The 72,089-nt window shown below is 41.2% G+C and overlaps 1 protein-coding gene across 1 annotated transcript; it reads right to left on the bottom strand.

Moving 5' to 3' along the window:
- Nucleotides 1–21,651: 21,651 nt before the first annotated feature.
- Nucleotides 21,652–67,415, bottom strand: LONRF1 (LON peptidase N-terminal domain and ring finger 1; the record flags this gene model as incomplete). The annotated part of the gene is made up of 12 exons (XM_082680509.1): nt 21,652–23,024; nt 34,167–34,319; nt 40,362–40,524; nt 40,638–40,796; nt 43,188–43,309; nt 46,351–46,465; nt 47,696–47,792; nt 47,893–48,133; nt 48,598–48,747; nt 51,762–51,884; nt 52,906–53,024; nt 66,704–67,415. The coding sequence occupies 12 exons, from the start codon at nt 67,413–67,415 to the stop codon at nt 22,866–22,868; spliced, it is 2,313 nt and encodes a 770-aa protein (XP_082536635.1). The 3' UTR covers nt 21,652–22,865.
- Nucleotides 67,416–72,089: the final 4,674 nt, after the last annotated feature.

Below are 72,089 nucleotides of genomic sequence, written 5' to 3'. Positions count from 1 at the left end.
TATATGTACCACATCTTCTTTATCCATTCATCTGTCTGTGGACAGTTAGGTTGGTTCCATGTCCTGGCTATTGTAAATAGTGCTGCAGTGAACATTATAGTACATGTCTCTTTTTGAATTACGGTTTTCTCAGGGTATATGCCCAGTAGTGGGATTGCTGGTTCATATGGTAGTTCTATTTTTAGTTTTTTAAAGAACCTCCATACTGTTTTCCATAGTGGTTGTATCAATTTACATTCCCACCAACAGTGCAGGAGGGTTCCCTTTTCACCACACCCTTTGCAGCATTTATTGTTTCTAGATTTTTTGATAATGACCATTCTGACCGACGTGAGGTGATATCTCATTGTAGTTTTGATTTACATTTCTCTAATAATTAGTGATGTTGCGCATCTTTTCATGTGCCTCTTGGGCATCTGTATGTCTTCCTTAGTGAAATGTCTATTTAGGTCTTCCACCCATTTTTTAATTGGATTGTTTGTTTTTTTTGATACTGAGCTCCATGAGCTGTTTGTATATTTTGGAGATTAATCCTTTGTTGTTTCATTTGCAAATATTTTCTCCCATTCTGAGGTTGTCTTTTTGTCTCGTTCATGGTTTAATTTGCTGTGCAAAAGTTTTTAAGTTTAATTAAGTCCCATTTGTTTATTTTTGTTCTTATTTCCGTTACTCTAGGAGATGGGTCAAAAAAGATCTTGCTTTGGTTTTTGTCAAAGAGTGTTCTTCCTGTGTTTTCCTCTAAGAGTTTTATAGTGTCTGGTCTTACATTTAAGTCTTTAATCCATTTGCAGTTTATTTTTCTGCGTGCTGTTAGGGAGTGTTTTAATTTCATTCTTTTACATGTAGCTGTCCAGTTTTTCCAGCACCACTTCTTGAAGAGGCTGTCTTTTCTCCACTGTATGTTCTTGCCTCCTTTGTCGTAAATTAGGTGCGCATATGTGCATGGATTTATCTCTGGGCGTTCTATCCTGTACCATTGATCTATGTTTGTTTTTGTGTCAGTACCATACTGTCTTGATTACTGTAGCTTTGTGGTATAGTTTGAATTTGGGGAGACTGATTCCTCCAGCTCCATTTTTCTTTCTCAAGATTGCTTTGGCTATTCAGGGTCTTTTGTGTTTCCATACAAATTGTGAAATTTTTTGTTCTAGTTCTGTGAAAAATGCCATTTGTCGTTTGATAGGGATAGCGTTAATCTGTAGATTGCTTTGGGTAGTATAGTCATTTTCACAATATTGATTCTTCCAATCCTAGAACATGGTATATTTCTCCATCTGTTTATGTCATCTTTGATTTCTTTCATCAGCGTTTTATAGTTTTCTGAGTACAAGTCTTTCGCCTCCTTAGGCAGGGTTATTCCTAGGTATTTTATTCTTTTTGTTGTGATGGTAAATGGGATTGTTTCCTAATTTTTCTTTCTGATTTTTCGTTGTTGGTGTATAGGAATGCCAGAGATTTCTGTGCATTAATTTTGTATCCTGCAACCTTACCAAATTCATTGATTAGTTCTAGTAGTTTTCTGGTGGCATCTTTAGCGTTTTCTATGTATAGTATCATGTCATCCACAGACAGTGACAGTTTTACTTCTTCTTCTCCAATTTGTATTCCTTTTATTTCTTTCCCTTCTCTGATTGCCATGGCTAGGACTTTCAAAACTGTGTTGAATAAGAGTGGCGAGAGTGGACATCCTTGTCTTGTTCCTGATCTTAGTGGAAATGCTTTCAGTTTTTCACCATTGAGTATGATATTTGCTGTGGGTCTGTCATAAATAGCCTTTATTATGTTGAGGTAGATTTGCTCTGTGCCCATTTTCTGGAGAGTTTTTATCATAAATTGTTGTTGAATTGTGTGAGAAGCTTTTTCTGCATCTATTGAGATGATCATATGGTTTTTATTCCTTAATTTGTTAATGTGGTGTATCACATTGATTGATTTGCGTATATTCAAGAATCCTTGCATCCCTGGGATAAATCACACTTGACCATGGTGTATGATCCCTTTAATGGGTTGTTGGATTCTGTTTGCTGGTATTTTGTTGAGGAGTTTTGCATCTATGTCCATCAGTGATATTGGTCCATAATTTTCTTTTATTGTGATATCTTTTTCTGGTTTTGGTATCAGGGTGATGGTGGCTTTGTAGAATGAATTTGGGAGTGTTTCACCCTCTGCAGTTTTTTGGAAGAGTTTGAGAAGAATCGGTGTTAGCTCTTCTCTAAATGTTTGATAGAATTCACCTGTGAAGCCATCTGGTCCTGGACTTTTTTGTTTGTTGGAAGATTTTTTTTTTTTTTTGCGGTACACGGGCCTCTCACTGTTGTGGCCTCTCCCGTTGTGGAGCACAGGCTCTGGACGCGCAGGCTCAGTGGCCATGGCTCATGAGCCCAGCCGCTCCGCAGCATGTGGGATCTTCCCGGACACGAACCCGTGTCCCCTGCATCGGCAGGCGGACTCTCAACCACTGCGCCACCAGGGAAGCCCCTGTTGGAAGATTTTTAATTACAGTTTCAATTTCATTACTTGTGATAGGTCTGTTTATATTTTCTAATTCCTCCTGGTTCAGTCTTGTAAAATTGTACCTTTCCAAGAATTTGTCCATTTCTTCGTGGTTGTCCATTTTATTGGCATATAGTTGTTTGTAGTAGTCTCTTATAACCCTTTGTATTTCCGCCATGTTGGTTCTGATTTCTCCTTTTTCATTTCTAATTTTATTGATTTGCATCCTCTCCCTTTTTTCTTGATGAGTCTGGCTAAGGGTTTATCAGTTTTGTTTATCTTCTCAAAGGACCAGCTTTTAGTTTTATTGATCTTTGCTATTTTCTTTGTTTTGCTATTTCTGTTTTCTTTGTTTCTATTTCATTTATTTCTGCTCTGATCTTTATGATTTCTTTCCTTCTACTGACTTTGGGTTTTCTTTGTTCTTTTTTCTCTAGCTGTTTTAAGTGTAGGGTTAGATTGTTTGAGATTTTTCTTGTTTCTTGAGGTGAGATTGTATTGCTCTCAACTTCCCTCTTAGAACTGCTTTTGCTGCATCCCATAGGTTTTGGGTCGTCGTGTTTTCATTGTCATTTGTTTCTGTGTATTTTTTAATATCCTCTTTGATTTCTTCATTGATCTCTCAGTTATTTAGTAGCACACTGTTTAGCCTCCATGTGTTTGTGTTTTTTACAGTTTTTTTTTCCTGTAATTGATTTCCAATCTCATAGCGTTGTGGTCAGAAAAGATGCTTGGTATGATTTCAATTTTCTTAAATTTTCTGAGACTTGATTTGTGACCCAAGATGTGATCTATCCTGGAGAATGTTCTGTGTGCACTTGAAAGTGTATTCTGCCACTTTTGAGTGGAATGTTCTATAAATATCAATTAAATCTATCTGTTCTGTTGTGTCATTTAAAGCTTGTGTTTCCTTATTTATTTTCTGTTTGGATGATCTGTCCATTGGTGTAAGTGGCATGTTAAAGTCCCCTACTGTTGTGTTACTGTCGATTTCTCCTTTCATGGTCATTAGCATTTGCCTTACATATTGAGGTGCTCCTGTGTTGGGTGCGTAAACATTTATAATTGTTATATCTTCTTCTTGGATTGATCCTGTGAACTTTATGTGGTGTCCCTTCTTATCTCCTGTAACAGTCTTTATTTTAAAGTCTATTTGATTGGATATGAGTATTGCTACTCCAGCTTTCTTTTGCTGTCCATTTTCATGGAATAACTTTTTCCATCCCTTCATCTTCATTCTGTATGTGTCCCTAGGTCTGAAGTGGGTCTCTTGTAGACAGCATATACATGGGTCTTGTTTTTATATCCATTCAGCCAGTCTGTGTCTTTTGGTTGGGGCATTTAATCCATTTACATTCAAGGTTATTATCGATATGTATGTTCCTGTTACCATTTTCTTAATTGTTTTGGGTTTATTTTTGTGGGTCTTTTTCTTCTCTTGTGTTTCCCACCTAGAGAAGTTCCTTTAGCATTTGTTGTAAAGCTGGTTTGGTGGTGCTGAATTCTCTTAGCTTTTGCTTGTCTGTAAAGGTTTTAATTTCTCTGTCGAATCTGAATGAGATCCTTGCTGTGTAGAGTCATCTTGGTTGTAGGTTTTTCTCTTTCATCACTTTAAGTATATCCTGCCACTCCTTTCTGGCTCGCAGAGTTTCCTCCGAAAAATCAGCTGATAACCTTATGGGGACTCCTTTGTATGTTATTTTTTGTTTTTCCCTTGCTGCTTTTAATATTTTTTCTTTAAATTTAAATTTTGTTAGTTTGATTAAAATGTGTCTTGGTGTGTTTCTCCTAGGGTTTATCCTGTATGGGACTCTCTATGCTCCCTGGACTTGGGTGACTATTTCCTTTCCCATGTTAGGGAAGTTTTCGACTCTAATCTCTTCAAATATTTTCTCAGACCCTTTCTTTTCCTCTTCTTCTTCTGGGACCCCTATAATTCGAATGCTGGTGCATTTAGTGTTGTCCCCGAGGTCTCTGAGATTGTCTTCAATTCTTTTCATTCTTTTTTCTTTACTCTGCTCCTTGGCAGTTATTTCCACCATTTCGTCTTCCAGCTCACTTATTCGGTCTTCTGCTTCAGTTATTCTGTTATTGATTTCTTCTAGTGAATTTTTATTGCAGCTATTGTGTTGTTCATCTCTGTTTGTTTGTTCTTTAGTTCTTCTAGATCTTTGTTAAACATTTCTTGTATTTTGTCAATCCGTGCCTCCATTCTATTTCCAATATTTTGGATCATCTTTACTATCTTTACTCTGAATTCTTTTTCAGGTAGTTTGCCTATTTCCTCTTCATTTATTTGGTCTTGTAAGTTTTTACCTTGCTCCTTCATCTGTGACATATTTGCTGTCTTATTTATTTATTTAATTGTGTCCCTGTCTTACTGGTTGTTTGGCCTGAGGTTTCCAACACTGGAGCGTGTTGGCTGTTGGGTAGAGCTGGGTCTTCATGCTGAGATGAGGACCTCTGTGAGACCTCATTCCGATGAATATTCCCTGGGGTCTGAGGTCCTCTGTTAGTCCAGTGGTCACGGCACAGAGCTCCTACCACAGGAGCTTCGGCCCGACCCCTGGCTCATGAACCAAGATCCCACAAGCTGCATGGGGTGGCAAAAAACAAACAAAAACAGAACAATAACAAAGTAAAAAATAAAGTTAGACTAGGAAAATAACAGATATGTTAGAAAGAATATAAAAATAAAAATATAGATGAAACAACAACTGGAAGGTACAACAGTACCACAATAGTAAAAAAAAAAAAAAAAAGAAGAGGAGGGAAAAGAGAAAAGAAAAGCGGGGTGGGGGTGGGGGGGGAAGGCCTTGGCTGTGGAGGGCAGGGCCTAAGCAAGGGTGTGGTTTGGGCAGTGGGCGGGGCCTATGCTCAGGACCCACAGGGCTGGAAAAGGCCCTGGGGGCTGTGGGGGGTGGGGCTTAGGCTCAAGGAACAGAAGGGGCCCAGGCGTGGCCCCACCCCTGGTCTCAGAGGGCAGGGGACCTCACTTGGGAGCCCTGCAGGCTTCCTGGGCTCGAGTGGGCAGAGCAAATGCTCTCCGCTCCTCTGCTGCTCCTCCGGTCCCGGAGGGCCCCTCGCACCTGCCTCTCCTGTTCTCCCCTCAGCCTCCCTCCTATGTCCCCAAGGACCCACACGGCCTGGAGGGGGCTTTGGAGAGCAGGGGACCGGCCTGGGAGCTCAGCAGGCTCCCTGTACCCGAGTGGGCGGGGCAGTCACCCTCTGCTCCTCCTGCCTACTTCTCCTGATCTCCTTGGCCTCAGGGGTGCCAATCCTGTCCGGCCTTCACTTCTCCCTCCTCTTCCCCGCACGTCCTGCTGGTTCACTTGGGGGTTCCCTCCCGTCTCCTTGGGCATCAGGGTCCCCCACCAGCAGCCAGCAGGTGCCCTAGTTGTGAGAAGACCCGCATCTTCCCACACCGCCATCTTGACTCCTCCCCCTAGATCTCTTAACTGAGACTTATTTCTACAACTGAGGAGATGTGGCAGATGGAGCTTCCTGCTACATTGGTTTTTTCCCCCAACTTTCTACTAATTTAGTATGAAGAGACCTCCAGCAAGCCTTTTCTATCTAAAAACATGTCCAGACAGTGACCAGAGCCCATATGGGGTTGGAAAACGGGAATGCTAGGAAGGAATGGGGAGGAAATTTTACTTGTTGCTTATTATATGTCTGTATTACTTAATTTTTTTATAGAAATGTGTTATATATGTGTAATTACATTAAAACAAGCCGTCAAAACAATTATCTAAATCACCATGTGGTGAGCAGTCAGTCTAACCCTCGTTTTCTAGGTTTGGGCAATACTCTTTACTACATTTGCAAGTCTTTCTGGTAACCAGTGTGAGGCAGGAAAGGTGTGAGCCTTGATATTTACTAGCAAGTGCCCCTGTTTCCTCCATCCCCCCACGGGACTGTGCAGGAAAATAGGCTAGAATGAGACTTCGAAAAGCATGACATCTCAGACTGGAGTTGATCTTCCTGGCCACCAGGTGACGCTTGTGTGTCTCTGCAGGGAAAGAGATTTGAGTAACAATCTAGACAGTAATTTTTAGAAATTCAGGGTATTTAACAAATCACCAGATTATCTCATGCAGAAATGGAGTATAGGTGTTTCTTGACACGTTTTTATAAACAGATCAGAAAATTTTACCTTGGTAAGAAATTCTGTTTTCTCCTCAATTAAGATGACATTCTGATTTCATTCTGAAGATCCTCATATCTAAATTCTAAAGTTATAGTTAAGATTGTAGGCATTAGGTTAACAATCAAAAAGTGCAGAGTGGGACTTCCCTGGTAGTGCAGTTGTTAAGAATCCACCTGCCAATGCAAGGGACATGGGTTAGAGCCCTGGTCCGGGAAGATCCCAAATGCCGTGGAGAAACTAAGCCCATGTACAACTATTGAGCCTGTGCTCTAGAGCCCGTTGGCCACAACTACTGAAGCCTACCTGCCTAGAGCCCATGCTCCATAACAAGAGAAGCCACCGCAATGAGAAGCCCGCACACTGCAATGAAAAGTAGCCCCTGCTCACCACAACTAGAGAAAGCCCGTGCACAGCAATGAAGACCAACTGCAGCCAAAAATAAATAAATAAAAAATGTGCATGGTGTATGCATATTCACTTCACTCCAAATTGTAGGTTGACCCCATGCAGGTAAAAAGTCAGACATATCTCAGACTTTACCTCCCCTGCAGGATGACTGAAAAACATTTGATTCCTTCCTAACTCTGGGTTACATTGCAAAACAATATTCTATCAATTTAATACATCATAATGACACAAAATTCAGGGCCAACCAATTCTTGGCTTTTCACAGCACTTGAGAGTGATTCCAGCACACTTAGCCTCACACCCTTTTTTAACCTCCCTAATGTGTGTCTGTGTCTTAAGACACATACACAAGTGTATGAATCATAATAGCAAAAAAACGAAATAATTCACGTCTATCAACAGTAGAAAAAATTTAAAAATTGTGGTAAGCTCATAAAATGGAATACTATACAACAAGGAAAATGAATAAGATATAATAATATTGGTTGAAATAAGACAAGCACAAAATATATATCATGTGATTCCATTTATATAAATTAAAAAACAGGCAGAATTAATCAGTGGTTTTAGAAGTCAAGGTAGTAGTTACATTTGGGGAGGAGGTGAGGGTAGTAATTTGGAAGGAGAATGGAGGGATTTCTGGGTACTAGTTGTGTTCTACTGCTTTACCCAGATATATTCATTTTGTGATAGTTCATTAAAGCTGTACATTTATCCTTTGTACACTTCTCTTTCTGTTTTTATTTTATATTGGAGTATAGTTGATTTACAATGTTGTATTAGTTTCAGGCGTACAGCTAAGTGATTCATTTATACATAAACATATATCCATTCTTTTTCAGATTCTTTTTCCATATAGGTTATTGCAGAGTATCAAATAGAGTTCCCTGTGCTATACAGTAGGTCCTTGTTGATTGTCTTATTTTATACATAGTAGTGTGTATATATGTTAATCGCAAATTCCTAATTTATTCCTACCCACCTCCAACCTTTCCCCTTTGGTAACCATAAATTTGTTTTTGAAGTCTATGAGTCTGTTTCTGTTTTGTAAGTTCACTTGTATCTTTTTTTTTAGATTCCACATATAAGTGATGTCATGATATTTGTCTTTCTCCATCCATGTTGCTACAAATGGCATTATTTCATTCTTCTTTATGGCTGAGAAATATCCCATTGTATATATGTACCACATCTTCTTTATCCATTTCTCTGTTGATGGAAATTTAGGTTGCTTCCATGTCTTGGCTATTGTAAATAGTGCTGCAGTGGACACTTGGGTGCCTGTATCTTTTAAAAAAATTTTTATTGGAATATAGTTGATTTACACTGTTGTGTTAGTTTCAGGTGTACAGCAAAGTGAATCAGTTACACATATACGTATATCCACTATTTTTTAGATTCTTTTCCCATATAGGCCATTACAGAGTATTGAGTAGAGTTCCCTGTGCTATACAGTATGTCCTTATTATTTACCTGTTTTATATATAGTAGTGTTTATATGTCAGTCTTAGTCTCCCAATTTATCCTTCTCCCCTTTTCCCCCGGTAACAATAAGTTTATTTTCTACATCTGTAACTTTATTTCTGTTTTGTAGATAAGTTCATTTGTACCCCCTTTTTTTTAGATTCCACATATAAGTGATATTGTGATATTTGTCTTTCTCTGACTTCACTCAGTATAACGATCTCTAGGTCCATCCATGTTGCTACAAATGGCATTATTTTGTTCTTTTTTATGGCTGAGCAATATTCCATTGTATATATGGACCACATTTTCTTTATCCATTCCTCTGTTGATGGATGTTTACATTGCTTCCACGTCCTGGCTATTGTAAATAGTGCTGCAATGAACATTGGGGTGCATGTATCTTTTTGAATTCTGGGTTTCTCCGAATATATGCCCAGGAGTGGGATTGCTGGATCATATGGTAGCTCTATTTTTAGTTATTTTATGAACCTGCATACTGTTCTCCGTAGTGGCTGTATCAATTTACATTCCCACCAACAGTGTAGGAGGGTTCCCTTTTCTCCACACCCTCTCCAGCATTTATTGTTTGTAGATTTTTTGATGAGGCCGTTCTGACTGGTGTGAGGTGATACCTCATTGTAGTTTTAATTTGCATTTCTCTAATAATTATTGATGTTGAGCATCTTCTCATGTGCTTTTTCGTCATTTGCATGTCTTCTTTGGAGAAACGTCTATTGAGATCTGCCCAGTTTTTGACTGGGTCGTTTGTTTTTTTGATATTGAGCTGCATGAGCTGTTTGTATATTTTGGAGATTAATCCCTTGTCAGTTACTTCATTTGCAAATATTTTCTCCCACTCTAAGGGTTGTCTTTTCGTTTTGTTTATGGTTTTCTTTGCTGAGCAAAAGCTTTTAAGTTTAATTAGGTCCCATTTGTTTATTTTTATCTTCATTACTTGAGGAGGTGGATCCAAAAAGATACTGCTGAGATTTATGTCAAAGATTGTTCTTCCTGTGTTTTCTTCCAAGAGTTTTATAGTATCTGGACTTACATTTATGTCTTTAATCCATTTTGAGTTTATTTTTGTGTATGGTATTAGAGTATGTTCTAATTTCATTCTTTTACATGTAGCTTTCCAGTTTTCCCAGCACCACTTATTGAAGAGACTGTCTTTTCTCCATTGTGTAGTCTTGTCTCCTTTGTCATAGATTAATTGACCATAGGTGTGTGGTTTTATTTCTGGGCTTTCTATCCTGTTCCATTCATCTATATTTCTGTTTTAGCTCCAGTACCGTACTGTTTTGATTACTGTAGCTTTGTAGTATAATCTGAAGCCAGGGAATTGATTCCTCCAGCTCTATTTTTCTTTCTCAGGATTGCTTTGGTTATTTGGGGCCTTTTGTGTTTCCATACAGATTGTAAAAATGTTTTGTTTTAATTCTGTGAAAAATGCCATTGGCAATTTGATAGGAATTGCATTGACTCTGTAGATAGCTTTGGGTAGTATAGTCATTTTGATAATATTGATTCTTCCAGTCCAGTAACATGGTATATTTCTCCGTTTGTCATCGTTTATTTCTTTCATCAGTGTCTTATAGTCTTCTGAGTACAGGTATTTTGCCTCCTTAGGTACGTTTATTCCCAGGTATTTTATTCTTTTTGATGGGATGATAAATGTGATTGTTTCCTTAATTTCTCTTTCTGATCTTTTGTTCTTAGTGTATAGGAATGCAAGAGATTTCTGTGTATTAATTTTGTATCCTCCAGCTTTACTATAGCTCATCAATGAATTTGGTAGTTTTCTGGTAGCATCTTCAGGATTTTCTATGTATAGTATCATGTGACCTGCAAACAGAGACAGTTTTACGTCTTCTTTTCCAATTTGGATTCCTTTTTTTTCTTTTTCTTCTCTGATTGCCGTGGCTAGGAGTTCCAAAACTATGTTGAATAAAAGTGGTGAGAGTGGACATCCTTGTCTCATTCCTGATCTTAGAGGAAATGCTTTCAGTTTTTCACAATTGAGAATGATGTTTGCATTGGGTTTGTCGTATGTGGCCCTTATTATGTTGCGGTAGGTTCCCTCTGTGCCCACTTTCTGGAGAGTTTTTATCTTAAGTGTTGTTGAATTTTTTGAGAAGCTTTTTCTGCATCTTTCGAGATGATCATGTGGTTTTTGTCTTTTGTTGATGTGGTGTATCACACTGATTGATTTGTGGATATTGAAGAATCCTTGCATCCCTGGGACAAATCTCACTTGATCATGGTGTATGATCCTTTTAATGTATTGTTGGATTCAGTTTGCTTGTATTGTGTCCCAGCTGTCTGTCCCAGCTGATCTCTCTGCTGGTGAGGGAGGCTTTCCCCGGGTATGGGAGTCTCATCTGTTCTTCAGCTCCCCACCAGGGGTGCAGGTCCTTTCCCATGCTGCCCGGCTGTGTGGGGATTTTTCTTGTCCTTTTAGGTTTCTAAGGTCTTTTGCTAGTGTTCAGCAGGTGGTCTGTGAGAATTGTTCCATTTGTAGATGTAGTCTTTTTTTTTTTTTTGCGGTACGCGGGCCTCTCACTGTTGTGGCCTCTCCCGTTGCGGAGCACAGGCTCCGGACGCGCAGGCTCCGCGGCCATGGCTCACGGGCCCAGCCGCTCCGCAGCATGTGGGATCTTCCCGGACTGGGGCACGAACCCGTGTCCCCTGCATCGGCAGGCGGACTCTCAACCACTGCGCCACCAGGGAAGCCCTGTGGATGTATTCTTGATGTACTTGTGGGGAGAGGTGAACTCCATGTCCTCCTTTTCCACCATCTTGACTCTTCCCCCTGTTAAACATTTCTTGTATCTTCTCTGTCTGTGCCTCCATTCTTTTCCTGAGATCTTGGATTCTCTTTACTGTCATTACTCTGAATTCTTTTTCAGGCAGATTGCCTATCTCCACTTCATTTAGTTGTTCTTCTGGGTTTTTATCTTGTTCCTTCACCTGGAACAAGACAGCAGATACTTTTCTGCTGTCTCATTTTGTCTGACTTTCCGTGTTTGTGGTCTCCTTTTCACAGGGTGCAGGATCATACTTCCTCTTGCTTCTGGTGTCTGCCCCCTTGTGGGTGAGGTTGGTCCAGGGCCTTGTGCAGGCTTCCTAGTGAAAGGGACTGGTGCCTGCCCACTGGTGGGTGGAGCTGGGCCTGTCCCTCTGGTGGGCAGGACCATGTCAAGGCCTGTATTTAGAGGTGGCTGTGAGCTCAGGAAGACTTTAGGCAGCCTGTCTGCTGATGGGTGGGGCTGTTTTCTCTCCCTGCCCCTGCTGGTTGTTTGGCCTGAGGTGTCCCAGCACTGGAGTCTGCCGGCTGTTGGGTGAGGCCAGGTCTCGGTGCCAAAATGGTGACCTCTGGGAGACCTCACACTGATAAGTGTTCCCTAGGGCCTGTACCACCAGTGTCCTTGCCTCCACAGTGAGTCATAGCGAACCCTTACCTCCCCAGGAGAGTCTCCAAGACCCACATGTAGATCTAGCCCAGGCTTCTGTGGAGTCACTGTTTTGTGCTGGGTCCCAGTGCATGTGAAACCCTGTGTGTGCTCTGCAAGGGTGGAATCTGTTCCCCAGTCCCGTGGCGCCCCTGCATTCAAGCCTCGCCGGCCTTCAAAGTCAAGTGCTCTGGGGGCTCCTTCTCCCAATGCCAGACCCTCAGTCTGGGGAGCCTGATGTTCGGCTCAGAACTCTCACTCCTGTGGGAGAACTTCTGCCATATAATTATTTTCCAGTCTGTGGGTCGCCCACCTGGTGGGTATGGGATTTGTTTATATTGTGAAAGTGCTGCTCCTACCATTTTGTTGTGGCTTCTTCTTTGTCTTTGGATGTGAATATCTTTTTTGGTAGGTTCCAGTCTTTTTTATCAATGTTTGTTCAGCAGTTAGTTGTGATTTTGGTGTTTTCGTGAGAGGAGGTGAGCTCAAGTCCTTCTGCTCCACCATCTTGTCCAGAATCCTGTACACTTTCCTATATGTGCGTTATACTTTGAATTTAAAAGTCTAAAATACGTAAATAATTTTTTCCTAATACCTATGAACCACCCAGAGATTTAAAATCAGCAGGCATAAGATTTTAGTATTTATATGTTGTATACATAGTAAAAGTTCAACAAATAGCATATTGATTGATTTCATCTAATTAAAGCTATTTTGATACCAGACTGAATTTTTTTTCTGGCCATGGATATTTTGTTATAAACTTTTGAGTGCAGGAATAACATTGGTTAGGTCTAAAGTGAGGCAGCCTTTTGTGATCTGTCATGTATGAAAAAATCTGGTTGAAATGAGTGTTTGATAAGGGATGCTTTCCATTGGATAAAGTCCTAGCTCTTTCTCGTGCCTTTGTGATTTGACACCCACCTACCAGCTCAGCCTCATCTAGACCTACTTCTCCCCTTACCCACCTTCCTTCTGGCCACACCATAAGCAATACAAAATTCCCTGTGGTTCTCTGATCCCACGTTGATCAGTCTACCTGGACCACTGCCCACACCCATTTTTTTCGCCGGTCCAGTCCTAGTCTCTATCAATTCTCCATTTAGTTTTCATTCTTCATTTACTTCACAGTGGCCACGTACTCCCCAGTCAGCACAGCCCACCCTGGAACACTGATCATACACATAACACATTTGCAGACGTATCTGTCTTTCCTACCAAACTGTAAGTGTAAAAGGAGTCGATACAAGTATTCCAAATACCTGTAACGGTTCTGGGCACATGGTAGATGCTAATAAGTATTGTTGGAACCAAAGATCTAACTGTGAAAATAGTACTCTTATTCTCCACACAGCAGGAAGCCACTGGGAGCATATGCCTCCCTTGCTTTAAACTCTCCAACAGCTTCCCAAACCAACTCACAGAAAATCCAGGGTCCTTACTGTGGCCTATAAAATATTATGTAATCTGGTCCCTGCCTAATACTCTGTCCTTTGCTTCTGCTATTCTCTTTAATCCCTAAACTCTGGCCTCATTGGCCTCCTTTTTCATACCTGCACACACCAATCTCATCTCCCCTTAGGGTTTTGTACTTACTCCTTCCTCTGTCTGCAGTGGCGCCCTCACAGTGTCATCCTGGCTGCTGCGGTGGCGGCCCTGAAGGGCCTTCAGGAATGCTGTGCAAGGGCATCCGGACCTGTCTGGTCCAGCAGCAGCAGGGAGGCGGCCCCGTCCTGGCACCGCTACCCACACGAAGCACGACCTCTCGTCTACTGCTCAGACGCTGCTGGGCCGTGGGGGCCAAGGAGTCTGACTCTTAAGACTGAGCCAGCCGCTTCCCAGTGCAACGTTGCTAGAGGACCTCGTGACCAGGGGGAAGGAGGTCAAGATGGCGCAGCTGCTGGACCACGAGCCCCGGTAGCTCTCGCAGCCTGGACGGAGCAGGCAGGACTATGGACCCAAAGGCAGCTTTCAGAAACAGAAGCTAAGGACTGCTGGCTTCAGAGGCCCCCCCAGCTTCAGCCGGCCGGTGGTGCGGAGAACTGGCCTCTTCCCCATCTGGGAGGACTTCCGGCGCGTCTAGCAGTGGACGCTGGACCACTGCCACGAGTGGAGTTCAGCCGCAGACCCCACCGGGACCACGCCTGGCGTGGGGAGGGCTGGTGAGCCTCCTTGTCCTAGCCCCATCCAGCTTCCCCGTGGCCTTGGTGGAAGGTGCGACGGCCCCAGTAGTTCTGTACTGGGCCAGCAGGTGGAGGCGGCTGTCCCCTAACCCCGTTGGTCTCTGCTGGGCACCCAAGAGCCGCACGGACCTGGACCCGGTGCGGCACGCCCTCTGCCGCGGTCCCATGGGGCCGCGTGTGCGCCACCTTCAGGGAGCCATGGGCGTGTCTGTCCAGGCCAGAGGCTTCAAGGACTAGAGTAGGATCCAGGAAGCCTGCAGATCTCCCTCCTTCCCTCAAAGGAAGCCCAGGTCTTCAGAGAAGACCGTTCAGTATCCTCAGACCCTGGGATGTGAGCCTTGCCTGAGAGCTGGTTGTGATGGACTGTGTGCCGGATCAGTCCCCTTTGACCTGCCCTGTGGCCACTCTGGACTATTTAATCTAGTCTCTCCCCCGCAGTGTAGTGTTTGAAGCTTATTGAGGGCACAGACCTTACTTATATTATTCCACAAAGTCCCTTGTCGCTGTGAGAGCACCTGGCACAAAGTAGGCTCTTGCTCACAGGAAACATCCTGACACATCCTGTGAACGGGTGCAGGAAGGAAGAAATTGACACATGTCCTTTGAAGTGTGACGGGACCCAGGACTTCACCCCCTCCTCTTTTTTTTTTTTTTTTTTTTTTTTTGCGGTACGCGGGCCTCTCACTGTTGTGGCCTCTCCCGTTGTGGAGCACAGGCTCCGGACGCGCAGGCTCAGCGGCCATGGCTCACGGACCCAGCCGCTCCGTGGCATGTGGGATCTTCCCGGACCGGGGCACGAACCCGTGTCCCCTGCATCGGCAGGCGGACTCTCAACCACTGCGCCACCAGGGAAGCCCCCCTCCCCTCTTTTAGTATAAAAGAAGCCTGAGTTCTACCTCCGGGAAGATGGTTCTTTGGGATGCTAGTCTGCTGTCTTCTCAGCCTTCGGACTTTCCAGATAAAGTTGGTATTCCTTGCCCAACAACAGTAAAAAGTGCTGTCTCACTTAGATCTAGATTTTCTAACCATCTGACATTCTTAATCTTCATATATTGTCAACAATATGGTACAGAAGTAGCATAAGACTCTGTAAAATTAAGAATGAAAGTAACTTGACTTCATGAAATTTCTGTTTCCCCAGAGACCCCATTGATCTCTCAGTTTTAAAAATCAAACCAACTTAATAGTAACATGAAATCACTTGTTCATATTTATATCCAGATAGGCAGTCATTCTAGAGGTATTTATTGAGTAACTAGTATACATATGATGTGCTAGAATCATTCAGATGTGTTGGCTTGGGATGAGAGGAGGATTTAAAAAAATTTTTTATTGAAGTATAGTTGATTTACAGTGTTGTGTTAATTTCTGCTGTACAGCAAAGTGATTCAGTTATACATATATAGACATTGTTTTTTATATTCTTTTCTGTTATGGTTTATCATAGGATATTGAGTATAGTTCTCTGTGCTACACTGTAGGACCTTGTTGTTTATCCATGCTATATATAAAACCTTACATCTGCTAACCCCAACTTCCCACTCCATCCCTCCCCCAACCCCCTCCCCTTTCACAGCCCAACCACCAGTCTGTTCTCTGTGTCCATGATTCTGTTTTGTAGATAGGTTCGTTTGTGTCATATTTTAGATTCCACATAAGTGATATCATATGGTCTTTTTTTTTCTGACTGACTTCACTTAGTACGATAATTTCTAGTTTCATTCATGTTGCTGCAAATGGCATTATTTCATTCTTTTTTGTGGCTGAGTAGTATTCCATTGCATATATGTACCACATCTTCTTTATCCATTCATCTGTCGATGGACATTTAGGTTGTTTCCATGTCTTGGCTATTGTGAATAGTGCTGCTAAGAACATAGGGGTGCATGTGTCTTTTGGGATTAGAGTTTTCTCTGGATATACACCCAGGAGTGGGATTGCTGGGTCATATGGTCGTTCTGTTTTTGGTGTTCTCCATAGTGGCTGCACCAGCTTACATCCCCACCAACAGTGTCGTGTGCCCTTTTCTCCACATCGGGAGGATGATTTTCTTGTCTGCAGTGTCTCATATTTGACAGTCTGAATGGGTTTGTGAATAGATGTTTCTGGAGTCAAGGCATAATTAGTTTGAGTCTCATCTGTTGATTTGTCTTTCATTCCCTATCTTTCTTCATTATTGTCAACTTTACGTACAAATTTCCCAACTCCAGTTACTAGAATCAATTATATCTGAAAAAGGAAGTTTTCCACCAGTTTCAGACCCACTTCCACGTGGCCTTTGCGTCATAATCCTTGTCGTCAGCCTGAATTGAATGCTGTATTAGGTCCTGAGGTTGCGGTGTACCACACACCGAGTGGCTTTAAACAGTAGGAACCTATTCTTTACATACAAAACCAGCAGAGCCATCTTCAAAGTTCATGCTGGAGTGGAGTGTCTCCAACGGAGGGGGGCCCATGATAAGAGAGAAACCTCCTTATTTACCGGGCAAGTAAGCACTGAAAAATTATAAACTGCCGTGAGGCACAGGCAGCAGGAAAAGCATAAAACACCAACATAAAGAAAAAACCTCAGGCAAACTGTTGATTTTGTTAAATTAACATTTGTTAGGTAGAACCTTGGTATTGAGTCAAATATTGAGCCACAGTTTAACGAAGACTGAAAGGGAAATAGAGAAGATGATTATTCCTCAGAGGTCCTGGCGGAGGCCCGTGGCAGCCTCAAGCGGCCACATGGAGAGGTAAAGGCAGGATGCAGGCAGGGTGGGAGCAGCAGGACCTGGGGCGCCTGGCTTTATTAGGGTCCACAGGTGCAGTGCTTTGCGGGTCCCGGGTTAAGGCTGGATCAGTTAATTCAAACCATAAAGAGCAGGGTTTAAGTAAGCTCCAGGGGGCTCTCGTGCACAAGTGGAGAAAGCTAGGAGGCAGGAGAGACTGTTTATCAGCGGGGTGTTGGAGAAGTCACATCAGGAACCTGACTCTGAGGCTGCCATGGAGGGCACGCACCTGTGGGAGGGCTAGTGTCAGTTCAAGGCCCCCACTGGGCACTTGGCCGCACAAATTGATGCCCAGGCAGCAGTATTATGGAGTAATTTAGTGAACCCCTCAACACAAACCAATGCCCACCCTCCAAGATAGAGCAAAGAAAAATTACCTAAACTGAAACACGAAGAGCAAAGAAAGGGAAAATAGAGCATCAGAGAGCTATGAAAGAATATCAGATGGGCTAACATACATGTAATGGTAAAGAAGAAGAGAAAAAGAAAAATGTGTATTTGGAGATGCGTATGTGTGTATGTGCATCTGTGGCATAGTTTAATACATTTACAGTGAAATACCAAGTCCAAAACACTGAATAAATTCAACTATTATTTCATGCCGAGACAGAACAGGGAAGTTATTTAAAAATTGGGGTGCCAGGGAAGAACCTAGATCACTTACCAAAGGAACAAAAGTCAGGTTTGCATTAGACTTTCAGCAGCAACATACATGTGTGTACGTGCCTAGTATGGGGTCTGGTACTTAAGAGGAGCTCAGTCGAACGCCACTGCTCCACACCAAGAGACCTGGTTATTGCACATCTGTTTTTACTTGCCACTTAACATCCTGTCTTGGGCTTGGACATTTGAGTACGAGAGGTAATTCCTAAGTCTGGTAATTCCTAAGTCTGTTCTAACTCCACCGATGTGGAAATGTTCTTGGAACTAAAGGTATGTTTTTCTTTCACTCCTTGGCTTGCACAAGGAGTTCTTACAGCCTTTCACCTTGCCATTTTGTTTTCTTTGCTGTCCTTGCTTAAATGTGTTCTAGCATGTTCGGCTGTTCAGCAGTGATCTGTTCTGTATGTTGCTACGTCGTCATTTCTCTAGCTTCATATTCAATTTGTTGATGATAAGAAAATTCTTTTCAGGAATCTCATATACACTCCTCCTTCCCTCCTTTCCTTTTTTGGAAGAGTTTGTTGACTCTCTTGACTAATTCCAGTAGTACTGGTTTACAATTAAATCAAGTGGATTAAGATTTGAAAGTCACTGAGTACACAGCAACAAAGGCATTTCAAAGAATACAGAAGGTATTATAAGCATGGGGTATATAAGCATATGAGATTTTCCCAATTTCAATGTTATATACCATTGTTGTGGGTTTTTTTGTTTTAATTTGGGTCTCTGTGACTTGAAACATGGGGGATAAGAAGACGCCACAGTATGAGCTTGGGTTGAAGATCATGAACATTTTAATGATCCTTGATACATAACTGCAATATTACTTTCTAAAAAGGTTGTTAGCAATTTACACTGCTCCCAAAAATATAGGGCTGAGCCCAGTTTGGCCATCTCACCATCTTGGTGAGGTGCTTAAAAATAAGTCCTAATGTTATCGCTGTAAAATGCATCCCTCCCCCAAGTGTAAAGCCTACTAAGTCAGGGAGTCACGTCAGTCACTTCCAGACCCTTCACATATCGACCTTCTTAGATGCCTTAGAACTTGGGTGGTGGTAAGGTTGAGCCAGACTGCCTGGCTTCGGTCAGTTCCACCACACATTAGCTGTGTAATCCTTTGACAAATTACTTAACTACTTAGTGTTCCCACTTCCTCATCCTTACAAGGACACTACCTACTTCACAGGACTTTTCTGAGGATTAAATGTGCGTGTTTACCACATTTTGAAGCGAAGTCTGTATGCTTTTTAATATCCTACTGTGACCTGCCCCCCCCCCCCCAAAAAAAAAGTCCTTAAGGATACTTCTAAATTTTGGTGAACAGCCAAAGGCTGTTTGGAGGCAGGTCTGTAAGAGAGCTCATTTATTAAGCCACGTCATAATGTCCTATCTATAAAAAATGTTGGCATTTAAGTGCTGGCTTAGGAAGAAAATTCATCTCATTGAGCCAGTCATTTCCCTGTGGATCGATGAGCCAGACAGTTGAGATATTGCTGTTTTGTCTGTCCTTGGTCATCTAAGTTTGCCTTATTGTCCTATTTAAATGGATCAACTTGGTACCTAAGAAAGCACCTAAATTATTTTATTACTCTTGAGCTAATTACGTGCATTATTTGTTTCTTCCCTACTCTTAAGAATCTTCTCTCAGATGAACGTTAAAACTTTGAATCTCTCCCCCACATCTCGATATTTCCCTCCTACTCTGCCTCTACTGATTTCTGCGTTGTGTTCTGGAAAGGACCCCAACTCAACGCTCTGCCTCATTCCTTCATCCTTTGTCTGAATTCATTCTTCTGTTTAACTCGTCTGCTTAGTTTATTTTATTTATTTATTTATTTTTGCTTAGTTTATTTTTACGATTCATTCACTGACTCCAAAAACTTTTATTGAATGCTTCTGTGGTGCCAGGGACTGTCTGAGGAACATATTTTAGATCTCCAGATAATTTTTGGAATTGCACGTCCTCAAATCGAAGGGCACTGGATTTGTTGTATTGTTTAGAATGTTTTTCCTCAAATGTGTAGGAGTTGACTGTCTCCTCATCTTTGTCACGTGGGAGCTCTGTTCCTTCCTGTGGGTGCTGGTGTGGTTCTGGGTGGCCTGCCTCTGCTGACTGGTGAACGCTGGAACGCCTGCCGTGTGAGCGAAGTCAGCAGCCTACTGTCTGTGCGTGAGGGCCCTCCATCCCACGTGGCTAATGAAGGTTTCATGGTCTTCTCTGGCCCAACGCCCTCATTTGGTGCTTTGGCCTGAGAACAGCTGCTGTTGCTGCCTGCTGCCCTGGCCAAGTGGGGAGAGGCCAAATGATCCAGCCGTGTCACATACAGCCTCCCCAGGGAACCTGCCCAAGTTTTCCAAGACCCTTTACCAGTCTGGGGCTCCCCTGCAGTCCTCCGTTTCTGTAAAGCTATGCTCTCCTCTGGTCTTCTATATTAGATCCCGTTTCCATATCTCAAAAATTCCTCAAAAAGCATTGACTTTAGTTTTGCAACGCCATTAGATTTCATTTTCTTTACTATCATTGTTTTGAACTTGGGGAGGAAGGTAAGACGAGGTATTTGCTCAGTCTAACCATCTTTATTCAACTTCCCTTCTTGACTGGCATTTATTTCAACCCTGTTCAGTGGTCACCCTGTGTCTTGGAGATTGAATCTGTCTAAACTGCTGGACACTGATCTTGATACTCAGGAGAGGGTTTATGTATTTAATTCAAATATCCCCCATACATGCTATAAGCAGAGCACAAGGAAAGTGCTACGGATTCAGGGTTTTAGCTGAGTGAAAGCATTCAAGTTGACCTCGAGAAACAGGAAGAACTGGACATGTAGACAGGTGTATAAGAAAAGAAGATCAACCACCAGCCACCTTGGCTTGAAATATGGAATTCATGACAGAACTTAGTCACTTAAAGTGTTAAGGGAAAAAAAAAGTCAGATTCTTCCCCCCCGCTTCTTTTTCTGATAATCTGGATGGAAAGTGCAGTAGGAAAAAGATTTCCAGAGATTAAAAAAAAAAAAAATCTATAGATAGAATAACTATCAGAGATCATTTACCACAAAACTAGGGTCAAATGATAAAACCCATGAATTTCCATTAGTGTGTGTGTGTATATAGAGAGAGACCATTTAATGCTGCTTTGTGCGTGTGTATGTGTGGACACACGCAAGTACATACCACGGATGTCGATTCAGCACCAGGTAACTCCTGCTGCCGTCTGATACATATTTTGAGAACTATAGAGAACTGTACAGGTAAACTCTTCATTTATACCACCCAGACACTATTTAAGCTATTTAACAGGCATTTGATAGTTTTTTATTACAAGAAAGTTCAATCTAACACTGCAGAAACTATTGATAAGGTACTTTTGGGGAATGGCCCATTCTTTGTAGAACTATTCACGATTCGTGCCTAGCATAATTGTGAGGGCAAATGGTGGCTCTCTATCTAGGCAGTGATTTCTGCCTTTTTAATTAAAACATTCAATATTAAATCCTAGCTGGGAAATCAGGGACTGAAAGAATCGAGGCTGTTTAGCCAAGAGGTGTCCCCAATGGGGGTAACTAAGAGCCTTATCTTTATCCTAAAAGGGACATGGATTTTTCAGAGGTTGAAAAATGTGCCTTAGAGCAGTGGTCCCAAACTTTTGGGCCCCAGGGACCAGTTTTGTGGATGACACTTTTTCCACAGACCGGGGTGGGGTGGGGGGTAGTTCAGGCGGTAACGCGAGTGATGGGGAGCGGCAGATGCAGCTTTGCTCGCCTGCAGCTCACCTCCTGCTGTGCGGCCCGGTCCCTAACAGGCCACGGACTGGTACCAGTCCGGGGGTTGGGGGACCCCTGCTTTAGAGGATGGTTCTAGGCCTAAACTTTCCTTAAGACACTTCATTGTTTGGTCAAAAGATGACCAAAAAAAAAAAAAAAAGTATTTTGAAAGCTATAGCTTACATCTCACAGCACAAAACAGTAGGCAAAACTCATTTGTTCTCTACTCTGTGTAGCTTGATTCCTCCGCTGATCTTTTTTTGACATTAACCTAATCATTAAGAAAAAGAAGTATTATGAATTTAGCTTTTATTCAAAATTAAATAAGCAAAAGCAAAATTTTTAAGAAACTTTTACAAATTACTTACATAAAAGAAAGTTAAGAGGGACAGTCACAAGTCTGCAACAAATAATTACAAAAGTATCTAGGGCAGCATGAATACAGACCATGTCACAGCATGGTGATCTAACTGTGATATGAATAAGGCATAACTAACATTTGCACCAAGACGAGAATTAAAAAAAAAAAAAACCAACATACTTTAAAAGCTTAGTTCTACATTAAGCTTCTTCTCTTCCCTTAGATCCTTAATGGGTTTATACTATGTAATTTTTTTAAACAAACATATGTCAAACTATAAATTACATAGATGGGCAGTTAATGTGAAAAGCCCCCCTAAAATGTACAAACTAACTGGTACTGAACTGAGTTCTCCATTTACCTTTATGTACAGTTAAGTGTAAACCATATTTTCACAGTTTTAAGTGTTTTATGAATAGATGCACAGTACCAAGTCAGGTTTGCAATTGTTCCTGAAAACTGGCTCTAGGTTCTGCATCCGATGCCTGTTGGCTATTGGGATGCAAGTATTTACATAAATAAGAAACTGTGTCCTAGTCAATGGTCAAGACAGTTCAGCAAGAGCGGTATTTCCGACAAAAAGTGATACTCAATACCATAGCTTACGTACTTGTGCAAATTAAGCATCAGGACAGAGAAATCTGAGGCAAATTCAATTTGCAAAAACTTGTATCGCTACTGTTGTAAACTTGGGCAATAAATGACCCTCGGCAAGTTCTGCTCTCTATGGCTTTTTTTTTTCTTTTAAAATTTTAAAGCCAGAGAAAATGCACCCATACTACCCACACGGGCGCGCATGTGCGCGCACGCACACACACACACACACACACGCACGCACGCACGCACCCACACACAGAGTTCTCATTTCATTTAGAGTATGGTACATAGTGCAACTTCATCACAATGTAGAGGTTTAACACACATTTAGTGTGTGTTTTTCTGTGCAAGTTCTTAGTGGTCTAAATCCTAGTTGAAGGTATCTGTTTGCAGAACCACATGATTCAGGAGGTTGAAGGAAAAAGAAAAAAAAAAAAGAACAGTTTCATTACATTTCTCAAACCAGCACTGGATGTGCAAAGGCAGCGGACAATCTGGCCATCACCACAGCCAGATTAGGGTAATTTTAGAGGAAGATCCAAGCAGTTGGTTACTTAGATTGGTCTCTAGAAAAATAAGTCAGTATATGCTGTATCTTTGTCAACCGTTCTTTCAAAGACTTCATTGACAAAACGGACAGCTGATAGCGGGGGTCGACGGGAAGGACGGCAAGAAGCCACCAACACCAGGCGGGTCCATTAGGGATTGCCTAAAAAGAATCCACATTATATAGTGTTAATAAAACAAATATTTATGTAATTACAGCAGTAAAAAACCACCACCAAGCTAATCTGTATTGAGCACTTTATGGTGTCAGATTCTTTTTCTAACTTAAAAAAATTTTAATTGAAGTATAGTTGACTTACAATACTGTTGGTTTCAGGCGTGCAACAATGATTTAGTATTTTTATAGATTATCCTCCATATAAAGTTATTATAAAATGTTGACTATATTCCCTGTGCTGCACTTTACATCCTTGTAACTTACCTATTTTATACCTAGTAGTTTGTACCTCTTAATCCCCTTTACCCCTCCTCCTCCTTCACTTCCCTCTGGTAACTACCATTTGTTTTCTGTATCTGTGAGTTTGTTTTGGTTTTGTTATGTTTGTTCATTTGTTTTATTTTTTTATACTCCACATAGAAGTGAAAACATACAGTATTTGTCTTTCTGACTTATTTCACTTAGTATGATAATCTCCAGGTCCATCCATGTTGTCAAAAATGGCAAAATTTCATTCTTTTTTACGGCTGAGTAACATTCCATTGTCGACACACACACACATCTTTATTCATTCTTCTGTTGATGGGCTTAGGTTGTTTCCATATCTTGGCAATTGCAAATAATGCTGCTGTGAACACTGGGTGCATGTATCTTTTCAAATTAGTGTTTTCATTTTCCTTGGATATATACTCAGGAGTAGCATTGCTGGATCTCATGGTGGTACAATTTTTAATTTTTTTGAGGAACCTCCATACTGTTTTCCACAGTGGCTGCACCAATTTACATTCCCACCAACAGTGCATGAGTGTTTCCTTTTCTCTCCACATCCTCACTAATACTTGTCTTCCCGACAGTATCCATTCTGAGAGGTATGAGGTGATATCACAACATCACTAATCATCAGGGAAAGCAAATCAAAACCACAGTGAGCTATCATCTCACACCTGTCAGAATGGCTGTCTCAAATCCTTTATCAATCATGTAAGGAGGGCACTATTATGCCCATATAAAATGGGGAAACTGAAGCTTCATTAAATATAATGCAAATTGTTCAAGATATCTCAGCTCCTACGTGGCAGAGCCAAGGTTCAAATAATCCAGACCTGCCTCATAGCCAGCACTCTTTCCTCTTCACTGACCTAAACAGGTATCTCAATCTCAGGCTACTGGCTTCTGGGGCTGGACAGTTCTGTGTTATGGGGACTGTCTTGTGCATTGCAGCATGTTTAGCACATCTCTGACCTCTGTCTACTAGCTGCCAGCAGCACCTCCCCCAGTTCTGATGGTCAAAATCGTCTCCAGATATTGCCAAATGTCCCACAGGGGCAAAACTGTCCCAAGTTGAGAACTGCTTTCTTAAAATATATATTTAAAACACTAAGGGACCTCCCTGGTGGTCCAGTGGTTAAGGTTCTGCGCTTCCAATGCAGGGGGCATGGGTTCGATCCCTGGTCGGGTAACTAAGATCCCACATGCCACACTGCATGGCCAAAAAAAATAAATAAAATATTAAGACAAGTTAAGTGATATTTTTAAATGTCTTCAAAGAATTGTGGAATCCTAGGAAGGATATAAGAAAAGTCTCAGCTTCCAGTTTCATTTGAGAAATAAACATATCTCCAGCAAAGAACTTCATCTGATGTTGCAAGGGCTGACTACTGGCTATGGAACGAATTAGGAATTTATATACAAGAATGTTTAAGCCACCTTTACTACACACTGAATTGCTTTTTACTGAACCTAAAACATGAAGTTTCAGAATGACAAAAGGAGCTGTGACATGAGTTGATATCAACAAGCTCCTCCTAGAATCAAACTGGACTTATCTGTGTCCTGCCTGTTGTCAACTCGGCATCACTGCCACCTTCCGTAGAGACATCAGAAACTACATTTCCCAGGATCCCCTCCCCCCGTGTGAGGGGGTGGTTCCAGGTTAAACATGACCAATGAGAGGCACTCTTTCAAGATTTGGAAGTTGGGAGAGGAAGCCATTGTTCTCTGGAGGCTGTTGCCAAGTGTGGGCAGATGTGAGATTTGCAGAAGCTTTCCAGAGCATTCGTGAAAACCACCTGCTCCACTACTGCAAACTGAGATACTGGTGGGGACTGCCCTGGGATTCCTAAGGATGACAGCAGCTTCCCCTCAAGTCCTGAGCCCGTGCTCCACTGTGTCAGGAAGAGAGTCCCTGAGCTCCGCTGACGATGGCCTGATCTGATCCTCCCTCCTCCAGCTCTCCCAATGGGGGTGTCAACTTTAATTCCGACAATAAACCCTTCACTCCTGGGATATATAGAGTGGCTGCTTTTGTTTTCCTGACTGAATCCTGACTCATACAGTATGACTAACTGAAAGCAGTGGAAGAGGACTGCATAATAAAAGTGAGGGTGGTGGAGGTGATTGGAAAGTAATGTTGAAATTTTCTACAAGTTGGTTTGTTAACATTTAAAATGTACTTATTCAATTCTGTGCTCATCAAAAGCTGTTTCTATCAAGTTCAATCAGATTCAGGTAGCCAGGATAAAACAAACACGTGGCAACTGATATATGCTGGACACAGAATGAGAACTCAGTTTGGAGATGATGTGATGTTGAAATTTCAAGTTCAGCTGAAGGATTCAATTGAGATTCAGACAGATGTAGGCCGACCTTTGAAAACTGGAATGAGAGACAGTGTCCATCACAGGGGCCCTCTGTCCATCTGATATTCATTTACAGCCATTCCTTTATGTCATCTATTCCCATCTAACCACAAACACTGTATCCAACTCAATTCAACAATGCTTATGCCTAATGCTTTGGTGGGTCTTTTTCCAGATTTTCCAGGATAGGAACTCTTCTTTATGCCTCTTGCAGTGCTCTGCTTGACCAGAAAGCACCTGCTGTTATGCTAATTAGATTAAACTTAAATGTAAACCCTAAATTCCAGATCAAGACCATAAGAATGATAGTTTCATGAGGAGTGAAATATAAAACATGAAGAGATAAAAATGAATTAAAGTGGCAGGGTAAAAAGCTGGGGATAACAGAAAAGGGGACAAGATTTTTTAAAAGTATAGAAAATGATACATCTCTCAACTCTCAAAGAATAACAGCAAAGCCAAAGAGGCTCGAAGACGTAGCTGTCTTATAGGCACAATTTACTAGATGGTACCATGTCCCCTTTTTTTAATTGAAGTATAGTTGATTTACAATGTTGTGTTGTGTTAATTTCTGCTGTAAAGCAAAGTGACTCAATTATACACATATATACATTCTTTTTTTATATTCTTCTCCATTATGGTTTATCCCAAGAGATTGGATATAGTTCCCTGTGCTATACAGTAGGACCTTGTTGTTTATCAATTCTAAATGTAATAGTTTGCATCTACCAACCCCAAACTCCCAGTCCATCCCTCTCCCTCCCCACCTCCCCCTTGGCAACAATGAGTCTGTTCTCTGCTAGTCCATTTCTGTTTTGTAGATAGGTTCAGGTTCATGATAGGTTCATTTGTGCCATATTTTAGATTCCACATATAAGTGATATCATACAGTATTTATCTTTCTCTTTCTGATTTACTTCATTTAGTATGATAATCTCTAGTTGCATTCATGTTGCTGCAAATAGCATTATTTTGTCCTGGCTGAGTAGTATTTCATTGTATATATATATGTACACACCTTTTTTATCCATTCTTCTATCGATGGACATTTAGGTTGTTTCCATGTCTTGTGACGTGTGCTATTGTGAATAGTGCTGCTATGAACACAGGGGTGCATGTATCTTTTTGAATTATAGTTTTGTCTGGATATGTGCCCAGGAGTGGGATTGCTGGATCATATGGCAACTCTACTTTTAGCTTTTTGAGGAACCTCCATACTGTTTTCCATAGTGGCCACACCAACTTACATTCCCACCTTCAGTGTAGGAGAGTTCCCTTTTCTCCACACCCTCTCTAGCATTTGTTATCTGGGGGCTTTTATTTTTATTTTTTTTTAACATCTTTATTGGGGTACAATTGCTTTACAATGGTGTGTTAGCTTCTGCTTTATAACAAAGTGAATCAGTTATACATATACATATGTTCCCATATCTCTTCCCTCTTGCGTCTCCCTCCCTTTTTTTTTAAAAAAAAAAAAAACATTATTTATTTGGCTGCATGGGGTCTTAGTTGCGGCATGTGGGACCTTCACTGCGGCATGTGGGATCTTTCATTGTGGTGCGTGGGCTTCTCTCTAGTAATGGCGTGCGGGTTCAGGACTTGTGGTGCACGGGCTCAGCAGTTGCAGCACACAGGCTCTCTAGTTGTGGGGCGTGGGCTCTAGAGCACATGGGCTTAGTTGCCCCGTGGCATGTGGGATTTTAGTTCCCCTACAAGGGATCGAACCTGTGTGTCCCCTGCATTGGAAAGCAGATTCTTAACCACTGGCAGAGCAGAGCCCTGTGGCCTTTATAATAGTGGCCATTCTGACCTGTGTGAGGTAGTACCCCGTTGTAGTTTTGATTTGCATTTTTCTGTTAGCTATGTTGAACATCTTTTCATGTGCCTATTAGTCATCTGTATTTCTTCTTTGGAGAAATGTTTATTTAGGTCTTCTGCCCATTTTTTGATTGGGTTGTTTGTTTTTTTGTTATTGAGTTGTATGAGCTGCTTACATATTTTGGAAGTTAGCCTGTGTCAGTCACATCATTTGCAAATATTTTCTCTAATTCTGTAGTTTGTCTTTTCGTTTTGTTTATGGTTTCCTTTGCTGTGCAAAAGCTTGTAAGTTTGATTAGGTCCTGTTTATTTTTGCTTTTGTTTCTATTGCCTTGGGAGGCTGACCTAAGAAAACACTGGTACAAATTGTGTTAGGGAATGTTTTGCCTACGCTCTTTTAGGAGTTTTATGGTGTTGTCTTAAGTCTTTAAGCCATTTTCAGTTTATTTTTGTGCACACTGTGAGGGTGTGTTCTAACTTCACTGATTTACACACAGCTGTACAACTTTCCCAGCACCCCTTGCTGAAGAGACTATCTTTTTCCCATTTTATATTCTTGCCTCCTTTATTGAAGATGAATTGACTGTAGGTGTATGGGTTTATTTCTTTATTCTGTTCCATTGATCTGTATGTCTGTTTCTGTACCAATACCACACTGTTTTGATGACTGTAGCTTTGTAGTATTGTCTAAAGTCTGGGAGAGTTATGCCTCCTGCTTTGTTTTTTTTCCTCAGGATTGCTCTGGCAATTCTGAGTCTTTTATGGTTCTATATAAATTTTTGGATTATTCTAGTTCTGTGAAAAATTTCATGGGTGATTTGATAGGGATCACATTAAATCTGTAGATTGCTTTAGGTAATATTGCCATTTTAACAATATTAATCCTTCCAATCCAAGAGTATGGGATATCTTTCCATTTCTTTGAATTCTCTTTAGTCCTTTATTTTTTGGTGCAATTTTAAAAGGTATTGATTTTTACATTCCCTTTCTGATATTTCATTGTTAGTGTAAAGAAATGTAACCGAGTTCTGCATGTTAATCGTGTATCCTGCTACTTTGCTGAATTCATTTATTTGATCTAGTAACTTTTGTGTGGAGTCTTTAGGGTTTTTTATATATAGTATCATGTCATCTGCATAGAGTGACTATTTTACCTCTTCCTTTCCAATTTGGATACCTTTTATTTCTTGTCTGATTGCTGTGGCTAGGACTTCCAATACTATGTTGAATAGAAGAGGTGAGAGCAGGCATCCTTGTCTTGTTCCAGATTTTAGCAGGAAGGCTTTCAGCTTTTCACCATTTAGTATTATACTGGCTGTGGGTTTGTCATAAATAGCTTTTATTATATGGAGATATGTTCCCTCTATACCCACTTTGGTAAGAGTTTTTATCATGAATGGATGGTGAATATTGTCAAATGCTTTTCTGCATCTATTGAGATGATCATGTGGTTTTTGTCTTTTCTTGATGTGGTGTATCACATTGATTTGCATATGTTGAACCATCCTTGTGAACTTGGGATGACTCCCCCTTGGTTGTGGTGTATGATCTTTTTTATGTGTTGCTGGATTCAGTTTGCTTTTTTTTTTTTTTTTTTTTTTTTTTTTGCGGTATGCGGGCCTCTCACTGTTGTGGCCTCTCCCGTTGTGGAGCACAGGCTCCGGACACGCAGGCTCAGCGGCCATGGCTCACGGGCCCAGCCGCTCCGCGGCATGTGGGATCTTCCCAGACCGGGGAACGAACCCGTGTCCCCTGCATCGGCAGGCAGACTCTCAACCACTGTGCCACCAGGGAAGCCCAGTTTGCTAATATTTTGTTGAGAATTTTTGCATCTATATTCATCAAAGATATAGGCCTGTAATTTTTTTTTTTTTTTTTTTTTTTTGGTTGTGTCTTTATCTGGTTTGGTATCAGGGTGACAGTGGCTTCACAGAATGTCCTTGGGAGTATTCCCCCCTCCTCAGTCTTTGGAAGAGTTTGAGAATTGGTATAAGTTCTTCTTTGGATGTTTGGTAGAATTCACCTGTGAAGCCATCTGGCCCTGGACTTTTCTTTGTAGGGAGTTTCTTTGTCTGTTTGTTTGGTTTTTTTAAATTACAGATTCTATTTCACTTCTGGTGATCAGTCTGTTCAAATTATCTATTTCTTCTTGATTCAGTTTTGGTGGGTTGTATGTAGAAACTTGTCCATTTCATCTAGGTTGTCAAATTTGTCAAAGTTGTTGGCATATTGGTTGAGATTTCTTTTTCATTTCTTATCTTATTTGGGTTCTCTTTTCTTGGTGAGCCTGGACAGAGGTTTGAAAATCTTGTTTATCCTTTCAAAGAACCAGCTATTGGTTTTATTTTTTTTCTATATTTTTTAACCTCTATTTTATTTCCTCCCTGATCTTTATTATTTCCTTCCTTCTGCTGGCTTTAGGTTTTGTTCTCCTAATTCTTTTAGGTGATAGGTTGTTTATTTGAGATTTTTCTTGTTTTTTGAGGAAGGCCTGTATTGCTGTTAACTTTGTTCTAAGAACTGCTTTTGCTGCATCCCATAGATTTTGTATGGCTGTGTTTTCATTGTCTCAAGGTATTTTTAAATTTAATTTTTGATTTCCTTGTTGACCCATTGGTTTTTTTAGTAGCATGTTGTTTAGCAGTCTCCATGTAATTGTTTCTCATTTCTTTTCCTGTGGTTGATTTCTAGTTTCATGCTGTTGTGGTCAGAGAAAATGCTTGAAATAATTTCTGTACTCTTAAATTTTTTAAGGTTAGTTTTGTGCTCTAGTATGTGCACTTGAAAAGAATGTGTATTCCGGGTTTTTTTGGATATAACGTCCTGAAAATATCAATTAAGTCTCACTGTTGTATCATTTAGGATCTCTGTGCCTTATTGATTTTCTGTCTAGAAGATGTGTCCATGTATTGTGAGTGGGGTGTTAAAAGTCTCCTACTATTATTGTATTCCTATCAATTTCTCCCTTTATCTGTTAGTATTTGCTTTATGTATTTAGGTGCACATATGCTGACGAGCGCATAATCCTTTTCTTATATTGATCCTTTTATCATTATATAGTGTCCTTCTTTGCCTTTTTTTATGGCCTTCGTTTCAAAGTCTATTTTGTCTGATACGAGTATTGCAACTGCTGCTTTCTTGTCATTTCCATTTGTATGAAATACCTTTTTTTCCATCCCCTCACTTTCAGTCTGTGTGTGTCCTTTGCCCTAAGGTGGCTCTCTTGTAGGCAGCATATTATAGACTCTTGGATTTAATCTAATCTGAAACTCTGTCTTTTGATCGGAACATTCAGTCTATTGACATTTAAGGTAATTACTGATACATGTGTATTTATTGCCATTTTAAACCTTGCTTTCCAGTTGATTCTTTGATCCTTTTTTTTCTTTTTGTGGTTTGATGATTTCATTTTATGCTTGTGTTCTCTTTTTGGGTTTTGTGAATCTATTGTATGCTTTTGATATGTGGTTGCCCTGTTTTTCAAGTATGTTAACCCCTTCCTATATGTGCTTGCTTTAGACTGATAGTCATGTAGGCTCAAACACATTCTTAAAGAATCTACATTTTCTTACTTTCCTTCTCTACATTTTATGGGTTTTTTTTTTTTTCCGCGGTATGCGGGCCTCTCACTGTTGTGGCCTCTCCCGTTGTGGAGCACAGGCTCCGGACGCACAGGCTCAGCAGCCATGGCTCATGGGCCCAGCTGCTCCGCGGCATGTGGGGTCTTCCCGGACTGGGGCACGAACCTGTGTCCCCTGCATCGACAGGTGGACTCTCAACCACTGCGCCACCAGGGAAGCCCCATTTTATGGTTTTGATGTCCTTTTTTACATCTTAACGTTTATCCTTTTGCTATTCCTTGTGTCTATTGTTGCTTTCACTAATAGGGTTTTTTAATTTTCTTTTTGATGTGTATACTGGCTAGTTTATTTACTTTCCAATTGTGATTTCCTCCTTCCTATATCTTCTTGCTGCTTTTTTATTTAGAGAAGACATTTCAATATTGTTTTAAGATAAGTTTAGTATTGCTGTATTCTTTTAGTTTTTGCTTGTCTGAGAAATTCTTTCTCTCTCCTTCTATCCTAACTGATAATCTTGCTGGGTAGAGTACCCTAGGTTGCAGGTTTTCCCCTTTCAGGACTCTGAATATATCCTGCCGCTGGCTTCTGGCCTGCAGTGTTTCTGTAGAGCAATCAGCTGATAGCATTATGGGAGTTGGCTTGTAATTAACCCTGTTTTTCTCTTGCTGCCTTTAGAAGCCTCTAACTTATGCCATTTTAATTATAATATGTCTTGGTGTGGGTCTGTTTGGGTTCCTCTTGTTTGGGACCCCCTCTGTGCTTCCTGTAGCTAGACATGTTTCCTTCTTTAGGTTTGGGAAGTTTTCAGACATAATTTCTTCAAATACATTTTCCATCCCTTTTTCTCTTTCTTCCCCCTCTGGAATCCCTACTATGCATAGATTGGCCAGCTTTATATTATCCCACAGGTCTCTTACATTGCTTTCTTGTTTTTTTCATTTGGCTTCCTGTCTGCTGTTTTGATTGGGTAATTTCCATTATTCTATATTGCAGATCACTTATTCTTTCCTCATTATTCATTCTGCTATCATTGCCTTTAGCTCAGCTTTCATCTCTGCAAATGAATTTTTTAATTTTTCTTGGCTCTTCCTTCTAGTTTCTTTTAACAGTAATCTGCATTTCTGTCGATAGCCTTTCTTAATTCCTTCAGTATTTTCATTACCTCCCTTTTTGAACTCGGTATCTATTATTAGACTGAAGAGGTCTGTTTCATTGCTCTTGGTCTTTTAACTGGGAGTGGTCTCTGTGTCTTCACTTTACTTGTCTCTTACTCTGTCAGTTTAGGAGAAGCAATTATGTACTGTGGTCTTGGCGGGCTGTTATATGCGGGAGCATCCCTACGTAGCTTGCGTCAGTTTAGGAGAAACAAACAATTACGTACTGTGGTCTTGGCGGGCTGTTACATGCGGGAGCGTCCCTACGTAGCTTGCGTCAGTTTAGGAGGAGCAATTACGTACTGTGGTCTTGGCGGGCTGTTACATGTGGGAGCGTCCCTACGTAGCTTGCGTCAGTTTAGGAGGAGCAATTACGTACTGTGGTCTTGGCGGGCTGTTACACGCGGGAGCGTCCCTACGTAGCTTGCGTCAGTTTAGGAGGAGCAATTACGTACTGTGGTCTTGGCGGGCTGTTACACGCGGGAGCGTCCCTACGTAGCTTGCGTGGGTTTAACAATTTTTTGGCGTGAGGGCTGTTCTTGGTTTGGATGCCTGTTGCCCCTTTCCTCGGCGTGTGCTGGCCGTTGTCCCCTGGATTGGGGTGTGCGGTGCGTGGCTTATGTACGCTGCCAGGGAGGAGGGGGCAGCAGTTGGCACGTGGTTGTGGGACCCTCAGCAGTGGTCTGCACCTGCCTCTGGAGTCCGAGATGGCAGCTGCAGCTTGCACCCGCCCCTGGAGCTCAGGCAGGCAGTGCCCCGTTGCCTGAGAGTGCGTGCTCGGAGACGGAAGCTCCTACCGCAGTCCTGACCCTCTCCTTGCACACCCCGAACAATGGCACCTTGCCTCTCTGGCAGTCCCAGGTTTCTTCCTGTATTCCCTCGGTCGTGGGGCCCTACACCCTACCCCCTCAAGCTGTCTCCACACAACCAACCACAGCCCTCCCCCAGCGTCTGACCTCTGAAGCCTGAGCCTTGCCCCCTCCTGCCCCAGCGGACAAGTGTCTCAGGTTGGTGAGTGCTTGGTGGCACCGACCATCTGTGCAGGTCTCTCTCTGCTTTGCCCTCTGCAAACTGGTTGTTGTGCTCTTCTCCGTGTCTCTGAAGCTCTCCCTCTGTCCCAGCTGATCTCCCCACCAGTGAGGGGACTTCCCAGTGTCCGGAAACCTTTCCTCTTTCAAAGTTCCCTCCCAGGGGCGCAGGTCCCATCCCAATTCCTTTCTCTTTTTTTCCTTTGTCCTACCCAGTTTTGTGTAGATTTTTTGTGTAGATTTTCTTGCCCTTTTGGAAGTCTGAGGTCTTCTGCCAGCATCCAGTAGATGTTCTGTGATAATCGTTCCACATGTAGATGTAACTGTGATGTATTTGTGGGAGAAGGTGAGCTCCACGTCCTACTCCTCTGCCATCTTGATCCTATCTCCCATGTCCCATTTTTAATTCCTTATCCCTCCTTCTGGAAAATCCTCAGCTGGGGGCTTTCTCCTCCTGCACTTGCTCCTATATGCATCTCAGCTGACACTGTTTCCATCCTCTTCCTATATAAGATGCAGTGGATACCCCTGTGCTAGAGAATATGGTCACAAATCTAAAGACAGGACAAAGGAGATGTGCAAAACTAAAGATGAAGAAACTAAAAAATCTACCAATTTCGGGACTTCCCTGGTGGTGCAGTGGTTAAGAATCTGCCTGCCAATGCAGGGGACACAGGTTCAAGCCCTGGTCCAGGAAGATCCCACAGGCTGCAGAGCAACTAAGCCCGTGCACCACAACCAAGAGTAGCCCCTGCTCCCGGCAACTAGAGAAAGCCCGCCTACAGCAACAGAGACCCAACTCAGCCAAAAATAAATAAATAAATAAATTTATAACAAAAAAAAAATCTACCAACTTGGGTTTACACAAAAAGTGAGACTTTTGGAAACAATATCAAAGCCATCATACCTGGAGGTTTTCCTCCCTCCCGGGCATTGATCCAAAGTGCTGAAGAATTTGGCTTCGAAATCTGTCTCTTAAATTCTGAAACCAGCTGCAGGCTTGGGAGTAGACCAAATCGTGAAGCTGTCGGAGGTTCTCTATCTCCTCTTCGTTCTCAACCTAGAAATACAACAGTCAGTAAGGTGTCTGTGTCTAATCTTCCCATCCATCCCTACAGAAATGGAAAAAAAAAAAACCATAAAAAAATAGGGAATACCTATTTCAGTGCTGGATCAGAGTATTATTCTTATGCAGTAAACACCATACATTTCTGCCTCACAGAGTGCCAATGGGCCAGACTAAGAAAGACAGCAAGCCTTGACCTCCCAGCATAGCTGACCTAGCCTTGCTGAGTTAGCAGTCTTGCTGAGTTAGCAGTGCGACACTGCAGAACCCAACTAACAGCCCCTAACTGGGAGGGGTAAGATGGAGAGTTAGTTCTCAGATAAAGGTCTACAGGGACTGGGAATTCATCTTTATGGATCAACAGCCTTTGAAAGCAGTAGAACAAAAAAAACCAGGAATACAGTTGCTACAATGAAAGGGAAGATTGGGGGAGATTTAAGGTGCCACAGCAAAAGCAGTAATAGGACAGAGGGAAAGCATAATTACACCTTTAACCAGGGAACTGGGTCAAAACAAAAACTGCAACAAATAACTTAGCATATAAAGCCAGAATTTCAAAAGAGAGACAATACATTATACACTCATTATACAATGATGAACTGCTGCTGCTGTAAAGGCCCAAGGCCGTGGCTACCTCCATCCCCTGTGTATGCCCTCTGGACTACTGGCTCATCAAACTGCAAATATAAAATTAAATGCATCAGCCTTCCAGCCTAAGATCCAGAAGAGCAGTCTCATAAAACACAGGTGGGAAGATGGAACATTAACTCATCCATCTCATATTGATTAACACTCATATCCCACTCACTCCATGCCAGAGAGCACTATATTTCACATACATTAACGCACTGAACAAATACCAGGCCTGAGTCAGCCTTTCCTACTTCAAGAGTGACTCAATAAAAAACAACAATGGGACTCTGAAAATATCCTGATGTATAAAAGGTAAGACTTATATATAGCACAGAGGCTTCCCCGGTGGTGCAGTGGTTGAGAGTCTGCCTGCCAGTGTGGGGGACATGGGTTTGAGCCCTGCTCCGGGAGGATCCCACATGCTGCAGAGCAACTAGGCCCGTGCACCACAACTACTGAGTCCGCGTGCTGCAACTAATGAAGCCTGTGTGCCTGTGCTCTGCAGCAAGAGGAGCCACCGCAGTGAGAAGCCTGTGCACCACGCCCCTGCTCGCCGCAACTAGACAAAGCCCGTGCGCAGCAACAAAGACCTAACGCAGCCAAAAATAAAATAAATAAAAAGACTATAGCACACGAGACAAAAGAACATACTTCTTATTTTTGAAGGATTTGAAATGAAAAAGAAAACCAAAGTTGTTCACGACAATGTGAACGTGCTTAATGCCACTGAACTGCATATGTAAAAATGGTTAAAATGGTAAATTTTATGTCATGTATATTTTACCACATGAAAAATTTTAAAAGAAAGGTAGAAGAGCCATATGATTCAAGCATTCTGGTCTTGGAATTGGCTATCCAAGGTTCAGTCCTCTGCTAACACACATTGGTCTTGATATGAGCAATAAACTTGTGGGGCTGGGATCAAGATGGTGAAGTAGTAGGATGTGAAGCTCACCTTCTCCCTCAAATACATCAAAAATCTACATATGGAATGAGTACACGTGGAATGATTCTCTCAGAATATCTACTGAACACTGGCAGAAGACCTCAGACTGCTGAAAGGGCAAGAAGATCACCATGTAACAAGGTAGGAAAAAAAGAAGACAGAAAAAAAAAAAAAAAATGAGAAAGGAATCAGGACAGGACCCGTGTCCCTGGGAGGGAGCTGGGAAAGAAGAAAGGTTCCTAGACCCTGGGGAAGCCCCTTCACCGGCAGGGAGATTGACCAGGACAGTAGGGAGCTTCAGAACCTTGGAGAACACAGCAGCTGGTTTGTGGCAGCCAGAGTGGAGAGAGGACAGATGGTCAGTGCTGCCACTGTGGGCTCCCCAGCCTGAGATGTGTGTCAGCCAGGGCTGGGTGCTGGTACTCGGGCTTCAGAGATCAGACCCAGCAAGAGGACTGGGGTTGGCTGTGTGGAAACAGCCTGGGGGTGGTAGCTAGAATCTGGTGCAACCGCAACTGAGAGTGTATGAGGAGGAAACCTGGGCCGCCTTAGAGGGGGTGCTTTGTTTGGGGGGTGCTCAAGGGGAGGGGTGGGACCTGCCATTGTAGCCTTTTTCCTGTGTGTGCGCTCGCAGAGGGCAGGATACTACCCGCATGTGCTTGAGACTCTGTCACAAGTTGCCACTGCCTCCCTCCTCCCAGACGCCAGGAGTGGGTGCAAGCCACCTCCTGCCTCCCCTCCCAGGGCCAGGCACCAGTGACTGCATCTGCACAACCCCTATCAAGGGGATAACAGTTGGCACACACTGAGGAAAGAGGTGACAGGCATATGACAACCCTCGCACCAAATATATTAAACCCACACACACTACACAGGGACACCCCACATATAAATAGCCTTCCCAGACCACAGTAGATAATTGTTTCTCCTAAACTCACAAAGTAAGAGAAATATAAGTAAATTAAGAAGCAGAGGAACCACACTCCCAGTTAAAAGACCAAGACAATTCCCCTGAAAGTACAATGAAGTTGACCTCTTCATTCTAACAGACACCGAGTTCAGAAAGGAGGTAATGAAAATATGGAAGGAATTAAGAAAGGCTATTGACAGAAATGCAGATTACTGTAAAAAGGAGCTAGAAACTGTAAGAGAGAAACAAAGAAAAATTAGAAAACTCATTTGCAGAGACAAAAGCTGAGCTAAAAGGCAATGAATAGCAGAATGAATAATGAAGAAAAAGTAAGTGATTTGCAAGATAGAATAATGGAAATTATCCAATCAGAAAAGCAGACAGGAAGCCAAATGAAAAAAAAAAGAAAGCAATATAAGAGAGCTGTGGGATAATATAAAGACAGTGTGGTACTGGCACTGGAACAGAGTAGAGCCCAGAAATAAACCCACACACCTACAGTCAATTAATCTTCAATAAAGGAAGCAAGAACATACAATGGGAAAAAACAGTCTCTTCAGCAAGGGGTGTTGGGAAAGTTGGACAGCTGCATGTAAATCAGTGAAGTTAGAACACACCCTCACACCATGCACAAAAATAAACTCAAAATGGCTTAAAGACTTAAACATAAGACATGACACCGTAAAACTCCTAGAAGAGAACATAGGCAAAACATTCTCTGACACAAGTTGTACCAATGTTTTCTTACCAAGGCAATAGAAATAAAAGCAAAAATAAACAGATGGGACCTAATTAAACTTGTAAGGTTTTGCACAGCAAAGGAAACCATAAACAAAACAAAAAGACAACCTACAGAATGGGAGAAAATATTTGCAAACAATGTGACCAACACAGGCTTAATTTCCAAAATATATAAGCAGCTCATACAACTCAACAACAAGAAAACAAGTAACCCCACTGAAAAATGGGAGAAGACCTAATTAGACATTTCTCCAAAGAAGAAATACAGATAGCCAAGAGACACGTGAAAAGTTGCTCAGCGTCACTAACTATCAGAGAAATGCAAATCAAAACTACAATGAGGTACCACCTCACACAGGTCAGAATGGCCCGTGTAGACCATTAAAAAGTCTACAACTAACAAATGCTGGGCAGGATGTGGAGAAAGGGAACCCTCCAGTACTGCTGGAGGGAGTGTAAGTTGGTGCAGCCATATGGAAAACAGTATGGAGGTTCCTCAGAAAACTAAAAATAGAATTACCATATGATCCAGCAATCCCACTCCTGGGTATATATCCAGAGAACACCATAATTTGAAAAGATACATGCAACCCCTATGTTCTTAGCAACACTATTCACAGTAGCCAAGACATGGAAACAAATGTCCGTGGACAGAGGAATATGGATAAAGAAGATGTGGTACATATACACAATGGAATAATACTCTGCCATAAAAAAGAATGAAATAACCGCAACTTAGATGCAACTAGAGATTATCATACTAATGTGGAATCTAAAACATGACACAAATGAACCTATCTACAAAACAAACACAATCACAGACATAACAGACTGGTGGTTGGGTTGCCAAGGGGGAAGGGGCTGGGAGAGGGATGGAGTGGGAAGTTGGGGTTAGCAGATGTAAGCTTTTATATATAGCATGGATAAACAACAAGGCCCTACTGTATAGCACAGAGAACTATACTCAATATCCTATGATAAACCATAATGGAAAAGAATATTAAAAAAACAATGTCTACATATGTATAACTGAATCACTTTGCTGTACAACGGAAGTTAACAACACTGTAAATCAACTATACTTCAATAAAAAAAATTTGATCCAAAAACAAAAACCCCCAACAAATAAACTTGTGACTTGTTAAGAACTATTACCAAAAAAAAGTATCTGCTTTCTACCTTTACAAAATTCAAGGGACCAAACCGTGAACTCTAGTAAACAGGGAATGATAAAAATAAAAGTCTGAGTTAGAAAAAGGAGCTAAGAAGTAGGCAGAAGTTTTAAAGGCAAGCTTTTGGAGTTAAGGAATTTCATTGCAATAACAATTTAAAATGTCATCAGAGGTCACAGAAATTAGAATTACTACACCAAGGGAAAAAACAACTTTGATATAAAAAACAAAATTTGAGAAGCTTTTCCAGAATGAACAAGAAATCATTATATAGAAGAAGAAAAATTATTAGACAAGACCACAATGACATAGAGAATTCAATTTTCTAAACATCAAATCCATATTTGATATGCTAATTTACTGTCATATATTTATATATAGTCATAAGTTTAGCCACATACTCAAGGAATTTTATCAGCAAATCCAATATATGAAGATGTAAATTTACATAAAACTAAAATAAGGTTATTAGTTTTACAAAGAACATCACCTTTTAGCAAATGATTCCATTAGCCAAATATTACTAAGGCACAGACTATCAGTCAACTCAAAATTCCAACTCATACTCTTGGCTCACTGCACAAAGCAGAGTTTCCCCATAACATCTTTATAATAAGATAGGACAGGTAATAGCAGATTAATCAAGTTTATCAGCAGAGAAGCAATATGATATAATGATAAAACATAGCACTTGGAGCCAGAGAGCTCGTTTTAAATTATTTTTTTACACTACCTACAGGATCTTTGGCAAATTCATACTCCTGAATTCTTTCATCTGCTAGCTATCTCATAGCGTTTTGAAAATTTAATGAGCCACTGTTTGTAGAAATGCCTAATGCCAACACTGAATAAGTGCTGACTGAGATGAAGGGCTCAAACAGATCAATGAACAAGTGAGAGTGTAAGATCTATGTTTTTCTAATGCCCTTCCAAAGGAAGTTGCCTTTCATTTGATATTTACAGTACCACAAATCATTTTTCTGGTACCTAAACGAACTGCAGATGGTAGAGTAGGTACTGGAAGTACCAAAAGGGCAGCATTAACCCTATCCAAGAAAATTTTCACAGTAACCCTCCACAGGTAAGATACCACCACCAATTATATGGACAGTGCTTTATCTGTGTTGCCCTAAAGTTAGACACAGTTGGGTGCTGTGTTCAGTTTTAGGGTATCTTAGGCATATCTTAATATAGAACAATTCTTCAGGGATTTTATGTGTTTACCTTTACATCAAAGTTCAATCTACTGATGATTACATCAGCTTTGACTACTAATAAATTCAGTTTAAAAGGGTAGGAATTAGCAGGTTTCATAACTTACATGGATTGGAAGTTCAATTGAATCCACTGCTATTGTTAAGCAATTACCATGCAAATACATACATTCTAGGCACTGTGCTGGCTGTCAAGCCAGTAGAAATGAACAGTATATCTAGGTGCTGGTCTCCCAAGTTCTCTTGGAACTCAGGATGGTTAAGAGCAAGATGAAAAGGTAACTTGGAGCTAATCTGTATAAGTATTGTTGAGGGTCTCTGACAGGAAGAACTGGTTAATGTTCCTATCAGCCTTTACGCGTGTACAATGCCTAGGACACAGTATACCAGAGCATGCTGAAAAAGAATAGTTTTTCATACCTTCACATCTTCCAGATATTCAATGTCTGCAGTGCAGTATCCATCTTTCATCCCTCTTTTTAAAACCCTAAACCGCTTTCCTCCAACTGTGTCAACCACAGACCTCCCATCAGGCAAGAAATGGACATTTCTGATTTGTAACATACAACCATAATCTGCAAAACTAAAGGAAAAACTCCAATTAACATCAAAGGTCAAGCAACAAACATGCAAGTTCTCAGCAATATTCAAAGAAAATTCCAGAAATCAATAAAAATATTTACATAAAAAGCATACCCATTTTGTGTATCGCTGACACACATCCCAAACTGTTTAGTTCCAGTCTGTATACTTCTTCGAATCATCAATCTGTATCTTGGCTCAAATACATGAAGAGGGCAAGGCACAGTGGGGTAGGCCATAGTGCAAACAAATATCGGAACATTCTTGGTCAAGCTGAAGAAGAAAAAGTTTCATTATTATATATCAGGACAAACAACAAAAATGAGTGAAGCCTGCAACAGTAATAAATAATAGGCAAATTCACTCTAAAATCAGGTGATTTTTATTCTTGGTAAGAAAAGGAATCAGCATCCTTTTCATTTAAGCTCATATTGATACAATATTAATCCTAAAAATATGTTGGTGATCCTCTTACAAGTAAATTTGAATTTGATATACGAAGTTATCATACAGAGCTAAGTATCTTTATGAATCACAAAGCAGTTGATTATAATTACTATTTTATATTAAAATCTGTTTAAAACATTTCTAACATGACAGAGTATACTCTCACTCTTAGATAATAAGAAAACATGAGGTCCCACAAAAAAAGCAAATCGTTCAAAATTTTTAGGCATTAAAATATTTTCATACTAACAAAACCAGGTAATTCAATGAGATAACATTTCTTCCAGATAATTAAAATGACAACACTGTTATTGCCAGATTGGCAAGAAACGTGAAGGATAAAGGCAGTGCACAGCTTTGGCAAGGGTGTGGGAAAACTGGCAGCGTGAACAGCACAGCCATGCTGAAGAAGAATCTGGCCATATGCATCAAATGCTTTCAGAAACATTCGTATCCTTTGAACCAAAAGGCTCACTTTTTTCCTGCAAGTACTATAAGAATGTTCAACATAGCACTGTGTATAGTAGCCAAAACCTAGAAGCAAAAAGAGAAGGCCAGGAAAATAAATTATGACGTAACCATAAAATGATACTATGTTTAAATGTTCAGATTAACAAGAAAAGGAAGTTACAGAAATGATAGGATTAAAATGATCCCATCTTTGTTTAAAATGTATTCATATACATTAAGATCGGGAAGGATATATGCCGAAATGCCAGTGATGATTACGTTCGGGTTACAGATTATGGCTCCCCCCCCCCACTAATATTTTCTAGTCTTTCTTCAAAAAGACCACAAATTACTTAAGTAAAGGCAATATTTAATACACACGTTTAACATACCAGTCCTAGTTCCTCTACTTTTAAAACTGTATATTCTACCACCATTGAGCACTCTTATGAACATAAAAACGGGGGGGGGGGGGAGCCAGTATACCTCTTAATTAGCAAAACTTGTAAGTACCGGGGGATGAGCTACCCCTTAAAAGAATAGCCCTGTTAGTACACAGCAAGATTCCCTCACATCACTACTCTTTCTGTCATCCATGGATTTCACTCTTCTGTGAGGGGTCTGGTCCTCTCACCATGTTTTAGTATTTCAAAAATACATCTGAAGCATTCTTATATCCCAGCTTTCTGCAGTGTTGGTCAAAAAGGCTTATAATCCTCACATCAGAATATTTTCTATCATAAAATCACACAATAAAATATCAGTTCCATGAGGAGACAAATCAATATCAACTTCTACAAACAAAAGATTAGAAACCTTTCTTCTGTTGAAGGCCACTAGCCCAATGAAGACATCTGGTAGACAGATATTGAAAAAGAAAATCTGCAAGCACAATTATTTTTTTCTTAGAAAGTTAGAAATATAAAATGTTTAATCTGTATTTTTAAAAAATAGAAACAGCATATAAAAATTACAATTTTGCTCTTTAGTGTCCAGTTAAAAGTAAGTGGGAAAAAAAGAGAGTTAAGAAATTAGAAACCCATGAAAGAAACTTGGACACTCAAGAAGAGACTGGTGAAAAGACATGAGGGGAAGAGAAAGGAAAAAGAAATGTAGAAGAAAGAAAGCTATACAGAGCAACAAAACCATGTCCAACCTACCCAGCCCCAATTGGCTTTTATGTGCTCTTACTAGTGGTACCACTGAATCCCAAAGTTACCACCAGGTTTTTCACCTTGCTGATACTAAGTCATTTCTGCTAACAGTCAATAGCTTCATTAACTGAGAATTTAGCCCCTAAGTCACCCCTTTCAATTTCAGTCTCAGGCCTCAAGGTCCCACCCCCTTCAAACCTCTGATTGGCTAACCCTCCTGCCAATCCAGGCCATCTATCCTCCACCTTCCCCCTGCACCACCATGATTGATGCCTGAGGGATGCAGTTCCCAGCAAACACCTCACCCCTCTCCATTCCCGATTGATTCCAGGGCTGATGTCACTGGAGGAAACCCCTCCTCCACCTAAAACACTGCTTCAGTGCAAAGAGCTGAGTCAGTCACTCCCAACAGAACATCTAGAAGTTACCAAATGAACTTTTAAAAACTTTTGTCGAGGACAGGGGAAGCTGGCCACTATTTGTTTAAAATATGCCTTTGACTACACTGGGTTGAACTAAAGACAGAACCCAGCTTGCTATGAGGCTTCTCCTTACTATTTCAAAGGGTAGTAGTCCGTAATTTGATTGTTAATTTTTCTGAGAAGAAACTTACTGTGAGAGTTCAGCAGTTTCTTCATCATATATTTTTTTTCTCTCAGACAGTTCATCAGGCAGATACTTCACTATTAAATCTTCCAACAGCTGTGTGACACAGTACCTCCTATCTGCTAGATACTGAAAAACAATATTATTTTACATTCCAGTGCTTTTCTTCCTACAGTATAAAACAGGCAAAACAGTTTAACTTGATATAGTAAAGCCTTTATTACATATTTATACAGTCAGTTCTGAATTAATTTAATTAGTGAGGGGGACCATTACAATGGATGGTGCTAAACAGGTAAACCTGCCTGAGGCTTAACTCAAGAGCATTAAAGACACATACTTGCAACGTGAACCAAGTTCTGTATATAAGACCCTTGTCTTGCTATGATCATACACCTTTATTAGCAGCAGTCAGCGCTGCCCTGCCATCTCCCACACCAAAGGCCAAGTTCCATCTCACAGTACATGAGTATCTGAAACTACCATTTGAATTGAGAAACAAAAATAAGATAAGGAATGAAGAAAATGATGCATTTATTTGCCTTATTTAAGAAAAGCAAAACTACTCCTTTTTTGTCCCCCATTTCAGTGGCAGAGCTTCCAGGTAATTTTTCTTTCAGATTTTCCTTCCATTGTCATCCCACTATGACTAATGATCCCCTTATCAAGAGGCTGCTTTTCCTACGTGAGCCACCCTCTGTATAAAATGGTCCATTTGTGCCACTCCCTTAATACTCTGAACACTGCCACCCTCATGCATTTTTGTGTTATTCTCTCTTCCAACTGCCAAAAGCCATCTGACTATCCTTCAGGGTCTGGCTCCAATTCTACCTTTTGCATAAAGTGTTCCTTAGTTATTTTTTTGTCTCCCAAGAGTCCGTTACTTAACCCTTTACCATATAAAAGGCAGTTACCATACCCTGCACTATATTACATGGACAGGGATACATTATATCTCTGTAACTAAACTAAGAACTGCATAGGGCCAGGGACCAGGTCAGTGTGTGTGCAGGATTTTGGACCAAAAAAAAAAAAAAAAACCAGAAAAGCCCAATACCAATTTATAATAAAAGTAATGAGGAAAAACTCCTGGGAGACAATCACAAGATAAAGAGAAGCCAGCACCTTTTTCTCTGTAGATCCAGCAAAAAGTTTTGTCATTATCCGATGAAGTACAGAGCAGGAAATATGAATGGTGGGGAAATGGGTTATAGTAGTGGTTTTTACGGTTTAGCATGAACCAGGGCTTGTTAAAATGCAGACTGCTGAGCCCCACCCCAGGGTTTCTGATTTAGTGGCTCTGGGGTAGGGTCTGAGAATCTGTATTTCTAACAAGTTCCCAGGGGATAGTTTATTATAAAATTAATCAAATGACAGATACTATAAAAGCAGTTTCATTACCGTTTTCTATTAAATTAAGATGTTTCAAAATTTAAGACTCATGTATTAAATTTGGGAAATACAGCCTCTCTTACAGTACTGGTAAGAATCTATTTTTGTACATTACTCGGGACCTAGGCAATTTGGCAATTGGTTTTAATAAGAGTCTTATAAATATACGGCCTTTGATCCAGTAATTCTCCTCCCAAGAATTTACCCTAAGGAAAGAGTCAAAGACACAAACCACAGTGTCAAAAGACACAAACCACAGTATGCTACAACAAAACCAAACAACTTACATACCAACAACAGGAAAATGTTACACACCGGACTAGTATACTGCTACAAAAACCATGTCTTTAAAATGTATTCAGATGAAAAAATGAGCAAAATGAAATGACAAGTAGGAGAAGTAGAAAACTGGAGAGCATGTCAATTTTATCCTTGTAAATATATATATTTAGACTTTACCAATTATATTATACAGGGTGTCTTCAGGTCAGGACAAAGGATAAAGTTATTTTTAAACAGTATGTTATGTTTTTAAATAATATCCTTATTTTGTTTTCCTTAAAACTGAGAGAACTCTAAATTTAAAGCAATGTATCTAAATGTTAATCTGAAAAAAGCATAATAAATATATGAGTGTATCTAAAAACTCTGGAAAACCAGGAAAGACAGCATGTTTAGAGTACTTCAACTGAAAACACTGAGTATACTAGTTGAAATAACTAACAGACTCTTTAAGAAGGAAGTTTTTTTATCTTATGTTTCCTGACTTGAACATTGTTTATGTGGTTTTCTGTTTTACTACATGTAGGCTTGCTATGCTATAACAATACATACATGCCATATGATATCTGTACAGAGCTATGTTTTCTGTATAGGAAATAACTATTTTCCATAGCAAAATGGTTTTATCAATTTTTTAATTCATATTTGGAAGACACTTCTTTTCTTCAAACAATCCAGGGACAGAATCACTCTCCCTGATCAATGCTACCACTGCACCTGGAACTCAGAATTCGAAGGCTTTGGCCTCACCTTTGGGGACTTCAAGTCACTCAAGCACGACTGAGAGGGTGTTGCTCTCCCACTGGTTATGGAAGGTACCCACCTGAGATGCAGCTATTTTCCTAATGCAAGTGAATAGTGCTTTTCACTTCCTAGACAAGGAGGGACGTGGGAAACTGTGCCTCCCTCTCTTCTCGCCAGGCCACCTCTTTCTAGGGCTGTGCTGTCCAATGCGGTAGCCACTACTCACATGTGCCTACTAAAATGTAAATTAATTATAAGATTAAACAAAATTTTAAATACAATTCCTTCTACACATGTGGCTGGTAGCTACCATGTTGGACAGCACAGATACAGAGCATTTCCATCAATGCAGAAAGTTCTACTGGACACAGCTGCTCCAGATGTTAAGGGGATTGGATTAGACCTGAAATCTAGCCTAAAAATGGTGGTGGGAGGCAGGGCAGTTGGGCTTCCCCAATACTGTCATCATTAAAATTCAGTAGATTCCCGACCAGGTACTTGACCACACCTCCTTTGTTTAAAAAATTAAGTAAGAGGTCTTGGCCTTCAGACCCTCTCTGCTTTCTCCTCCCCTCTCCAAACTCACTTTTCTCTAACACTAGCATATGGGTAACAAAACAGAGTCCCTTTTGGCCACTCAGCATATACAATGTAATTTATTCTGAACCTATTAATCATTGCTATGGCTGAATAAAATCAAACCATGTTGCTACACTTAAGACCAATAAACAGATAAGCATAAAAATGTTTACCTCTTTTAAGCTTTCCTTACAAAGGGGACAGTATGGTGTGTGATCTAAACAACGCTCAAGACAATTCTTACAGAATGAATGTCCACAAGGGGTTGTTACTGGCTCAAAAAACAACCTGAAATCAACCAAAATACATGTTAGTTTTCACAATAAACTCCATTGGAAAAAGTGAACAAACTAATAATGGAACCATAACACTAATCTCTCTTTAGAGTAGAGGAGGAAGAAGGAGGGTCTGGTGGGCAGGAGGGGAGAGAAGGGGCAGTGATAAATACGAGTATATCCTCCTGAAGCGTTTAAAAGTTCACCATCCAGAGGTACCCTGCGCTGGGGGCCTGGAGCTGTACTAACATAACCACCACTCACATGTGGCTATGGCGCCCTTGAAGTGGGGCTGGTCCAAACTGAGATGTGCAGTGCATCTAAAATACACACCAGATTTCAAAGACTTAGTGCAAAATTAATGATGTAAACTATATCATTAATAATTACTCATTCATTTTTGTACAGATTCTTATTTTATCATCACTTTAAAATTGGTTTTCTTAACAAGATTATAAAAGCCTTACAAAAATAATCCACTAAATTACCACCACTGAATTCTAAAGAAATAGGAGGCTTAATATTCAAACAATATGGAAAAACTAATTTTTCTTACATTATAATTATTTCCTGAAACATGATACTTTGGAAGTTCCTAGAAGTACTGTTAGATGTATGGGTACTTCAGAAATCATCTGGGTCTAATCCCCTCGCCTCACAGATGAAGAAGCCAAGACTCAGAATTAAGGGACTTGCTCAGAAATACCTCTCATCACCCCTGGCCTGGTGTGGACAGTGCCGGGTGCTTTACACCGTTCCCTTGCCTCCAGCACAGTTTCTGTACCTGGAAAATGTTCTTTTTAAACTATCAGTCTTACAATTACAAGCATTCTGCATAATGGAAATCCTTATCCAATGTTATACACACAATACATCATTGTATTCTTACCCAAATCTAAAACCATGGAGTCTCAATGACAACATGTAGAGCTTTTATAGTACTTCACAATTCCCCAGATACTTTTTATATTTTAGTCATCTGATTCTTACAAGACTTCAGTATAGGCTATGCAAACCCTGACCCCACTTTCTAAGTACGGAGAAGCTAAATAAGGTTCAGAGATTACATTATTTGCCGAAGATGTGAAAGGGAAGCCTGGCACTAAAATTCGTATCTTTTGATTTTTAACCCACTGTTGTGTTACTTCACATTGCCTACGATTACAGAGTAGATTACCTTTATCTACTCTGTACTTTACATTAATATAAAATATTCATCTTTTATAAAATTGTACATACTTACCTCATGCAGAGAGAACACTCAAAATCTGAGACATCTATTAATTCTTCTGGGATGTCACCGTAAGTTAATGAAAACGTACAGACTTCATTGGGAGTTTCTATTAAAACAAAGAGATGGAGTTATCTTCTTTAGGAAGAAGTCTGAAGGCCATTCTAAATAAATCAATGTGTTTTATAGGAGTGTAGTGAAATTTTTACCTCCCTGTCTTTTCAGCTTATTTCTTCCATCTTCATTTACAATCACATCCTGGTCTAAGAGAGACAGCTTTCTTTTCAGCAGAACACCTTGCTCTTGAACAGAGAGTGAAAATTCTGAGGACACTCTTTTTAAACAATCCTCTCTGGCAGGCATGTCTGTCGAATTTATAGCCTGTGCTGACCGAGCATGGTTTAGGCTTCCTTTGACAGGCTCTGAAGTGACCTCTGCTATTTCTTCATTCTACAAAAAATACAACAAATAAGGGTAACTAACTGTATTTCTTTACTATCCTTATTCTCGCCAGAACCAAACTGAAATTTTGATGTCTTAAAATGTTCATTTTATTGTTCATTTAAACAGCACCAACTTTAAATTCTAAAACCCTGGCAAGTGAGTGATTTTTGCCAGTACTTAGATAGCCCTGGACATCAAGCTGGCTTACATCATAATAAGGTTAAAGCAGTTATGCTAATATAGTTCCTACTCCAAGGAAACTGAAATAAATACAATGTTCTGTATTTTCCAAGAGACTGAACGTTTTCTGACACTGAATGACCTAAATTTGTGATTAATGAGCATATACTTTACATAAAAGTTTTCAGTATAAAATAAAAGGCCATAGATGAAATTCTATTAAGACAATGCCTACTAGGTTGAAAGTACCTAAACGGATTGCCCATGATTATCTTTACTCACCCCCTTACCTGCTCTGGGCTAAGTTCACTGGCACAATGAGACTCTTCTATTACTGAAGGAAAACCAAAAGGTTTGTTTTTAATACACGGTAATGAACTCCAGGAAGAGTCCTTCAGGCCTTCTTTTAAGTTTTCAGGTGACAATAAATCACATAAAATCTGTAAGAGAAATATTATAAAAAGTAATGAAAACTATAAAATATTTGGTTGAGGATAATTTAATATAAAGTTACCTAATATTTAAGAATTTGGGGGAAATTTGTAGCAAATAACTTCATATGGAGTATAATCTACAAAAATATCAAATTACTATATCATACACCTAGAACTAATATAATATTCTGAGTCGGCTATCCATCAGTTTAAAAGAAAGAAAAGTTGTAGCCAACTTTATTTTTAATGAGCAGGGAAGGAACAGGTTAGGTAAAAAGCAGAACGTCCATATTGATTAAAAAGTCTTGCAAAACCAAGGTGTGCCTCAGTGGGGTCAAATCACCTCAAATAAATGATTCAAAAGGACGGCACGGGGTGGTGAGTTTGGTAGCCTGAGAAGGTACCCAAGGTAAAGGTTGACGTTTTATTGATTTTTTTACTTTAGCCACACCCCGAGGCATGTGGGATCTTATTAGTTCTCTGACCAGGGATCAAACCCGTGCCCCCTGAATTGGCAGCACGGAGTCTTAACCACTGGACGGGCAGGGAAGTCCAAGGTTGACATTTTAATATGAGGTTTGTAGAAAGAAGAGATCTTAAGAGAAGTGGAAAATATTACCTTTGAACATCAGTGAGTCCTATCCTGTCAAAATAGTTCATGGTTCATCCCAATGTATATTTTAAGGTGGACTTAAGAGTGTTTATGTGAACTTGGACCTTTAACTACTAAACTCTAAAATTCCATGTGTTTACACTGAATTTAGTTTCTCCCTGAACAAGTGACCTGCACAGTCAGTCACCACTGCCCAGCATTATTTGTGGCACCAAATGGCAGCTGTCTGATATGAGGCAGCTGCAGTATCAAAATCTTGGGTGCTTCTCTCAGGAATATGTCTACAACTCTCAAAGAAACGGGGGTGGTTAAGACGGAGGAAGAACCTGGCTACAAGGAAATGAGAGGGATTCACATGTTTGCTTGTCAAAACAAATTTTGTGTGTATATGTACAGCAGACGATTTCTTAAAGCCTCAGTTTGGAGGTTTGGCTTTTCAGCTGTACTGTCTCTCAATACACAAAAATCATAATTTTTCATGAGTCTTTACAATGTAACTAAAAAGGAAATATATATATAATGTAAACAAAAGTGTGTGTATCTGTATGTGCTCAAGCAACACCCCATCTAATGAACAAACATTTTAAAATTTGGGTATGGTTTTATATTTCCTGATTTTAAAAAAAGGTGTTAAACACACACCCATCCTAGAACACAGCAACTCCACTCCTAGGTATTTACTGAAGAGATATAAAAACATATGTCCACAAAATGACGTGTATAAGAATGTCCATAGCATCAACTGGAAACAATCCAAATGAAAATTGCCACTAACTGTGAATATCACAAACTGTGGTGTGTTCATACAATGGGATACTTGGTAAACAATCAAAAAGAAAAAAATTACTGGATGTATCTCAAAAACATTATGTTGAGCAAAAAAAGCCAGACACAAAAGAGTATATGCTGTATGATTCCATGTGTACGAAGTTCTAGAATAGCAAAACTATTCTATGGTGATAGAAATCTGAACGGTAGTTGCCTCTGCAAGCAGAGAGATTGGGAATTTGCTGGAAAGGAGATGAGGGAACTTTCTAGGATGATGGAAGTGTTCTATATCTTGATTGGGGTGCTGTTACGTGACTGTATAATTTCTCAAAACTCACTGAACTGTAAAATCCATGCATTTTATTGTATGTACATTATACCACAATTTACCAAAAAAAATACTGAGGAAAAATAAATATTTCAAGGCAGTAGGTATTTTGCATTCACCTGACCTTACTAACGAACAAACAAATATTTACAAAAGTATAAGGATATCCAGCAGCATGGAAAATGCAAAATCATACACCCTTAAAAAGTCTGCAATCTCACCAGGGCAATCACTCTAGCAGAACAGTCAGAAAACACACAACACACAACAGTAAACCATTTTTTGTTAAATCAGTGGGCTAGAACATGCGTGCAAACAAACCTTATAGAGGATATAGCAATGTTAGCTGTATTCATAAGGCATTTGGAATCTGAGAAAAATTTCAAAATTCTCATACTTCAAGGTACATAAGAATCTCCCAAGGTGCTTGTTAAACTATGCCCCAATTCCGGAGATTCTAATTCCAAAGGTCTGTGGTAGGGCCCAGGAATCTCTGTGTTTACCAGGCACCCGAGATGATTCTGAAAAAAAGCCACACTCTGAGAAACACTACGAAGGTAATAAATAATGTGGCATCTTTGGGGAGACATCGAGGGGAGCATCTCATGACAGGGCACTGAAATTATATTAGGGTAGATTTTCCCAAAACATTTTTCAAAGACTCTAGTCATCCCAGATGCTCTGTGGGTAAATCTGGCAAAAGCTGAATGCTGTTGTCATGCTAGCAAAGCAAAAACTCTTGACAAAATCCGAAGAAATCTGTTTGGTTCGACCCAATGTTTTCCAAAGTCATTTATTTGATCAGAGAACCCCCTTCCCTTTTTCCTTTTAATTAACACCTACTGACACATCGCTGAACAAACTTTGGAAAGGGATGTATGCAGTACTGAGAATATTAAGGCAAAACTAACTGAGTGGGGCAATACCACTGGCAACCACGGAAAGCAAGCAAAGTTGAGACCTGAAATGAAAGGCAAAGGAAGCCAATAAAAATTCCTGAGCAGGAACATCACGACAACAATGTTTAATTAAGGATGATTAGTCTGGCTCCCATGGAACAAACTATTAGAGAACATCTAAATTTAACTAGGCAAAAATAATGCATTTAACTATCTCTGAATGAAATGTTTTGATTTCGGTAAGAATTCAGTATGCTAATAAGTATATAAGCCTGAAAACTACTTGTCAAATTGCTACTGAATTTGACTTATGGACACTCCTTATGTTCTTACCCAAGATTCTAACTGGCATTTGTAAAAAGACCTGTGTCGTAGCCCTACCTTGAAGTATTATAGTTGGTAAACTGATTACCTTTTCTACTTCTAGCTTTGCAGGTGCGAAATCTTCATCAAGCGCTAAGCACTGAAGAAACAGTTGTAAGGCATCACCTAAAAAACCAGCATCGTGGAGGACTTTTCCTTTCCTGAAGTAGACCTTCAATAAAAGCACATATACATGACTTTTATGGATGGAATTGTTTTTTTAAAAAAATCAGTATCAAGGGGAAAACAAAAGAAAGTCTGCTTGGAAATACTCATTTTCAAACTCTGACTGACTGAGGAGGCCCAGGCATTCTAAAGGCATATTTACACCCTGCCCTGGAGAGGCACCTACAGGGGAGCTGAGGCCCAGAAAGTGACTTCAAAACCACATTTCTCATTTTATCCCTTCAGTGATAAGTCCAGAGGGTTCTTCCTTTTTAATAGTTGTAAAGCTGTCCGTACAATCATTTTCCCTCTTAACATTCATTGGACCTGTACTAACCAGTCATGCCATCATGGAATTTTGAATCATTTTCCTTATTAATTTATAACTTTTAGAGCATCCTTACTATACTGTCCTCAAAGGCACAGCTTTGAATGGAGGAAAAAGTCACATAAAAAAATGACTTCTAGCTTAAAGTATATGGGAGATGGACTAATTTGCCTTGGCAGTTTGATAAAAAGGAGAATTAGTAAACTGATTATATATTATATACATGCCACAAGTCCTTTTTTAAAACAGCATGGGCAAGGCAACCTCCTTTGACCCCATCTACCACAGTTAACCACAGCCTAATCATCCAGTTCCCATCACAATGCCTCAGTCAACTGTTCAGCCACAAGAACCCCTTCTCTTTCCGTTGATAAAACCTCCTCCATTGATAACCAGTTTGGATCCAGCTCTGCAATAGGGCCAGTTGTGTCTCTTTGAGGAAATGCTGTATATTAAAGTCTGTTTTTTTCTGTGCCTTGAATTCAGGTTGTTCTTTGGTTAGGAGACAAAGGTTTCTTACAGTTTAAAAAACTGTCATGATATTCATCCACTCAAAATATTGACCTTAGATTTCTAGAACTCTATATTTTATTTAAAGAATCACCCAATCCATTCCATTATAACTTATAACCATAACTGAATGCATATTCCCTGCAGTTGAAATTTGTAAATGTATGCAAATGTAAGACAGTAATTTTACCTCAGGCCAATTTGGCAGTTGAAAGAGAACTGCATTTAAATCTTCTATGGCTGCTTTAAACTCTCGCAGACCAGCATATGATTCAGCTCTGTAAATTTTCAGAGTCAAGTCGCTGGGCTCTGAAATAAATATACTATGAAGGTTTGATTATTTTTAAAAGATTATTGTATGACCCACAAAATACATCATACTAGATTACGAACTGACTCAGTGATTCTAGTCAGTAACCACCAAAGCAAAGGCAGTGAACCGAGCACTGTACAGGTGCAACCCAATAGTATGTTACGATTTATAATTTATATCAAATCCTTACGAGTAGATTATTTTAGTGGAGGAAATTATGCTTTTTAAAAAAACTGAAAATATTTTTATAATATGAATAATCATCCCTAAGAAAATGTTTGCTTAAAATAGGTCATTCTGTTAAAATTTAAAAGACTCATGTCTTAGATGTTTAGAAGATTTGCCTTTTTGTGGTAAATCTTACTTTTTTATACCAGTTTTGAAATCCTATTTATAAATGACCATATGTGTAACCAATGCACATGGGATCCCATAGTTACAAAGACTGACCAAGGCACAGTCTTAGGAAAGTACACAGTGATCCTGCTTCTGGAGGAAATGGGTTGATAAGACTCAGTTTTTTTAAGAGGAAAAACATTTTTAATTCCTGCCATTAGCAAAAATAGTATTGGACAGTCCCCAGACAGATTTAATTTCAAATATTTGAGGGAAAAGAACTTTGTTGATAATTTCACTATGTTCTCCATCACTACTTGAGAAACTAAACTAGTATCCAACTGCACTCAAAATTTCAGACGGTTCATTTATGATACTACAATCAATCACTACAGGTACACAGATTGTAAAACTGAAGTCTAGGCCAGAAACTAATTTTCAGTACATCTACAGATGACATAACTTGAGTCTTCTTTGAAAGCTATTCATCTTTGGAGGCTTCCAAAATGTATGCTTATAAAACAAAGCATTCATTGTGGGAAGGGTGTAAAGACCCATAATGCCTCATTTGAAAAACAAAATCTATAATAAAAGAAAACTCGTTAATAGCTCCCTGATTTACTCTAGATTTTTTTTTAAATTATTTATTTTTGGCTGCACTGGGTCTTTGTTGCTGCACGCAGGCTTTCTCTAGTTGCAGCGAGCGGGGGCTACTCTTCCTTGCGATGTGTGGGCGTCTCATTGTGGTGGCTTCTCTTGTTGCAGAGCACGGGCTCTAGGCACACGGGCTTCAGTAGCTGTGGATCATGGGCTCTAGAGTGCAGGCTCAGTAGTTGTGGTGCACAGGCTTAGTTGCTCTGCAGCATGTGGGATCTTCCCGGACCAGGGCTCGAACCTGTGTCCCCTGCACTGGCAGGCAGATTCTTAACCACTGCACCACTAGGGAAGTCCCTACTCTAGTTTTTAAATCATTGCTTTTCTACAGATAAATCTAGATTAAACAATTAAATTAGGCCTTTTTCAGTTGCTGGTCCTTGAGAACCCAAATTTTATTGTTCCCTCAGATTTATACCAATGAAAATTTTTCAAGAATAAAATTAATATTTCATGAAAATATTTCTTACTTCCTCAGTAGAAAAAGACACATGTGGCATATTACATCTTTTGTTTCTTAAAGCAATATAATTGTAAATCATTAACTTTGAACAAAAATGCATAGAAACTGAAAGCTCCATGTGATTACTCAATCAAGAATGAAGAGTCCAAGCTAGACCCTGAGGGGGTTTAAAAGATTTTACTTTATCCATGTCTTCGAGGAGCTTACAGTCTCATTAGAAAATTCTATTTTCTTGTGAAATGGCACCATGTGATCCTGATTTCACAAGCACAACTGGAGTTCGGGAAACAGAGCAATGTGTGCCAGACCCGTCCAAGGAGTAAGCAGTCACTACAGCAGCATCCAAACCCTTGAGCTGGAGAGGACGGCGACCAGGACGTGCACAGCTGGGTGCTTCCAACAGCATTCTTGGGACCCCGCCTGTGCTCCAGCACCTCCAGAGACAGGGGGTTCACGGTCACAACAAGCAGCCCACTCCACACACGGATCCCTCACTGGGCTTTTTATCTTCTCACATGTTGTTTTTTACAGCAAGTCCCCATGGCATGACACTTGACGCAGTACACATTCGGACCTCGTGAGTAACGCACCCTCTGATCAAGGCCTCGCTGCTCAGTGGTGCCCTTTACGCAGCTTCTCTAGGGCAGCACTGGGGAAGGGGAGGAGGAGATCTCCGCCTTTAAAGCACCCAGTCAATCTACAACGCTTCTCCCCTCTGAGGGAAGCAAGAAAGGACTGTGCCCCTCTCATCTCAACACAGAAGCACTCAGGCTATCCAGACTCCCTGGAAAGCTAGTGTCTACTGGGATTAGAAAAGAGGTGGACCCCATGAAGAGACGAGAAGAGGATCATATTTTAAAACTCTTGCTCCCCAAATCCTCATAGGTCATGTTTTTATTGAGAACTTCAAATGTCAATGGACTACATTTTTTTTTTTTTTTTGCGGTACGCGGGCCTCTCACTGTTGTGGCCTCTGCCTTGGCAGAGCAAGGCTCTGGACACGTAGGCTCAGCGGCCATGGCTCACGGGCCCAGCACCTCCGCGGCATGTGGGATCTTCCCGGACCGGGGCACGAAGCCGTGTCCCCTGCATCGGCAGGTGGACTCAACCACTGCGCCACCAGGGAAGCCCAAAGGACTACATTTGAATGACTCTGTTTGGGTGGGAAAAACCCCACCTCATCAATTGAGTTCACACTCTCCAATATGTTTTAAAAGAGATTAGGGCTACCCCACTTATTTCCTGCAGATCCTTCTTAATTCAAAAAAAGAGCCAAATGCACTAATTGGGGCCCTTCGAATATCCTAAGGATACAGAATGTCTGCCCTCCGTATCCACTTTTGCGAAAAAGGCAACTGAAAAAGAACGCCATCAGCCTGGCGTGTGTGTGATTAACTCAGGTGTGAAACAGGCGACAAACATTTACTGTCTGCTTCCTACCTGGCCCTGCCGACGCTGGAATGAACTAGTCACCTCACTGCATAGGCCACCAGGCGGGCCTGCCTCTCAGTCCACAGCTGCAGGTATGCAGTGCCTGGCACATTACAGACTCAATTTGTTGGAAAAATGAAGAAGTATAAAGATGGGGTCTGGGCTAAGTGTACTGAGCATGATTTAAATCCCACATCTAATTTTCTCATTCTACCTCCAGGTGCATCAAATTTCCAACAGCCTGCTGTGTTTTTCCTCAAGTTCAGTACACTTCTCACACCCCGCCCCCCAAACAAGGTGTCTGGTCACTATATTCTGTAACACTGACGTCCCAAGTCAAACTCTTAACCGTGGTCCATTTTATCTCCTCTAATATTTCCCAAATCCATCCCTGGTCTCTTCCAATCCTACTGCTAATCGCCTTAGTTTTGGCTTCCAGAATATCATTAAGACTATTGTAGCAGCTTGCTCACTGCACCCCCTGCCTCCAGTTTTACCTATATCCCCACCATCCACAGATGAATAGGCATTTAGCACAACATCCCAGTTTCTCCCTGCTTGGGTCCTGCCCACCTCTCCAGCCTTATTTCCCATCATTATGAGCCTCCCACTTGACTCCAACAAGACCTAGCTGCTCACTCAGCCCCATGCATGCCTTTCTACTCACATCTCCTCCTTTCTTCACAGAGCTTCCTCATCATTCTTTGTGAGACCACCTCAAACCAACTCCCCTCAGTCTGGATAACTTTTTCTAATCCAGTAAGACTCAGCTCACCAGTCTCTTCTCCAAGACGCTTTCCTTTGCGTCTGCTGCCACTCAGCATCCCATAAGGATTCAGAGCGTGAGGCTGGAAGCCAGACTGCCTGGGTTCAACTTCTGGCTCCTCCACTCACTCGCTGTGAACTGGGGCAAATTGGCAAACCCCTCTGTACCTCAGTTTCCTCAGCTATAAACTTGAGTTTTTGTCCACCTATGGTCAATTAATCTATGAAAAAGGAGGCAAGACTATACAATGGAGAAAAGACAGTCTCTTCAATAAATGGTGCTGGGAAAACTGGACAGCTAAATGTAGAAAAATGAAATTAGAACACTCTCTAACACCATACACAAAAATGAACTCAAAATGGATGAAAGACCTAAATGTAAGACCTGATACTATAAAACTTAGAAAATTGCAGCAGTATCTTTTTAGATCCACCTCCTAGAGTAATGGAAATAAAAACAAAAATAAGCAAATGGGACCTAATTAAACTCATAAACTTTTGCACAGCAAAGGAAACCATAAACAAAATGAAAAGACAACCCACAGAATGGAAGAAAATATTTGCAAATGAACAACTGACAAGGAATTAATCTCCAAAATCTAGGAACAGCTCATACAGCTCAATATCAAAAAAACAAGCAACTCTATCAAAAAATGGGCAGAAGATCTCAATAGATGGTTCTCCAGAGAAGACATACAGGTGCCCAGAGGCACATGAAAAGGCTAATTATTAGAGAAATGCAGATGAAAACTACAATGAGATATCACCTCACACCAGTCAGAATGGCCATCATCAAAAAGTCTATAGACAATAAATGCTGGAGAGGATGTGGAGAAAAGGGAACCCTCCTACACTGTTGGTGGGAATGTAAATTGGTACAACCATTATGGAGAACAGTATGGACGTTCCTCAGAAAACTAAAAATAGAATTACCATACCATCCAGCAATCCCACTCCTGGGCATATATTCAGAGAAAACGATACATACACCCCAATGTTCACTGCAGCACTATTTACAACAGCCGGGACAGGGAAGCAACCTAAATGTCCACTGACAGATGAATGAGTAAAGAAGATGTGGTACATACATACAATGGAATACTACTCAGCTATAAAAAAGAATGAAATAGTGCCATTTGCAGCAACATGGATTGACCTAGAGATGATCATACTAAGTGAAAGAAGTCAGAGAAAGACAAATACCATATGATATCACTTATATGTGGAATCTAAAAAAATGATACAAATGAACTAATTTACAAAACAGAAACTTAGAAATCAGACTTAGAAAGCAAACTTATGGTTACCAAAGGGGAAAGGTGGGGGGAGGGATAAATTGGGAGTTTGGGATTGACATATACACACTACTATATTTAAAATAGATTACCAACAAGGACCTACAATATAGCACAGGGAACTCTACTCAATATTCTATAATACCCTAAATGGGAAAAGAATTTGAAAAAGCATAGATATATGTATAAATGAATCAATTTGCTATACACCTGAAACTAACACATTGTTAATCAACTGTACTCCAATATAAAATAAAAAATTTAAGGCTTCCCTGGTGGCGCAGTGGTTGAGAGTCCGCCTTCCGATGCAGGGGACACGGGTTCGTGCCCCGGTCCGGGAAGATCCCACATGCCGCGGAGCAGCTAGGCCCGTGAGCCATGGCCGCTGAGCCTGCGCGTCCGGAGCCTGTGCTCCGCAATGGGAGAGGCCACAACAGTGAGAGGCCCGCGTACCACACACACAAAATAATCTACCCCAAAGGGAAGAACTGAACTAATTTTAGGCAGACTTTTTTTTTTTAAAACATCTTTATTGGAGTATGATTGCTTTACAATGTTGTATTAGTTTCTGCTGTATAACAAAGTGAATCAGCTATACGTACAGTATACGTATATCCCCGTATCCCCTCCCTCTCGCGTCTCCCTCCCACCCTCCCCATCCCACCCCTCTAGGTGGACACAAAGCGCCAAGCTGATCTCCCCGTGCGATGCACTAAGCACACTTCTTTAATGCAAAAATATACACAAAGAAGCAAAGGGCAAGAATTTAAGTTACGTGAGATGATTTTTTTTTCAGCTAATACAGTTATTTGATAACAACAACGAACTATGTACTGTTCTAAATAATTTACAACCTTCAGAACAATCCTATGTGGGTATAACACTGTCCATATTTTTATAGATAAAGAAACTGAGTACAGAGAGTTTAAGTAATTTGCCCAAGATCAAACAGCCCGTAAGTGGTGGATTCTAGATGCTACCTCCAAGCTGCCTGGCTCCAGAGTTCTTGCTGTTCGCCTCTATGCTAATAACAGGGGAGAGGGAGAGAGGGGAGGGGGGGAGGGAGGGAGGGGGAGAGAGAGAGAGAGGGAGAGAGGGGGAGAGGGAGGGAGGTAGGGAGGGAGAGAGAGGGAAGGAGGGATGGAGGGAGAGGGGGAGAGAGGGAGGAGAGGAGGAGGGGGAGGGGGAGAGAGAGAGAGTTAATGTGTGCAAAGTACTTAGAACAGGGCTTGGTATATTTTAAGCACTATTTTAAGTGTTTGCTATTATGATTGTGTTCCTTTACTGTTTGTGAGCAGCATTTACTTAATTTTAAAAATCTGTTTTTGAGCTCCCTCCAGTATTTACTGTCTCTGTATCCTCAAATCCTGGCTTTGATAAATGTTTGCTGAACCAGGGGAAATTCATTAAAATCTGTCCCCTTGAGCTCCTCAATTCATGCCCTCATTTTCTCTTCTCTTCAACCCAGTAATATTGTGAGTCATTAGGCAAATAAAAAGACTGAAATAAAATTCTGCTACAATGAGGAAACTAGTTTTAAGTTGTCCAAGGCCCCACATGGGCTGTGGAGGGAGAGTTCTCCAGAGTGCTGACTCCTCATCTGTTTTCCAGTACGTGATGGGTAGTAATAGGAGTGTACACATCATTTATTTCATCTTCAAGAAACTTGTTTTGAATAACAGAAGTTATAAAATATTTAAACTTTGAAAAATACAGAAAATTAAGAATTAAAAATCCTTTTCCCACCACAAAGAAATTCATTAAAATCTGTCCCCTAAAGTTCCTCACTTCATGCTCTCATGAATTGAGAAATAACCAGTATTGGCATATAACCTGTACTTTTTATGTTTGTGTAGATTACATTTTTAATGTACAGTTTTATAAAATATACCATATATACTGTGTATAATCTGCTTTTTCTGTCAATGTAATTATATCCACAAGATTTTTAATGGCTGCAAACTATTCCACTATGTATACCATCTATTTAAAAATTCCCTATTACTTCTAATTTTTGCTAATATAAAAATTCATTACTATATAGTTCTTTGCTATACTGCAATGAACATATATCTATAAGCTTTTACATATGAGTTTATTTCCTTATTTTCTATAAAGTTGAGTGACTGTGTAGGAAGTCATATAGATATACAGTCCTCAATACATTCTGCTCACCCTTCTTTTATAAAACTTTATTTTACACGCCCAGAAGCTGTGTATTTGTTTCCTAGGAAAACACAAATGAAAATAGCATCATTATTTTTTTTTAGCATCTTTATTTGGAGTATAATTGCTTTACAATGGTGTGTTAGTTTCTGCTTTATAACAAAGTGAATCAGTTATACATATACATATGTCTCCATATCTCTTCCCTCTTGCATCTCCCTCCCTCCCCCCATCCCACCCCTCCAGGTGATCACAAAGCACCGAGCTGATCTCCCTGTGCTATGGGGCTGCTTCCCACTAGCTATCTATTTTACGTTTGGTAGTGTATATATGTCCATGCCACTCAGCATCATTATTTTAATGTGCATTTTTTCAGTGAGTTTGACCTTTAAAACTATTTATTGGCTATTTGGATTGTTCATGTGTAAGTATTCCTCTTGAGTGTCTTTTTTCTTGGATATTTATATGTTGAGCTGTTTCAGGAATTCCAATGGCTAACTGAAATACCAAATTTCTTTGCTTCTATTTCTTTGTCACGTTCAGTACGGTAGAACTTGGTTATCACAGTTAAACTAAGAGCTGCCAATTGACAAGTTGTTAGTGACTGATTAATAAAGTCCAGGAATAGTAGTCTGGCATACTAATTAAAATCATAACCATTGGATTCAGAAGATCTGGCTCCAGATCCACTTTGGACAGTTTACCTAACTCTTTGAACCTCAGTCTACTCACCTATAAAATGCTGGCGATACCTACATCTTAAGACTGTTTTGTGGACTAAATAAGATAGTGCATATTAACGGTTAACATAGTGCCTGGCACAAGAGTGTTCAATAAATAAGTTACTGTTAATATTACAAAATATTTCAAAACAAGCTGATTGATAAATGAGATTAGCTCTTGATACAAGGTATTAGAAAAGTATTTTCTACCTCTTTTACCCAAATAAACCTTAGCTGGATGAGAAATATCTTTAGGGATCAGTAACGCAGGTTGGACAAAAGGAGGGGAAGCAAAAAAGAAAAAAGAAAATGATGATCTTATCCTACCAAAGAAAAAAACTGAACAGAAACTTCTGCCTTGCATTTTATAGTTCTCTTAAGTCATTCACCTTCTATAGTAAAACATAACAATTTTGAAAAGTATCTTTACAATGTAAGAGGCAGAATACTATACAAATTTGTTAAAAATTATACTTGAATATATCTAAGCCTCTTAGAAATATTCCACTAAATAGAAAAACAATTCCGAATAAACCAAAGGTTAATATAAAAATAATGAGAAATCTATGATAACTGAGTTTTGATAAATCTTTCATCATTTGACGAATTAAAAAAAAGTAAAAACATGGAAATTATTTAAAACACAGCACTTAAGGGTTATTTATATACCCCCCTTTTCATCTGTAACAATAAGAATAAGCTGTTATAACTGATCTTTATAGTAACCCTGAGGCACTGCAAAAATCCTTCAAGTGACTTCTGAATTAAAGGAAAGATGAATCACAGATATACTGGATATAGGCTCAGTTTGTTAGAAATCAGTTAAGCAATAAGCCCCTTTTCTGGTGATTTTCAATACTGTAAATACCAATTTGCTGCAATTTTAAAAGAAACAAGAAATACAAACTTTATAAGGACAGGGACTTGATTTTGCTCACCTCTGTATTTCCAGCATCTAAAACAATGCCTAGTATGCAGTAAGCACTGAACAAATACTTGTTAAATTAATAGCAAGAACACCTAAGATTTATGTTTTATATGCTAATTTTTAAAATCAACTTCAGTCTTAGAAGCAATATTCACATGCCCAATTTCTGCTTTCAGTTGCAACTCAGTTGCTTGCTTGCCTTTAAAAAGTCTCTTAAAATTCTTGGAGCTCTTTTCTTCAGTTCTAATTTGGTTACTTATTTGCCTTAAAAAAAGTCACTTAAAATTCTTGGAGCCCTTTAATCTGTGAATTAGGGGTACTAATACATGCTCTCCTATCTCGCATGATCTTTTGTAAGAATCAGTTAAGATAATGGAAGTGAAAATACTCAGTGAAGTATAAAGCACCATATAAATGTCAATGTTTACTGTTTCAGGTACTTTGCAGAATAAGTTAGGGCATATATAAGTTTACTGATGAATTAAATTCAAATCTCTTCATGTTAACCTAGTTGACTAAGATATTAAAAACCCTTTACATTTTCTTTAAATGTATTCAGTATCTACCTATAATTTGACTTACCTTTTTATAACGAAAGCCTTGCAATGTCTATATTTTATTGATGTATGCTAAAATGTTACTACTAATTAACATATGCAGGCGAGAATCAGGATTTAACCCTCACTCTGGTAATATTAATGTGGTAGAGAGAAAAGAGCAGGACTTGACATTATAAGATTTAGATTTCAATTTTAGCTAAATCACCTTCTTGCTGGAGCACAAATTTTACATTTTAAAAATATTTTAATTTTTACTGAGTATTTATCCATCAGGCACCATTCAAAGCACTTCACCTGTTTTGACTCTTAATTCTCACAACAGCCCTAGGCTGTTGTTATGGTTGCTATCTTTCTATGAGGTAGACACTATTTTCACTTTTCAGATAAGGAAAGCAAAACAGGGAGGTCAAACACAGGCCCAAGGCCAGAGAGCAGGTGGATGCCGCGCTGTGATTCAAACCCAGGTCATCAGACACCAGCATGCACAGCTCTAACTACTAGGCTGTACTGCATTCTCTAACCCTATGTGTCTCAATTTCCCTCTGAGGATAATGGTACTCCACAGGATTCTTTATGACAATGAAATGACAAAGAATTTAAAAATACTTGGTAATAGTCAAGGACTACATAATTAATATTCAAAACAAAACCTTCCTTCTCCAAGTATTTCAAATAAAATATTCTCCTCCTTACGACTTTTATTTTTTTTTAACCAGTTCAAACTGTAAATTATACTGTTCTGTTGGTGTTCTTTTGGGGGGGAGAATGGCAAGTCAGGGTAAAAATTCATTAAAAATAAAAGGAAGAGGGACTTCCCTGGTGGCACAGTGGTTAAGAATCCACCTGCCAATGCAGGGGACACGGGTTTGATCCCTGGTCGGGGAAGATCCCACATGCCGTGGAGCAACTAAGCCCATGTGCTACAACCACTGAAGCCCACAACTACTGAAGCCCGCACGCCTAGAGCCAATGCTTCGCAAGAGAAGCCACTGCAATGAGAAGCCGGCGCACCACAGTGAAGAGTTAGCCTCTGTTTACCGCAACTAGAGAAAGCCTGCGCGCAGCAACGAAGACCCAACACAGCCAAAAATAAGATAATAAAAACAAAAAGGGAAAAAATCTTTATTGAAAAAAAATAAAAGAGAGCACAGCAAAGTTGCATTATTTCAAAAGACTCTTAAGTATAAAGGTTCAATGCAGAAAAGACTTACATAATATCCTTGAATACTAAAAAGACAAAGTTATGAAACATCTGAGAGTTAATACCAAAAGATCAATGGATTAAATGTTATCTAAATATATTTCAGTTCAACAGAAACTTATGTAATCTCAATGGGAACGTTCTGATTTTGGCAAAGGTTTTCTAACTTTCCTTTCTTGTTGACAGGGATTAAATTTGGATGTGTGTGGGCTAACTGTAGACTAGATTATTTTTTCTAGTTAATAGTATTTGTTTCATTGTAAGAATTATACGAAGAAATTATAGTGAAGGTCTTTTTCCATTGTTAACAATAATGAAAGTATCTTAAGTAACTACAGCTGTATAATTATATAAATACATTTCAAATGCCTGGCTCTCAAAAATTTAAAGCTTAACTCTACAAGTACATTTATAACTCTACTAAACCTTTTTTATTTATGCCCATAAACTGTTAAATACATAATATTTGTACTTTACCAACTATAATTTGTTAGCTCTAAGATTTTTTCCCTCCTACTTTGCACTAAAAATTCAAAGGATGAAAAAAGTTATCCTCATTAGTACCATTCAGACACATTTTTGATTATGGAATTAATGATTTTTGAAAGACCTAAAAATGAGGGGAAAACAGACTGATGAGGTGAAAGTCAGGAGACTTGGGTTCTAGTCCTGCTAAAGTAGAATTAAGCAGCTGAGTGGACAGAATTCCCACATGCAGGCTATGCAAACTGAAAAAAGGAGAAAGAATAGATCTTTCAGTCTTTTTCTGTTAAAAATAATATCCTCAACTCCAGGCCCCAAATCTTCTTTAATTAAAAGATTATTGGTCATAGAACATTAAGCTAAATCTTAATTAGTAAATGTACTCCGTGTTCTTCCATGGATTAGGACCTGAATTCTTACGAAATGCCTAATTTAAGAGGTCAAACCACTAAATCAGTGGGAGTTAATACTGAACAGGGCTGTCAGTAAGTTTCATCCTTTATTTTACACTAGTGACAAAAAAATTCCTTGGAAATTTATGTTAAACATTTTCATTGGATGAGTTATACCGGTAGGATGAACCCTGGTTCAACATTTAGGAGGAATGGAGGACATGGTGTTGCCTCCACAATCAGCTGGCTGTGTGTGACTGTGGACAAGTCATTTCACTGCTGCAGCTTCTGCTTCATTTAAAAAATGAGGACCAGGCTTCCTTGGTGGTGCAGTGGTTAAGAATCCACCTGCCAATGCAGGGGACACGGGTTCGAGCCGTGGTCCGGGAAGATCCCACATGCCGCGGAGCAACCAAACCCGTGTACCACAACTACTGAGCCTGCGCTCTAGAGCCCGCGAGCCACAACTACTGAGCCCACGTGTCACAGCTACTGAAGCCTGCATGCCTAGAGCCCATGCTCCGCAACAAGAGAAGCCACCGCAGTGAGAAGCCCGCGCACCGCAGCGAGGAGTGGCCCCCGCTCGCCGCAACTAGAGAAAGCCCGCGCGCAGCAACAAAGACCCAGTACAGCCAAAAATAAATAAATAAATGGAAAAAAAAAAAAGGAGGACCATGTCCTAGATGGTCTGTACTTCACCATTCATACTCTATTCACCCAGAGAGGCTGAGTTGTATTGGAATTTTGCATTCCAAATAGTTCTCTTTTGTTTTGGATCTATCATTCTATTTTATAACTGCTACTCCCATAAAGATACTGAAAATATGCCAAGTTTGTGCTTTGAACTCTAAAGGTATTAAACAGCTCAACACAGTTAACTAGCTCAAAGTGACTGGGCACTTAGTGTAAAAGACCTACAACAAGATACTTTGTTACAGTTTATAAATGCACCTCATACTTAGCATCAGTTTATATTCTGGAAGTCTGTTTTCTTGGGGATTATTTCCCCAAGTGTTATTCCATGCCTGTACAGACCTTAGTCTTGAAACATCCTTACTTAACACAAGGCTTAACAGTGACAAAATTGACATTTGGGGCCTGATCTTTGTGTGGGAGATTGTCCCGTGCATCGCCGGATGTTGAGCAGCATCGCCGGCCTCTACCCACTAGATACACTAGCACCACTCCCACATGGGGTGGCAACCAGAAATCTCCCTAGATATTGCCCCAGATAATGTCCCCTGGGGCTGGGGGGCGGGCAGTAAAATCCGCCTGGTAGAAAACCACCGAATTAAAGAACAACTCTTAATTTTACACAGCGAACTAACTCCGGCAACGTCCCTTTCCACAGCCCAAAAAGAAAAGTGCTAGCCTAAGTTAGGAGGCCGAAACTGCTTCTTGGAGGCGAAGAAACAGACAAAAGATCTTCAAGGCCTTTTCCCCACAGCTTGATCAAGAGGGAAAGGGAAACAAGCGTGGCAACGAACTCGATCAGAGGCTGACTCTTTATCTTTACCGTGAACTAGGTGTTTTCGAAAGTAAGCACACGTGTGCTTCTGAAATAAGCACGCCCTGACACACACAGGGGGAAATCATCAAGAGGAACCAGGTCGGCAGGCATTTTCAGCTAAGACTGGAACAACCCGGAGCAACCTCCGCAGCCCGGCGGCCCACGGGGCCTCCGGGTGCGGGGTGCGGGCGCCGAGCTCCTGCCACGCCCACCGGACGTCACCCGTTACACAACGCCCCCCGCCCCCCGCTTATGCAATTCTGCCTCCAGCGGTTTCCAATTGCCCCGGTGACTTTTGTGGGAGACCAAGGTATACGTTGCACACCCAGCCTCGTCTGGGGATCCTCTCCCCGCCCCGGCTGGCGTCTCCCCGTGGCGGACCCGGCCCGGCCCGAGCGGCCAATTACCGGAAAGAGCGCGGCAGGAAGAGAACAGCCGCTCAGGCTCGCCCAACTCCCTCCCCATCCCGCGCTCGGGCGGCCTCGCCCGGCCACCCGCGCCGCGCCGCTCCGCTCCACTCCGGGCGCGCCCGCCACAGCGCCAGGCCGCAGCGGAGGGAACCCCGCGCCGCGTCACAGTCGGCTCGAGGGCGATCCCCACTGTGACCGAAGCACCCTGGGGCGCCGCCCCCTCCCACACCCTCCAGGACCCCGAGACCCGACCCACGAGAGGCAGCCGGCCTCGGGAAGCCTCCCGGGGGCGTAGACGAGTTCGTGGCCGCCCGCCCGTCGGGGAAAGGAGGGTGGGGTCGCGGGGCCCGCGCGGTCACCTGTTCGCAGCTCCTCGCAGGCGGCGGCCAGGGCCTCCCGGTAGCGCCCCTGGTGCAGCAGCTCCCCGAGACGCCCGGCCGCCCGGGCTCTCTCCCGCTCGCCCGGGAACCACTTTTCGGCCAGGTGGTTGAGAACGACGCTGGTCCTGAAGCCCGAGGCAGCGATGGCGGCGGCCAGAGGCGGCGGCCGCGGGGAGGTCCCCTCAGCATCAGCGGCCGCGGCGGGCGGCAGCCGGTCCCGGCAGAGGCGACAGCGGGCGCGGAGCTCTCTCCGCAGGCAGCGGCGGCAGTAGCTGTGGCCACAGGCCACGGTCACCGGCTCGCTCAGGAAGCCCCGGCAGCCCAGGCAGCTGAGCAGCCCGCCGGCGCCGGGGTGGGCGCCCTCCGCCGGGGTCGCGCTCCAGCCCAGCCCGTGGCGGAGCCGGTAGTTGAACACCAGGCAGTCCACCAGGGTACCGAGGCACTCGGGCCTGACCGGGGCCCCGCGGCGCAGCGCCGCCGCGTACGCCTCCAGCGCTCCCTTCAGGTGGCCGCCCAGCGCCAGCAGCTCGCCCCGGCGGAGCAGCAGCTCCCAGCGCTCCGACTCCGCGGCCGCGCGCTCCAGCCGGTCGCCGCCGCCGCCCACTTCCCAGAACCGGCCCCGGCTCCGCGGCCGGGGATCCGCCTCCTGGCTCTCTCCCTGGGAGCTCCTCGCTACGACCGGAGAAGACATGGCCCGCAAAGGGTTGCTCCGCCGCCGCCGCCCGCCGCCACGGTCCCGGAGCCTCCGGGGCGCGCGGCTCCGCACGCTGCCCGCGAGCAGGGGGGCGTGGCGCGCGGACACAGCGGGGCGGCGCGCGCCCGGGAAGCCCCGGGGGCGGGGCCTGGCGGGCGCGGGCGGGGCGGGACCGGGCTGCGCGGAGGCGCCCGGGACTCCCCCGCACTCTCCCCCCCCAACCCCCGCCCCGCGACCGGGTCCCCGAGGATCCTACCGCCTGTCCAGCCCCTCCCGAAGCCCCTCCTGGCGGGAGACGCGAGGTCAGATGATCTCCCAGCGGGGATCTAATTGGCTTCTCCGGAAGAAGGGCCTGGCTTGTAACCGAACAAAGCCCGAAGGAGCCCAGACCTCCCTCGCCCCACTGGTATCTCCGTCGGACGACCCCGCACCTGCCGCGGACTCTCCCCTAATCCCTGCTTCGTGGGTGCTCTCCTGCCGGGCAGCAGGCTTCGCGGGACTGAGGCCCAAACTGCCCACCCTTCCCGGACATAAACGCCCACCTGAGTGGGGACCCGCCCCCTCTTCCTGGCCCCTGGGAGCCTCCCGGTGTAGTGTAGGTGCTCATCTGCGTTTTCTCTAGTTTATGCCCAAGTTACAGATGGACACGTAGAGGCAGAGGGCTTAGGAACGCGCAAAGTTAGTCTGATGACTTTGTGACTCCCCAAGTCTAGAGTAGGTCAACTTTAGGAACAAAATAACTCTACTCACCTACCTGACGCGACTCCCTCCAGAGTGTAAGACAGTTTTCCCTGGTGCCAAATTACTGCTGCTTTTCTGGTTTAACCCCGCCCCCCCACCATCTCGAGGGAGGAGGCCCACAGGTTCCTCTCCACATCTCATTTACTGCCCAACAGCTGGCTAAGGCCTATATTTGGCATTTTTAAAGAGAAAACACCAGGTGAATGCTTTTTCACAGGAAAGTCATATCACTGCAACCCAAGCAAGGTCTGCAGTTTTGCCCACAGAAGAGAAGGAAAATGATCTGGTTTTTGTATAATGGGTTATATTTCCTTTAAACTTGGTGGTAGCGGGTTTAAAGCTCTCCGTTGGAAATATTTATAGATTTGATTATAAGGTACTAGATTGTTAATGCTGTCCTTTTTCAAATGGTTAGAAACAATGGCCCAGAGAGGGAAAGTTATTTGCCCAAAATCACACAGCTAATAATATACAAACGTTTTAAGATCACTTTACTCGCATTCCACTATTATTAGATCTTAGATAAAAATATTTCACATGAGATTTTCAAAACGGAGCTAAAGGGACTCAACCTGAGCATACTATGTATGAAACTGGCTAACGTTTAATCAACATCCCTCTTTACAGAGAACAGGCAGTTAGGCTCAAAACTGCTTTGAGTTACATGTGTTTCTACTACATAATTAGCAAATCTCACGACTTCAGAGACGTAGATACACTGCCCCCAAGACAACATCCACATTGAACCTGAAACAGATTGCCAGCTGAGACCCAAGGAGCAACTCCTAATCATCTGAAGTGTGGTGTATTGGGATTGATTCACAAGCACAACCTTGAATCTAATTCTAGACCCCTGAATCACTGCCTTCCCTCCATAAACAGAAGAATGACATTAGTCAGATGCCCACATACTCATCTGAAACTTGAAACCATAAGTAGTAAAACAAATATCCATATGCCCATGGACATTTACTTTTGTGATGTATTCCTATCCTAAGAGCCGCTTGCAAAATGTACAATAGTAATGAATACATGTGTTCATGATTACACAAAAAAAGTATAAGTTGATAAACATGCTTATGTTTCTTATCAAGTATAGTTCAAATCAGGTTTTATTAGGGAATTTCCCCCAAAAGTAAAATATATGGTTCAGAAAATAATATGAAGCATCATTTATCCTTTGGAATTTCTTTCCCCAATAAATGTGACAAATAGCCATATCTGATTCTGGTGTGAAATAAAATAGTACAATTATGATAATGTGAAGGGGGAAAAATGGGACTGTAGGAGGAATCTTGCCGTGTTCTCCTTGGCATTTGTGAATGGTTATAATTCCTGTTTGCTCGTTTATACATTTACGTAACTGGTTCTCATTTATGTAACTTATTTATGTAAGAGGTTGTACTGCCTCTGTGGCCTTTGTGTGCAGCACAATTTCCCTCTGAATCAGGAAGTCTGGGGCAAAACGATCACTGACTCTAAGACCGGTCACTTGTCTGTCATGCTATGCCACCAAAAGAGGAGATGTACTTTGATGCGACTGCTTTTTAAATTCAGAGGAGAGAAAATTAGTATCTTTCTTCATTCATTTTCTAAAATTTGGACTTTGGTCTCTGACTCACCCAGCAGGCTGCCATGGAGGAGAGGGAATCCTGTGGAAAAAAAAAAAAAAAAAAATCCTCCGGGCCAAGAGGAATAGGATGGGGTGAAACTCTCCTCTCTTTCCCTTCCAGCGTTACTTCTGTCTTTGCTAACAAAGTAGTAAAATCATGAGATTTGTATTTCATTTCAGTTTTTTTGTGTTGTCTTCTAAAATAGATCAGTTATGTAAGAGAGTAAGAAGAAAAGCATATCTATTTCCTAATTTGGAAAATGCTTATCACCATCATTCCCTGCGTATCCCTGCCTTCCCCCGCCCCACTGCACCAGAAGGAGACTTTTCCTGGTATAGTTAGATAAACTATTTAAGAATCACGTAACATAGTGCTTTTCCTGTGCACAAATCACCTGAAGGTGTGTATTTGAACCCCTTTTTCTTTTTCTTTTTTTTTTTACTGTGGGTGAATTTACCATTTGTTTCCTCACATTCTTACCATTAAAAAAACAGAAATTGAATTTAAGCTTAAAAGAGCCAAGCAAAATTGTGTCCTCTTCCTGATTCATTTCAGTTGGTAACATTCTAGTCAATGCATTGAGAACAGTGAATTCTAAAATGAAACAATCAGTACATACCCAATAATAGCGTATCAGTACATAAGGCACAGATGGAAGGGACTTTAGAGCCACCTTGCATACCCCTCGTTTTACATACACGAGGACTCTTAGACCTGAGAAGATGCTGCTTTAATAGAAGTCATACTAGAAAGGGAATCCAGAGACCTGGTCTTGACCGCGTCTATGCCTCTATATCCGGGAGGAAATCCCCTGGCCTTGCTGAGCCTCGTTTGCCATCTGAAAAATGCTAGAAGTGGAACTCTCTTTCAGGTGCCTTCTGCCTCTGGAGCTGAGTCCTAGGGGTTGGTTTGAACACAGTGAGAGGAGGCAGAGAGTCTCCCAGACACAGGAACACAGCAATGTGACACCTGATGAAAATATAACAGCAGAAGGTGAAGGCTGCTGAGAAGAGGGATCAGAAGCACACTTGGGTGGTGCACGCCCAGCCCTGTCCAGAGGAGGGAGAACCATCTCTGGGACACGAACATTTGCAGTCACTGGATAGGGATCCCCCCCATACGCCCCTCCTCGCCCCTTATATAAATCTGTGAGAGGCTGGAGGAGAGCCTGGGGGGGAGGGGAGCTGGTTATATAACGGGCATTTGTGGGGAAATTTATATAAGATGCTAAAAATACAGTATATGATTGCTATAATGGTGTTCTAAGTGAAGAGCCCTAATGAGGACAAACTGAGTAGGTTAAATAGAGGTGACGGTAAGTAGATGTCTAAACCCAGTTGCCTGCAATGACTACTGTCTGACCAAGTATACCACCCAGTATTAAAGTATTCTGTTATCCCCTTGGGGAACACTGTTGAAGTGCTCAAGGGCACCATTCTTAATTCTTCTAATACTCTGAAGAACCTAGAAATACTATGTAACCCATATTCTATTTTATTGGTAGTCAAATTGATAAAATGAATGCATTTCCCAGTATCAAGCTGTTAACTAGAAATAGACATAGGAAAAAAATCCCATACATTAGTTAAGAAGTTCTAAGAATTAACTACATATAAAGTCTCCTGGATTGTCTATCCTCCTTTCTTGTCCCCCGACCCCTCACTTACTGTCACCTGACATCATATATATATATATATATATACACACAAAGTATTTCTGTCCTCTAAAATGTAAGCTCCTTGAGAACTGGGATTTCTGCCCATCTTGTTCATTGAGGTGTCTCTAGCACTGAGGGCACTAGATAATCATTGCTGAATGAGTCACACACAAAGTAATGATATCACCTAATAGTCTTCATTCTCATCAGTGATAAAAAGATATTTATCATTAACACACTAGGACAATTTATATTCTTCACTTCTCCTTTCTCTCATATGTCCCATCGGGCCTGCCAGAGAATCCTTTTAGTTCTGCTTTCAGAATATATACAGACTCTGACCCCTTCTCACTGTTCCCGCTGCTCCCCAAACCCCTGCCAGCCCCACCATCACCCTGGCTCAAGCTATCAGCATCTCTCCTAAAATAACGCAATGGGTCTTGGTATTCTTTAGGTAAGAGAAAAAATTTTGCAAGTGGAAACAGATATAGAGAAAAATTATAATCAGCAAATATATATATGTGCACATGTATAAATAAATCAAGAAAACAAAGAAACAAACAGCCTAACATAGCAAATAAAGCTTTGATAATTTGAAAATTATAAAGCACTATTCATTTGGATAAGATCTAACATTATTATTACTATTATTATGTAGAA

This window comes from Grampus griseus (assembly GCF_964374135.1).
Source record: "Grampus griseus genome assembly, chromosome: 21".
NCBI classification, from domain to species: Eukaryota; Metazoa; Chordata; class Mammalia; order Artiodactyla; family Delphinidae; genus Grampus; species Grampus griseus.
The sequence above is the reverse complement of the archived record's forward strand: the minus strand, read 5'-3'. Positions and strand labels throughout refer to the sequence as shown.